General features: G+C 43.6%; 1 protein-coding gene and 1 pseudogene across 1 annotated transcript; both read right to left on the bottom strand.

Moving 5' to 3' along the window:
* Nucleotides 1-32,925: 32,925 nt before the first annotated feature.
* On the bottom strand, nt 32,926-62,538 carry LOC130293961 (potassium-transporting ATPase alpha chain 2-like). The gene is made up of 24 exons (XM_056543291.1): nt 62,468-62,538; nt 55,014-55,524; nt 54,110-54,244; nt 52,943-53,002; nt 51,740-51,943; nt 51,538-51,651; nt 51,327-51,461; nt 51,094-51,211; nt 45,079-45,347; nt 44,784-44,982; nt 44,565-44,674; nt 44,067-44,201; nt 43,766-43,958; nt 41,530-41,705; nt 41,292-41,428; nt 40,422-40,572; nt 40,158-40,326; nt 39,682-39,836; nt 39,381-39,504; nt 39,120-39,265; nt 35,651-35,784; nt 35,085-35,186; nt 34,100-34,191; nt 32,926-32,954 (listed from the first exon to the last, which is right to left on the bottom strand). The coding sequence occupies exons 2-24, from the start codon at nt 55,023-55,025 to the stop codon at nt 32,926-32,928; spliced, it is 3,099 nt and encodes a 1,032-aa protein (XP_056399266.1). The 5' UTR covers nt 55,026-55,524; nt 62,468-62,538.
* Nucleotides 62,539-70,319: 7,781 nt separating this feature from the next.
* On the bottom strand, nt 70,320-70,429 carry LOC130294773 (U2 spliceosomal RNA; annotated as a pseudogene).
* Nucleotides 70,430-72,089: the final 1,660 nt, after the last annotated feature.

The following is a 72,089-nucleotide window of genomic DNA, read 5'->3' as shown; positions in this document are numbered from 1 at the left end:
GGATACGAACTGGTTGCTACCGCCGCTGCAAGACCATCCCGCTTTGCGGCGGGCTCTGGTGAATACCAGTAGCAACTTAGAACTGGTCCACCGACATGGTCCACGCTAATCCCTCTCTGGCACAGAGGATCCACCTCCAGCTAGCCGAATCGTGACAACACCTTCTTCATCAGATCTGATGAAGAGGGTGTTTCCCTCGAAACGCGTAATCTGTACCTCGCTATTTTATTATTTTTTTCTAATAAAGTGGTCCCTGCTGAGGGATCTATGTTTGCATACTGCTGTCTCCATTGAATTCTTGGGACAAGCATCCGCAACGCCAGGACGATAGGTCTTTTTCCTCCTGTTCTCCTTGAAACTTCTCCAGGATTGGATCTCTCTGGCTTCCTGTAGCCTCCGAGCTTCAGCAGGGGATCTCCTCTTATGGTACCCTACATTATAGGGTAACAGGGGCATTTATTCATCTTTTGAGGTGAGCGGCCATCTACTAGAGGCGTCGGCAGCCCCTATATCTAGTTTTTTCATTCTCTTGCTGTGGGTAATACACGAGGCACCATCTGTGCCATCTCTCTTTTTTCTTCACTCCATTACTGTGTACGCAAGCAAGGGGGACTGTGGGAAAGGTAGTTTTTCTCTGTAGGTAGGACCCTCCTGAAGGCAGCTTACCCCCCCCCCCCACTATAGGTAGTTTGCCTCCTGTAGGTTGGATCCCCTGAAGGTTGTTTGCCCCTCTAGGTAGGACTCTGCTAAATGGGGTTGTCCAACTTCAGCTCTTCTGGGTTTTCCGGCCAGCTCCTGCCTGTTTGCAGCAGACAGATATGGCCAGATGAAGCCCGTATAGTGGGTGAAACAGAGTCTGTCGCCGTAGGTTTTTACCCCTCCTGCACCTCACCCCTCTCCCCTATTGTCGAAGTTCTATGTGAGTATTTTGCATTAAAGAAATCATTTTTGGAGAAGACCGGTGAGTGCCGATTGCGTTTCTCTACCTCTACATCATTAGATTTGTAAATTACTTCTATTAAAAAAATCTTTACCCTTCCAGTACTTTTTAGCAGCTGTATGCTAGAGGATATTCTTTTCTTTTTGAATTTCTTTTTTTGTCTTGTCCACCGTGCTCTCTGCTGACACCTGATGCCCGTATCAGGAACTGTCCAGAGCAGGAGAAAATCCCCATAGCAAACTTATGCTGCTCTGGACAGTTCCTGACACGGACAGAGGTGTGAGCAGAGAGCACTGTAGACAAGACAAAAAAGAAATTCAAAAAGAAAAGAATTTCCTCTGTAGCATACAGCTGCTAAAAAGTACGTGGGCTATGTATGTCTGGTTATGCAGCTGAGCTCTAGTCACCTAAATAAGGACAAGATGCAATACTAGTCACAGCCACTGAACAAGAGTGGTGCTGTTCCCCCCCCCCCCCACCCCTCATTATCATAGATGACAGGAAATATTCCTAAATTATATAGCAGATTTATTTTTACACCAATCCCTTGAAAATGATCCATGACTTCATACTTTTATTATCCATGACTGCTGCATCCAAGGCTGGAGTCTATGGCAGATAGCTGTGTAATGGGTTGGTGCCACGGTAAATGGCCAGAAGGACGACCAGTGACAAGGAAGGTCGAATACGCAGTGTACAGGTAGGGATGCCACCTGGCCGGTATTTTACCGGCACAGCCAGTATTTTGGCCACCCTGACGGTATTTTTATATTAAAATTACTGGCAATGCAATGGCCGGCATTTATCCAACCAATCCTCCAACTCATGGAATGTTGCACTATAACCTTTACCTGTGTTTACCAACCAGAGCTCCTCCAGCTGTTGCAAAACTACAACTCCCAGCATGCCCGGACAGCCGTTGGCTGTCCGGGCATGCTGGGAGTTGTAGTTTAGCAACAGCTGGAGGCACCCCTGGTTGGGAAACACTGACCTATTCTATAGTCCAACATGCTGGGAGTTGTAGTTTTTGTTTGGGGCATCTGCTGAGTCAAAGGCTGTATCAGGGCATGCTGGGAGTTGTAGTTAGTTACTAACTGCAACTCTTAAATTTAACCCCAAAAAAAGCAATCAAAAAGTCACATCGAAAAAAAAAATGGTAATGATAAAAACTATAGATCGGGGTGCAAAAAAATTAGCCCTCATACAGACCCTTATAAGGAGGAATAAAAAAGTTATAGGGGTCAAAATAGGACAAAATTTCCCCCGCATATGTGTATCCTGTGATGTCACGAATATATAATTAATTATGCAAATGAGCATGCCCAGTATTTTTTGGGAATGTTGCACTATAACCTTTACCTGTGTTTACCAACCAGAGCTCCTCCAGCTGTTGCAAAACTACAACTCCCAGCATGCCCGGACAGCCGTTGGCTGTCCGGGCATGCTGGGAGTTGTAGTTTTGCAACAGCTGGAGGCACCCCTGGTTGGGAAAAACTGACTATAATTAATTATGCAAATGAGCATGCCCAGTATTTTTTTTTTATTTTGCAAGAAAGGGGGCAACTAGAGATGAGCAAACTTACAGTAAATTCGATTCGTCACAAACTTCTCGGCTCGGCAGTTGATGACTTTTCCTGCATAAATTAGTTCAGCTTTCAGGTGCCCCGATGGGCTGGAAAAGGTGGATACAGTCCTAGGAGACTCTTTCCTAGGACTGTATCCACCTTTTCCAGCCCACCGGAGCACCCGAAGGCTGAACTAATTTATGCAGGAAAAGTCATCAACTGCCGAGCCGAGAAGTTTGTGACGAATCGAATTTACTGTAAGTTCGCTCATCTCTAGTGTCAACCCTATGTACAGGAGACATCTGCCTGTATACAGAATTGAAGCACTTGGCATCCGCCTTGTCTCTGCAGCATCATCACAATACGTCTTTGTACTTCTTCACCATAAGAGAATGACAGAAAATGGGTCACAGTACACAGTCCTCTTTAATGATTAAATATGGATGCCGGCAGAATTCAGCCCTTTAAGGTCTCCCCTTATGTTGCTTCTGGCTCCTAAATATTCAATGCGGATATTTAGACTCGGCTTTTACTTCCACCACAATGTAATTTCATGTCACAGCATGGATATCCTGGGGAAATGTTCATACGTGAGGAGGGGCTGCGTGCGGGCAGCGTGAGACAACATATAAGATCCTTCTGTGTCATTAGACTTTGTTATGGGATCAATGATGGAATATCATCTCCACACTGAACGTAAATATAAAGCCTTCCACTGGGATTTTACTTTTTTTTTTTTTTTTTTATACAGTGCAGTATAGGCTATTATTAGTGAATAATGTAGATGTTATTGTGTATGCCTTGTGCTTACCTGTTTTGGTTCATGTGGCAGGCATGGGATTGGTTCTATGCTGGTTTGTAATTCCACATTGAAATGTTTTTTTTTCTTAATGCTGACTGCATTTCTCATGAATCCTCTGGCTTTGCAGAGAAAGAAAGAGAGTGAGAGAAAGAGAGAGAGCGAGAAAGAGAGAGAGAAAGAGAGAGATAAAGAGAGAGAAATAGAAAGATAGAGTGAAAGAGAGAGAGAAATATAGAGAGAAATATAGATAGAAAGAACGAGAGAGAGAGAGAAAGAGAGAGAGAACGAGAGAGAGAAAGAGAGAGAGAAAGAGAGAGAGAACGAGAGAGAGAACGAGAGAGAGAGAAATATAGAGAGAAATATAGAGAGAAAGAACGAGAGAGAGAAAGAGAGAGAAAGAGAGAGAGAGAACGAGAGAGAGAGAGAAAGAGAGAGAGAGAACGAGAGAGAGAGAGAGAGAGAGAGAGAACGAGAGAGAGAGAGAGAGAGAAAGAGAGAGAAAGAAAGAGAGAAATAGAAAGATAGAGTGAAAGAGAGAGAGAGAAATATAGAGAGAAAGAACGAGAGAGAGAGAAAGAGAGAGCGAAAAAGAGAGAGAGAGAAAGATAGAGAAAGAGAGAGAGAGAGAGAGAGAGAGAGAGAGAGAGAGAAAGAGAGTGAGAGGGGTGAGAGAGAGAAAGAGGGAGAGAGAAAGAGCAAAGAGAGAGAGAGAGAGAGAGAGAGAGAGAGAGGGAGAGGGAAGAGAGAAAGAGGGAGAGGGAGAGAGTAGTGTTTGACCACTAAACCTGGTCATCTAATCAGACTGCTGGTGCTGCAGTTTACCCAAGTAAACCCATTAAACTAATAAGTGAGTTGAGGTCAGTTCGCATAATGTGCAGTTTTGATTTGTTTTCTTATTCAAAGATACGTTATTTAGGTAAATATTACCATCAGGCAAAAGTGATTTGACCTACAATGACAATTTAGGTGTTTTATAAAGATGTAAAGAGGACCTGTCACCAAACTAAACTTTTAATATAGTGTTCCTTATGTAATTATAAGACACTTTGCTATTTACTTGCTCTTAAATTTCTCAACCTTTATTTTTTTTTTTATGTGATAAAAAAACGGCCACTAGGTGGCTCTGTTCTGTTTCCTGACGCAAGTCAAACAGTTAATTTGGTCTCCTCCCGGCCTGGCAGGAGACCAAACTCAGGAAATGTGTGTGGGGCATGGTGAGGCACAGCTCTCACAGGCTTCAGTGACGTGGCACCTGCTGGGGAACGCCCATTTTCTCCTGCCTGGAGCTCACACAATGTGGGAAAGGTGAAAGGTAAGATACACAGCTTTTTAAAGCTCAGAAAAGTGTTTTAAGGCAGGAAGGGTGTTAGGAGTATTTAGGGAATATAATCTGAGTTAGTTTAGAAAATATGGTTTGATGACAGGTACTCTTCAAAATGTTTTTAGGCTGTGTTCACAAGTTGAATCCCTATTGGATATTTCACAAGTTTTTTTTTTTTTTACTGCATTTTGGCAGTTTTTGCTGCAGTTTTCCAAAATCGGTGTAAAAATGACAAGTAAAAATCCTTTTTACCATGATTTGCACAGGTGCGGTAAAATAGCAAATTTTTGCCAAGATTGTGGGAAAATCACAGTAAAAAAAAAGAAAAAAAGTACCACAAAAAACGCACTTTGTGAACATTTGTGTATATCTATACTAATATATATATATATATATATATATATATATATATATATATATATTATACTATAAATAATGATCCAACTGAGTATACAGCAGCAGTATACAGATGGAGCTGGAGGGGAAGGGGTTTGGGAGCTGCTAGGATAGATCTATTGGGTGTTGAGATAAAGCGGTAGTTCATATGAAGTCAGCTGACACAGGACTGACTTCTTCCAACACATTAAAGGGGTACCCTGCTGCTCAGCATTTGGAACAAACTGTTCTGAATGCTGAAGTCGGCAGCTTGTGACGTCAGAGCCCGCCCCCTCATGATGTCACGCTCTGCCCCCTCAATGCAAGTCTATGGGAGGGGGCGTGACGGCTGTCACGCCCCCTCCCATAGACTTGCATTGAGGGGGTGGGACATTACGTCATGAGGGGGCGGGGCTATGACATCATCACAAGCTCCCGGTACCGGCTCCAGTGTTCGGAATAGTTTGCTCCAAACGCTGAGCAGCGGAGTACCCCTTTAAGCCATGTGATTTTTTGTGTTTTGTTTTTTTTTGACCATTTCATGCACACTCACTAGTCATACGGTGATATTTGTTTAATTCCAGCACAGCTGCATCTATGCATTTTATTACTCTAACTCGATCATGGGATCACCTTTCTGACCCATAGAAAGTTACATGCTTTATAGTGTCAGAGGATGTCGTACTCCGGTGGAAAACTTTTTTTTTTTTTGTAAATCAACTGATGCCAGAAAGTTAAAGGGGTAGTCCAGTGGTGAAAAACGTATCCCCTATCCTAAGGATAGGGGATAAGTTTGAGATCGCGGGGGGTCCGACCGCTGGGGCCCCCTGCGATCTCTCTGTACGGGGCCCCGGCTCTCCGCCGAGATAGCGGGTGTCGACCCCCGCACGAGGCGGCGGCCGACACGCCCCCTCAATACATCTCTATGGCAGAGCCGGAGATTGCCGAAGGCAGCGCTTCGGCTCTGCCATAGAGTTGTATTGAGGGGGCGTGTCGGCCGCCGCCTCGTGCGGAGGTCGACACGCCCCCTTCCCGCGGGCTGTCGGGGCTCCGTACAGGAGATCGCAGGGGGCCCCAGCGGTCGGACCCCCCGCGATCTGCAACTTATCCCCTATCCTTAGGATAGGGGATAAGTTGCTCACCACTGAATCACCACTGGACTACTCCTTTAAACAGATTTGTAAGTTACTTTTATTAAAAAAAAATCTTAATCCTTCCAGTACTTATTAGCTGCTGAATACTACAGAGGAAATTATTTTCTTTTTGGAACACAGAGCTCTCTGCTGACATCACGAGCACAGAGCTCTCTGCTGACATCTCTGTCCATTTTAAGAACTGTCCAGAGTAGGAGAAAATCCCCCTAGCAAACATATGCTGCTCTGGACAGTTCCTAAAATGGACAGAGATGTCAGCAGAGAGCACTGTAGTCGTGATGTCAGCAGAGAGCTCTGTGTTCCAAAAATAAAATTTCCTCTGTAGTATTCAGCAGCTAATAAGTACTGGAAGGATTAAGATTTTTTATTAGGAGTAATTTACAAATCTGTTTAACTTTCTGGCACCAGATAATAAAAATAATAAAAGATAAAAAACTGTTTTCCACCGGAGTACCCCTTTAAAGGGGTATTCCGGGTAAAATAGGAGATAAGTGTCTGATCATTGGGGGGGATTGCTGTAATCACCAAAACGCGGCCCAGCTATTCACCATTCCTCGAAGCAGAGACAGGGATCCCATTGCAGCCGATGATTGGCTGAGTGGGCCGTTAGTCTATTTCCGAGTGTAGGGGGTGCTGTGCTGTAAGGATGGGTGAGTAGTGGGCCTCAGCGGTCGGACCCCCCTTACCCCCTCTATCCCCATATAGGGGATAAGTTTTATTTACCCCAGATACCTCTTTCAAAATAACCATTGCATGCCCTAATGGAGGCTGCCATCCAGCTTTCCTAGACTCCTGAGTGACCTTGTCATGTTATTCCATAATTATGCAGCCTTGCCGTCCAGCAGCTTGATAACAATCACTGTAAGTGGTGCGATGGCAGTCAACTAGCTCCCCTAGACAGAGGTATAACTCAAAGTGACAGAGGAGAGAGATTTATTTTCACTGGTGGATTTTAGATTTTCTAAGAATAAGCACTATATTCGCTTGAAGAATATTTTACCCCTGAACATATGAAAGTACAAGTCTATGTGAAAAATCAGTGCACCCAGGAAGAGATTTTATGGCGGGTTTGGGTACTTGCCAAAAGTGAATTATCTGCGGAGGAAAAAAAATCTGATCATTAGGGTTGCGAGATGTAAAAAATGGCTACGGCATACAAAAGGCTGCGGTCGTTAGGCAGTGTCTCCCTAAAGACCAGTCTGTCAGATGTGTCCCTGTTCTGATAACCAAGGAGGAGATAATTGTCAGCCATTTCTCATCTTAACCTGCTTTATTAATTAAAGGGGTACTCCGGTGAAAACCTTTTTTCTTTTAATTCAACTGGTGCCAGAAAGTTAAACATATTTGTAAATTACTTCTATTAAAAAATCTTAATCCTTCCAGTACTTATTAGCTGCTGAATGCTACAAAGGAAATTCCTTTCTTTTTGGAATACTGATGACATCACGAGCACAGTGCTCTCTGCTGACATCTCTGTCCATTTTAGCAACCGTGCATAGCAGATGTATGCTAAGGGCAGCATGGTGGCTCAGGGGTTAGCACTGCTGCCTTGCAGTGCTGGGGCCTTGGGTTCAAATCCCACTAAGGATAACAATAAATAAAGAGTTATTATTATAATGACGTCAGCAAAGAGCACCCTGCTCGTGATGTCATCAGAGAGAATTCCAAAAAGAAAATAATTTCCTCTGTAGTATTCAGCAGCTAATATGTACAGGAAGGATTAAGATTTTTTTTAATAGAAGTAATTTACAAATCTGTTTGACTTTCTGGCACCAGTTGATTTAAAAGAAAAAAGGTTTTCACCAGAGTACCCCTTTAATAAGATTTTTCTCATTTACTTTGTCTATAGAATTCTTTAAAGGGGTACTTCGTATTTTTTTTTTTTTTTTTTTTATCAACTGGTGCCAGAAAGTTAAACAGATTTGTAAATGACTTTTGTTTAAAAATCTTAATCCAATCAGTACTCATCAGCTGCTGTATGCTCCAGAGGAAGTTGTGTAGTAAATGTCTTGTGCAGGAAATGTCCAGAGCAGGGTAGGTTTGCTATGGGGATTTGCTCCTTCTCTGGACAGTTCCTGACATGGACAGAGGTGTCAGCAGAGAGCACTGTGATCAGACAGAAAAGAAATTCAAAAAGAAAAGAACTTCCTGTGGAGCATACAGCAGCTGATAAGTACTGGAAGTAATTTACAAATCTGTTTTAAATTCTGGCACCAGTTGATTAAAAATTAAATAAAAAAAGTTTTCCACTGGAGTACCCCTTTAAAACCCCTCACAAGGCTTGTGTGTTGAGACAGAAAAGAGGACTTGTTCTCTAGTAATGATTGGGCAGAGGTAGGTAATATGAGTGGTAGGCAGAGTTGTCAGTTGCCTAAAGTGCCATTGAGGTTGGTGGGCACAGAACACCTAGAGACATAAATTTAAGCCTCTGGGCCCATTGTATAATCTACATAAGTACATCTACAGTATCACATTTCTAATACTGGCAGGGGCGTAGCTATAGAGGTAGCAGAGGTAGCAGTCGCATTGGGGCCCTGGTACCTAAGAGGGCCCCAAAGCACATCTGCCCTATAAGAGACCAATATTATAATTGGCATATGGTGCCCTGTTTTAGAGTTTGCATCATGGCCCAGAAGCTACAAGCTACGCCTCTGAATACCGGTGTTTTCTTATGTGACAAATAAGCCTCCCGCACCTCGCTCCCCCACCTCACTCAGGCACTGGAGCCAAGGTGCAACAGCTACGTCTGCACCCACTATAGCTATGTGCATGAGTATATGTTTAAAGAGCATGCCTAATCTATTGCAGCCTTTTGAAGTCACACCTACTATTATAGATCCATAATCATGTGTCACTTGTTATATTTCCACACACTTATTTTACCTTTGAAGGTGGTGTCTATTCCATAAAAGAGTTGTCTTGTGATTAATATTGCGTTTCTCCGTTAGATCATGCAAGAAATTGCAGTAGAAGCAGCGGAGAAAGTGTAGGTGGAACAAATGAGAGGTGAATCAGCGAGAATAATGAGAGTTGTAGTCTCCCGTTTATGGATCACAGGGGTCACAGTGGCTAGGGGCTACCATAGGAAAACCAAACTCCTTCTTTACTCTAGTCCTTGTCCCTAGTCCTGTTTGCTTTCTTTCTGAGGCAGGTTGTAACCTGCTTGCCTCACAATTTTTAGTGGCTTCCTAATCACAGTGGAGCTCAGATGCGTGAAAACACATGTGACTGTCTCACCTGTTCTGCAGTTCCCAAAAGCGGGATGCAGTTCTGTAGATTAATAACCTAGAAGCCATAGGTAGGTCTGAAGTTCCCCTCTTTCCTGAATTTCCCCTCTTTCCTCTTCTCCTGCACTAAGATTAGAACTGGGCTTGGATTATCTCCTGGACTGACTTCTTAACAGGAGCTATCTTGCCTCAGGCTGTCCTGGATTACTCTTTTCTAAATTTTCTAACATGAAAAGGCTGACTTGCAATCCTCTCAGCAGAGAGGCTGCCTAAACATCCAACCCTCACGTCTTCTTCTTCACTTCTCAATAGAGAGCCTGGGCCAGATCCTACTCCTCCTTTTCTTCTGACAAACTCCTAGCTGTATGAGTTTGTAAAGGTTAAATGGGCACTGTCATTAAAACAAATTTTTGCTATTGCACTCCTTATGGAAAAAATTAAAAATCTTGCTAATGTACTTTGTTTAAAAATAAAAATGAAGTTTTCTATGTTTTATTTGTGTTTAAACAAGCTGCCACTAGGTGTCTCCCTACTTGTCCAGAGCGCATTTCCCACCATCTCTTGCACAGACTTTGGACTCCTGCTGGCCCTGGCAGAAGTCCAAAATCAGGAAATGTAGTCTGAAGTGCTAAGGGGTGTGTGTGCAGCCTTTGTCAATCATTAATCATCTCACACTGAACTGCTCTGGGCTGTGTGTAGCAGAGTGAGGGAGGAAGTTCCCCCCTGTATGGCTTCAGATGATGTCACGCCTGCTGAGGAACGCCCCTTCCCTGTCTGTGGAGCGGACTGAGACTGAACAGAAAATACAGAGCAAAATCAAGGTAGAAAACAAAAATAAAAATAAAGGCAGGGGGTGGTTTATCATGATGGGGGCAGTGAACTGGGAGGAATATAACATTTAACGAGATCATGGCAGGTACTCTTTAACACTTGCACAGCTCTCGGCTTTGCCTGGTCCATTAAATGACATCTGTAGGTACATAAAACATTATAAAACAGGGCATATTTAAAAAGGCACATAGGATCCATGGCATAAAACTGCTGACACCCAACCCCCAACCCCAGAGGGGTCATCCCGGTGGGACACTGCAACATAATTTTTCAATTGAAATAATTTAATAATCCTGTAAATTGTTGTTGCTATTACATATCAGCATGTCCACCTCATGTGTCCAGTGCCGGTGGTCACTCATGCTCAGTAGCTCTTTTCCATCTACCTTGAACATGGGCAGCTGAGTCGTTCCTGTTATTGTAGAACAGGCCGCCATTGGTATTCATTACACTAGAAGTCACTTCCAGTGCACTAGATGTATTAGATGGTCATTCTGAAATCAAAAGAACACACGAGGCATCGTAACAACTATGAAAGAGCAATATCAAACCACAAGAAAAAAAATTTTGTATATGATTTTTATTGAAAAATCATTATGTTTTTTGTCATATAACAAAGAAATTTTAAATGTAATCATTGGGCAGCAGAAGAAACAAAAACGGAACTTATTCCAAGCGCCAGATCCCTTGAGGTAGTCAGTCTTACTTTGGTCACATGTCTCCTCCAGCTCAGCCCCGGCGGGGCTGAGCTGGAGGAGACATGTGACCAAAGTAAGACTGACTACCTCAAGGGATCTGGCGCTTGGAATAAGTTCCGTTTTTGTTTCTTCTTCTGCATATACCATTACCGGACCAGACGCTGCCTGGTATCGGGGGAATCAAGCTGCAGGATCCCATTCTATGATATATGCTACGATCAGATGTTGTGCACTGAGCGCAACACCACAGGGTGAGTGTTATTACCAGCATCTCCCTACCTGTGCCTAACGTACTTCACCAGGGGCGCTATTGTGTTCCTTTTTTTTTTTCTCTTTTAAATTTAATCATTGGGAAGCCCCTTTAAGCGAATACTGTGTATAGAGACAGATGGGCCGCGTTCCTGCAACTATAACAAGAAAAAACATCATCATCCGGTATCCCTGCTGCGCTATGAGGTCGTATAATATAATCTGAGCAATTATTTGTTCCATGCACATCAGAAAATGACTTTACCTCATTACACAGCCAGGATGTCTTAATAAAGTGTAAGCGCGTATAGCTTTGCAGATACGACATCCTATTCGGGCACCTAATAAATATTCATTACATGTAAATAACCTCAAAGAAAGAAGAAAAACATAAAAAAAAAAACAAGCATGTAACCCCCATGCAGCAAGTGGGAATTTACAGTCAAAACGTACAAAAAATATATTTTTAACATCAAAGCTCTGGTAATGACTGTGCTCCCATAATCTGTCTGCTTTTAATTTCAGATTACTAATGCCCTTTAATATGATCTTCCAAGAGCCCAGAAGATGATAGTTGGAAATTAGATGCTGACTTTGTACTAGACGAGTCCTTCATCTGCACAAGTATTACGTTGCTATAGGAGCAGACATGGTGCCGGTTGCCTAGTGACGAGTAACCCCCCCCCCCCCCCCCCCCATATATGAGTTAAAAATGACAATTGGGCACTTGAGATCTGGATGAAGTAAAGTCCCACTGTGTAGAGTGTCATTGACACATAGGGAGTAGGGCAGGAAAAGTCATTATCGTGGAGCTTTAGCTTTAGAGATACTTTGGCTAAATTACTAGGAAATTGCTCAAAGAGAATGTGTTAGGGCAGAAGAACCTCGACAAGGGAAGGTAAAATCAATCCATGGGTTCCAGATCTTTCTAGATGGAGCTAGAGAAATGATGGAGAAGGGATTTGCTCTTCTCTAACTTCTACATAGAGAAGTTACCTGTCCCTTATTCGCAAGCCATAGCTATGATCTGATAGGTTGACTAAGATCTGAAGAAGAAGCAGATGTCCTACCGCCATCAGTAGCTGACAATAAACATAAGATGGCTGTTGGCCAAACACTTGCTGAACCGAGTTATCTTTCCTGATCCCCCCCTTTATACATGCATACTCAGCTCTGACAAGCAAGTGTGTGTTCTGACTGTGGAAAGGGTAGCGATTCACTGCCAGACACCTCTGATCTTTGAATCTCCTATAGGGTTTGAGATTCCCTTGGCTGAGAGTGAAGTCTGGTGGGTTCAGATCTCTTGTGGTGGTTGAGACTCATCCGGCTGAGAGTGAAGTCTGGTGGGTTCAGATCTTCTGTAGTGGTTGAGACTCATCCGGCTGAGAGTGAGGTCTGGTGGGTTCAGATCTCCTGTGGTGGTTGAGACTCATCCGGCTGAGAGTGAAGTCTGGTGGGTTCAGATCTTCTGTAGTGGTTGAGACTCATCCGGCTGAGAGTGAGGTCTGGTGGGTTCAGATCTCCTGTGGTGGTTGAGACTCATCAGGCTGAGAGTGAAGTATGGTGGGTTCAGATCTGTGGTGGTTGAGACTCATCCGGCTGAGAGTGAGGTCTGGTGGGTTCAGATCTCCTGTAGTGGTTGAGATTCCATCGGCTGAGAGTGAGGTCTGGTGGGTTCAGATCTCCTGTAGTGGTTGAGATTCCATCGGCTGAGAGTGAGGTCTGGTGGGTTCAGATCTCCTGTGGTGGTTGAGACTCATCCGGCTGAGAGTGAAGTCTGGTGGGTTCAGATCTGTGGTGGTTGAGACTCCTCCGGCTGAGAGTGAGGTCTGGTGGGTTCAGATCTCCTGTAGTGGTTGAGATTCCATCGGCTGAGAGTGAGGTCTGGTGGGTTCAGATCTCCTGTGGTGGTTGAGACTCATCCGGCTGAGAGTGAAGTCTGGTGGGTTCAGATCTGTGGTGGTTGAGACTCATCCGGCTGAGAGTGAGGTCTGGTGGGTTCAGATCTCCTGTAGTGGTTGAGATTCCATCCGCTGAGTGTGAGGTCTGGTGGATACAGATCTCCTGATAACCAACCATTTAAATAAAGTAAGTAAAAGTTTAGGTATTGTGTCCTGCATGTGTCATGGTCTACACCAGGGGTACTCAACTGGCGGACCATGGTCCAGATCCGGACCGCAGTCGCCAGTAATCCGGACCTCCGACCGGATCTCTCCTCATTCATTTGTATAGCTGTCTTTAAGACACAGATACAAATGAATAGCCGCGGCCCAGAGTGAGGGCGCACTGTGTTTCCTGATCGTCGCTTCTCCAATGATGCAGGCAGCACGATTAGCACTGCCTGCATCATCTGCTCTGGCCAGGCCTGACTAGAAGAGGCCAGAGCAGCGGAACAGAGCTCTCAGGTACAAATTTGTGTTCCCCCACAGCGGGATCATTAATTCTGGGGGCACAGTAGCATCATTCATTTTGGGGGCACAGCGGGATCATTAATACTGGGGGCACAGTAGCATCATTCATTTTGGGGGCACAGCAGGATCATTAATTCTGGGGGCACAGTAGCATCATTAATTCTGGGGGCACAGTGGCATCATTCATTTGGGGGGCATAGCGGCATAATTAATTCTGGGGGCACATTGGCATCATTTATTTTGGGGGCACAGCGGGATCATTAATTCTGGGGGCACAGTAGCATAATTAATTCTGGGGGCACAGTGGCATCATTAATTTTGGGGGCATAGCGGCATCATTAATTCTGGGGGCAAAGTGGCATCATTAATTCTGAAGGCACAGTGGCATCAATAATGCTGGGGCACAGTGGCATAATTAATTCTGGGGGCACAGTGGCATAAATAACTCTGGGGCACAGTGGCATAATTAATTCTGGGGGCACAGTGGCATAAATAACTCTAGGGCACAGTGGCATCATTAATTCTGGAGGCACAGTGGCATCAGTTATTTGGGGCACAGAGGTACAATTAGTCGGTACAGGGCACGGTGTTTGTCGTGTTTGTATTTGGGGGCATATCGTGTGGCAGTAATATTGCCGGAGAATAGCATATGGCAGTAATATTGCAGGGGAATAGTGTGTGGCAGTAATATACCAGGGGCCCAGTGTGTGACAGTATTATATTCAGGGGGTACAGTCTGTGGCAGAATAATTTTCAGTGGTACAATGTGTGGCAGTAATATACCAGGGGTTCAGTGTGTGGCAGAATAATTTTCAGTGTGGCAGTAATATACCAGGGGTTCAGTGTGTGGCAGTTTTATATTCAGGGGTACAGTGTGTGGCAGTAATATACCAGGGGCCCAGTGTGTGACAGTATTATTTTCAGGGGGGACAGGGTGTGGCAGAATAATTTTCAGTGGGGCAGTAATATACCAGGGGTTCAGTGTGTGGCAGTAATATACCAGGGGTACAGTGTGCGGCAGTATTATATTCAGGGGTACGGTATGCGGCAGTATTATTTTCAGGGGTACAGTGTGTGGCAGAATTATTTTCAGTGTGGCAGTAATATACCAGGGGTACAGTGTGTGGCAGTATTATATTCAGGGGTACGGTATGCGGCAGTATTATTTTCAGGAGTACAGTGTGTGGCAGTATTATTTTCAGGGGTACAGTGTGTGGCAGAATTATTTTCAGTGTGGCAGTAATATACCAGGGGTACAGTGTGCGGCAGTATTATATTCAGGGGCACAGTGTGCGGCAGTATTATTTTCAGGAGTACAGTGTGTGGCAGTATTCAGGTCATACATCCTCCACAGTTGCTCGTTTGCTCTTTCCTTCATGGCACTGAGGCCGCTATTTGTGAACCAGGCCTTAGTATTCAGCTCGGACCTGGTCTACACATTCCAATCACAGTGAGTGCTGACATTTTGCCAGCCTCACTAGGTGGTGGAACTGACTCTGTATGTGCTTTGTTTACTTTGTCCCCCCAAAAAATCTACAGAGTGAAAATTTTATGGAAAAAAGGGTTTAGGAAAATCTATACCCTATCGACAGAATAGGAGATAAGTGTTTGATCGTGGGGGGTCCAATCGCTGGGACCACCTCCTCTACAACACACCTGCTTTCCTCATGCATGGAGCAAGGGTCAACACGCCCCTTCCATGCATCTCTATGGGAGAGCCAGGGATACACAGAGATTACGGGGGTTGCAATGGTTGGACACCTTGCGATCAAACACTTATCTATTATCATGTCGATAGGGGAAAGATTTTTCTAAACCGGAGCACACCTTTAAGCCATAAACTAATAACACAGACAGATTGAGAACCGATTTTTTATTCATTTGCTCATATGTACGCTTTACCCTTCCATGGATGCCGCCACCTCAACCACCACAATGTGGTAAATCTGTCCTTCTACTGATTCTCTAACTACAACTGCAAGTTTAACAGCTCCCCCCCCCCCCCTACACTACATAAATTCCAATGTTTGGAGGCTCAAATTGGGGGTCAGGGTCACCTGGTCACACTGAAGCATTCCCTTAAAGGAGTACTCCGCTGCTCAGCATTTGGAATAAACTGTTGCAAAAGCTGGAGCCGACATCGGGAGCCCCTGACCTCATAGCCCCGCCCCCTCATGATATCACGCCCCACCCCCTCAATGCAAGTTTATGGGAGGGGGAGGGGACGTGACAGATGCATTGAGGGGGCGGGAAGTGACGTCATGAGGGGCGGGGCTATGACATAACGAGCTCCCGACACCGGCTCCAGCGTTCGGAACAGTTTGTTCCAAACGCTGAGCAGCGGAGTACCCCTTTAAGGGTACAGTACATGATTTAACACAACTTAACACAGGAATACAACTCAATATATTAAATTACACTGTTGAGCAGTGGGCCCAACATAGAGACAGCAGGGATGCCCGAGGCAATCTTTAGCCCACCCGACAGCATTTGATGCTGGGACACCACAGTAGTAGCTATGCATACAGTACATTGGGTAAGGGGCAAGTGTATTTATTTATGTGCAATCTGGAATTATTTAGTAGAGTTATCTATTAGCATCCATTATCTTTTGCATCAAGAAAGTAAGTTGTTACTTGTAGTGGGTTGCAGTGGACTTGCCCGTGTCGTGCACACCCATTGCCAGCAGTGTGCTTGTGTGACGTGCCTGTGCGCAGATCTAGGGTGTTGTTCTAAGTCTCTATTTTTGAACTTTTGAAGTACGGCTGCCAGATAATTTGGGTGGTGTCTCTGTTGTGAATAACTACTGTATGTTTATAATACCTAACATGAATGTCGCTCAATATGAATACATCGGCACGGGAAAATGTAAAGGGGACATCTCTAAACAAAACTATGTTCTAAAAAGATATTCTGGTTTTCTATTAATTCCCCAAATCCCACACTTTTGCCAATTTCCATAATCCATTAATCTACAACCTGGACATTGAAAATAAATTACATCTGGAAAGTTGTTGTCACATCTCTTAATTGCTGCTGTGGTAACCACCGGTGTATGGTGGGATCAGATGTTATTAACCACGGGGGTCGGATAGTATTAATCCCTATGTGTTCGTGACGCCAGTGTGGTTTTCGGGTTCCGGAACACCACACGCCCGGATTCTCTGCTATCCCACCGGCTAGTAGTGAATAAAGAGTCCACAAGTTATGGGTCAACGGAGGCTTTACTGAGTATAAGACAAATGGAATTATCTTCACAGCTAAGCCCAGAATCCCAGAGAGGTGACCAGGACCCAGAGGACCTCGCAGCTTGCTGGACCAATATACTTGTAAAAAACTTGTCTAAGACTTGTAATTAGACTGGACTTGACTATGTGCAGGACTTGACTAGATGTAGTGACATCAGACATAGACTTGTAGACTTACTGGAGAGTTGTAGCTTGGTGGTACTCCAGATGCTGAACACTTGTCTCTAAGGCCTCTGGTAGCCACTTCAGCAAAGACTTGTTCTCAGCAGCAGGTGGTAAAGCTAAGAGAGCTAATTAAAGATGGCCGCCCCTTTATATAGTGGGGGGCTGGACTAATGCCCATTGGTCAAGCTGTGGATCATAGGCTAAGCTGGTGCAACCTGGGAGTACATGTTTCCACAAATCATGTAACTGCATAACATGTGACAGGCTTACACACGGGTCCTTGAGACCTCCACAGGTCCTGTATACTATCTAGACATAGAGGAAGTGGAAGCACAGAAAATGTGGGGGTTCTGTCTCCCAAGCGCTACTGTGAAAATGAGTCAGGATGCCAATGGATACACAGGATTCTTTTATTTCATTCGTACATAAAAGGTACAACTGGACAACGTGTTTCGGCATGTTCTCACACCTTCCTCAGGTCCACAACAACAATTTTGAGGTGTCCTGTTCATGGGTTCCTGTGTATTGGCGGAGGCTTCCATTTCCTTTATTGTCTTTCTATGACCCCCTCCTTGGGGATAACGGCCAAGGGGGCACCAAGCAGCAAGCTGTAACAACCCACAACATACCGCGACAGAGTTGTGCCCTATCCATCGCACAACTCCTGGAGGTCAGTGCCACCGCACAGGTGTGGTGGTGGGAAATAGGGATCCTGTCTAAGCATTAAAGGAACATACCCACACCATATAAAACAACAGGGAGAAAACAAAGGGAGACCCTGCAGGGGAGACCCCAGGTCACCAAGGGACTCGACCTGACAGGGCCTACAGGTAATATAGGACCATGTACCTGTACTCGGACATTACACTGCCATTAATAGTTAGGATATGATATTAATTCACTGCTTTTACCGCTGCCTCCTGGCACTAGGCTGCCACTCAAAGTTCAATATGGCCAACACAATTAGGCCAATGGTTAGTTTGTGTTGTCCCAACTCCAGGTTGTACAGCACATCTGGATATTTATAACATGTTGTATATTAAATTTAACTTAGAATCCCTTTAAACATTTAACATTCAGAAATACAAAATAGGAAAAGCTCCCACCCTTCTTCTGTTACACAATATAAGATAGATAGATAGATAGATATGAGATAGAGAGATATGAAACAAGGAACCAGCAGCACACAAAAAAAGTTAGTGCAAAAAAAGTGGAGGTTTATTGCATTATCCCAGTGTACACAGGAAGCGACGTTTCAGCGACCTCTCGTCGCCATTCTCAAGCTCATGGCGACGAGAGGTCGCTGAAACGTCGCTTCCTTTGTACACTGGAATAATGCAATAAACCTCCACTTTTTTTGCACTAACTTTTTTTGTCTGCTGCTGGTTCCTTGTTTCATAATCATTAGGGAACCTCTCACCAAGGTCCACATCCAGCGTGCAACACCGTGCTTGGTTTTCTATTTAAAGTTGTGCTGCTCTTCTGGGATTTTTTTTTTATTTTTTGATAGAAAGATAGATAGATATGATATAGATAGATATGTGATAGATAGATATGAGATAGATAGATATGATATAGATAGATATGTGATAGATATGAGATAGATAGATAGATATGTTATAGATAGATATGATATAGATATGAGATAGATAGATAGATAGATAGATAGATATGAGATAGATAAATAGATATGATATAGATATGTGATAGATATGAAATAGATAGATAGATAATTATGAGATAGAGAGATAGATAGATATGAGATAGATAAATAGATATGATATAGATATGTGATAGATATGAAATAGATAGATAGATAATTATGAGATAGAGAGATAGATATATATGATATAGACAGATATGAAATGGATAGATAGATATGAGATAGATAGATAGATATGAGATAGATAGACAATTTTTTAGCATCAAAGTAACCACTAAGCATATGGGTCTCTTTTTAGAATCACAACCAGCAAGATGATTATACCACAGTACGTGGAACAGCTCTTTAAACTTGTTTATTTGGATTATTTTGTCTTCTTTTCAGGGGCGTACCTATAAAGGGGCAGAGGGAGGTCCCCTTGTGGCAGTGACCTGGGGGAATTATTGCTGTTGAAGAGGTATTCCCACAATTTACACAGTGCCGAATATTGGAACTTGGTATTGGAAAAATTGACCTAGCATCAGGCGCTCGGGGATCCAGAGAGATCTCACAACCAGGTCATGGAGGTGGATAGGAATTCAAGCTTAATTAGTATACAACAACGCGTTTCGGGGTTAGCATACCCCTTCTTCAGAATGACAAATCTGTCAATCTGAAGAAGGGGTATGCTAACCCCGAAACGCGTTGTTGTATACTAATAAAGCTTGAATTCCTATCCACCTCCATGACCTGGTTGTGAGATCTCTCTGGATCCCCGAGCGCCTGATGCTAGGTCAATTTTCCAATACCAAGTTCACCAACAGGATCTCCTTTTTGGATCCATCCTGAAGACCTGTAGGCTTGCACGGATTCCTTCATTACCTCAGATTGAGGTTATATGCGTATTATCATACGCTCCAGGTGAGCGGCCATTCATTAGACCCCTTACGTATCCCCACTTTACGTGGGTCTTTGTAATAATTTTTAGGGTAATGCCCTAGGCGCCTCCTTGGGCCTTCTCTTTTTTATTTGTTTACAGAATATTGGAACTGCCCAGGTACCATGGAGAGAGAAAGGGGAGGAGAAGAGGCCACGATGTGGGAGCTGGCTGGTGAGGTGGCAACTATTTACAATGCTGGTGGCAGCTACCTAAGGGGGGGGGGGGGGTTACAGTGCTATCTACAGGACTGCTACCTACCTGAGTCTAAAGTGAAAGTTAAAGGGGTGCTCTGGCCCTGAGACACCTCATCCCCTATCCAAAGAATAGGGGATAAGATGTCTCACCTTGGGGGTTCTGCCACTGGGGACCCCCGCAATCTTGTATTCGCCACCCACCTGTTTGAGCTGCACGCCGCACTGCCAGCTCACATACAGCCGGGTGGAGACCACGGGGCCGGAGTATCGTGACGTTACGACTCCGCCCGTGTGACATCACACGGGGGCGGAGTCATGACGTCACAATACTCCGGCCCCGTGGTCACCCCCTGGCTGTTTGTGAGCTGGCAGCGTGGCGTGCAGCTCAAACAGGTGGGTGGCGAATACAAGATTGCGGGGGTCGCCAGCGGCAGGACCCCCGCGGTCAGACACCCCTTTAAGGTGAAGCTAGCTCAGTGGGACTCGGGGTCCGATAAGCTAAAATGGCACCGAAGGGTCTCCTTAACTGCCTGAGGCCACTGGATCTACACTACTGTAATGGAAGAGCCAGTCTGTATCAGTGGAGCGCCAATCTCACCATTCAATGCTATACAATAGCAAAACATTGAACAGAAAATGCAGTCTCGTGATCGCATATCATAGCTCCCTGTAAGATGTAAAGTTAAAAATAAAATTTTAAAAAAGTTTCTAAAATTGTTTAACAACCCCTCCCCTAATTAAAAATAAAATCCCCCTTATTTTACCATTTTACAATAAATAAATAAAAATAATAAACATACTGTATTCGGTATCACCGTGAGTATAATTGTTTAAATTATTAAAATCTTATGTCGACGATCCCGCACGGTGTGTGTCGTAAGCATAAAAAAATACCAAACGCCAAAAATGCTGATCTTTGGTCACATTATATAATAAAAGGGATTAAAAAAATTATTATGAAGTGATCAAAACAAAGTTGTACCAATAAAAACTACAGATCACGGTGCATATAATGAGCCCTATATATGGAAAAGTAAAAGGGTCATAGGAGCAGAAGTTAACAATTTTAAGCGTGTTGACTTTGTTAAAAAAAAATATAAAAATTTAAATAGTAAAATAATAGGAAAACTATATAAATTGGGTATCATTTTAATCGCACTGACCCAAAGAATAAAGATTTGTCCTTTTTACCATGAACTGCACTGTGTAAAAAAATAAAATAAAATAAAACTTGCAAGATTAATGTTTTCTTTTCAATTTCCTCCCATAAATTATAATTTTTTTCTGTTTCGCTATATGTTGTATGGTAAAATAAAAAATGTCATTAAAAAGTACAGTGGTCCCTCAACATATGATGGTAATCCGTTCCAAACGGACCATCGTTTGTTGAAACCATCGTATGTTGAGGGATCCGTGCAATGTAAAGTATAGGTCAGTGTTCTACAACCTGCGGACCTCCAGATGTTGCAAAACTACAACACCCAGCATGCCCGGACAGCAAACGGCTGTCCGGGCATGCTGGGAGTTGTAGTTTTGCAACATCTGGAGGTCCGCTGGTTGAAGACCACTGGTATTGGAGGCTATACTCACCTGTCCCCGCCGCTCCGGACCGTCACCGCTGCCCTGGATGTCGCCGTCCATCACTGTCGCCGCGTCCCCGTGCTGTCCCCGACGCTCCGGCAAGGCCTCTGCTTCCCCGGCATCCTCGCTCTCCGTCGCTGCCATCACATCGTTACGCACGCCGCTCCTATTGGATGACGGGACGGCGTGAGCAGCGACGTGATGACGACGATGGAGAGAACCGACGATGCAGGGGATCCCGAAGAGGACGCGCCGGAGCCCTGAGGACAGGTAAGTGATCATCACCGGACCACACGGGGCACCGTAAACGGCTATCCGGTGGCAGCTGAAGCAGTCTGCGCTGCCGAATAGCCGTTTATGCGATGGCCCCGACATACAAAAGCATCGTATATTGATGCTGCCGTCAACATGCGATGGCCTCTGAGAGGCCATCGTATGTTGAAATGATCGTATGTCGGGGCCATCATAGGTCGAGGGGTCACTGTACTGTTGGTTATGTAAAATACAAGACTCATATGGGTCTGTAGATGAAAAAATAAAAGAGTTCTGGCTCTTAAAAGGCGAGGAGGAAAAAACTAAATAACAAAAATAAAAATAGGCTGTTCTGAAGGGGTTAAAATTGCACTATCCTTACCCCTTTAACTAATTATTTATTTATTTATTTTGAATTTTCCCCTATGGAGCTGTTATGGGGCTAATTTTTCTGCACCATGATCTGTAGTTTGTATTAGTACCATGTTGGTATTGATTGGACTTTTTGGTTGCTTTTTATTCTATTTTTGGGGGATGTGATACAACCAAACTGTCCGGACATGATGAGAGATGGAGTTTTGCAACAGCTGGAGGCGTTCTGGTTGGGAAACATTGGTTAAATCCTTTATATAGCAAGAAACCTCCAGAGCCACTTGATGCCTCTCACACATTTCATCTGTCCCAGGGGCGCAGAGATTGGCGCCACAGATTACCGATGAGAATCTCTCACTTTCTATAAGCCGCACAATTACCTTCTTCTAGTGTCCTCCATGAACTGCTACATCATGAGTTACCAGATTCCCATGTGGAATTCTAAAACTATGACTACAAAGCTGCTCTAAAGTGCCATCTACTGGCACTAAAAGGAGTTGCCCCGTTCCCTTCTCACACACAAAGTTTTGTACAGTAAGTGCCTGACAGAAGAACCAGGCTATGTATGCCATGATTTACTGGAGAAGAACCAGAAAACATATATTATTTTCCTAATTGTAGCCTATTTCATTTCCAATTCCTCACTATTTTCAAGATCTTTACTTGCTGCCAGTGAATTTGAGGAATCCTGTCGAGGAGGCCAACGTGAGAATTATTCAGCAATCGGGTGTTATTGTTGGGAGAAACCGCATCTAGACGTCTCCCATACAGAAAACTAAAGCCACTTTATTACGTACACTTGGTTGGACCCCCCTTTGCCTTCATTCTTCATGCCATACTTTCTACAAGGTGCTGGAAACACGGACATGATGACATCACACAGTTCCTCCATATGGACATGATGACATCACACAGTTCCTCTATATAGACATGATGACATCACACAGTTCCTCCATATGGACATGATGACATCACACAGTTCCTCCATATAGACATGATGACATCACACAGTTCCTCCATATAGACATGATGACATCACACAGTTCCTCCATATGGACATGATGACATCACACAGTTCCTCCATATGGACATGATGACATCACACAGTTCCTCCATATGGATATGATGACATCACACAGTTCCTCCATATGGATATGATGACATCACACAGTTCCTCTATATGCACATGATGACATCACACAGTTCCTCCATATGGATATGATGACATCACACAGTTCCTCCATATGGATATGATGACATCACACAGTTCCTCTATATGCACATGATGACATCACACAGTTCCTCCATATGGACATGATGACATCACACAGTTCCTCCATATAGACATGATGACATCACACAGTTCCTCCATATGGACATGATGACATCACACAGTTCCTCCATATGGATATGATGACATCACACAGTTCCTCCATATGGACATGGTGACATCACACAGTTCCTCCATATGGACATGATGACATCACACAGTTCCTCCATATAGACATGATGACATCACACAGTTCCTCCATATGGACATGATGACATCACACAGTTCCTCCATATGGACATGATGACATCACACAGTTCCTCCATATGGATATGATGACATCACACAGTTCCTCCATATGGATATGATGACATCACACAGTTCCTCTATATGCACATGATGACATCACACAGTTCCTCCATATGGATATGATGACATTACACATTAGCTGCAGATTTGTCGGATCCATGAGTAGAATCTCCTGTCCCTACACATCCCAGTGGTGATCTATTGGATGAGATCTGGTGACTGTGGAGGCCATTGGAGTCATGTGACCTCATTGTCCTATATGAGATGATGTCATGTGACATCACATGGGGCATTATCCCTCTGGAAGTATCATCAGAAGATGGGTCCACTGTGGTCATAAAGGGATGGACATGGTCATGAACAATAGTCGGGTCAGCTGTCATGTTTATACCATGTTCACCACCAACCTGAACCTGATACAAGGCCGGATAGATCCATGCTTCATTATGTTTACACCAAATTCTGACCCTGCCATCTGAATGTCACAGCAGATCTGAGACTCATCAGACCAGACAACGTTCTTCCAGTCTTATATTGTCCGATGTTGGTGCCTGGGTAATTTGTAGCCTCAGTTTCCTGTTCTTAGCTGACAGAAGTGGCACCCGGTGTGATCTTCTGCTGCTGTAGCCCATCTGCCTCAAGATTGGACATGTTGTACGTTCAGTGATGGTATTCTGAAGACCTTGGTTGTAACAAATGGTTATTTGCCATAACCATCAGTTACTGTTGCCTTTCTGTTATCTTTAACCTGCCCATTCTTATCTTACATCAATAAGACATTTTCATCCACACAACTGCTGCTCACTGGATAGCTTCTCCATTTCAGACAATTCTCTGTAAACCCTGAGATGGTTGCGCATGAAAATCCCAGAAGATCAACAGTTTCTGAAATACTCAGACCGGCCCGTCTGGCACCAACAACTATGCCTTGTTCAAAGTCACTTAAATCTTTCTTCCTCATTTTAAAGCCAGTTTTAAATTTCAGCAAGTTGTCTTGACCACGTCTACATGCCTAAATGAATTGAGTTGCAGCCATGTGATTGGTTGATTAGCTAGTTGTGTTAACAAGCAATTAAATAGCTGTACATAAGTGACCAGTGAATATATATTTGTTTAAATGAGCAACTGTGCATGGAATACATGAACAAACTGGCTTCACCAAGGCTAGAGCTGCCTCCTGTAAAAGCACTCCACTCTGAATTATATAGGGGGGAGTTAAAGGGGTACTCCACTACTAGACATGTTATCCTCTATTCAGAGAATATACTGACTGACTATAAAGTATAGTATGTGAGGCTGTCCTTTATGCCTTTAGCAGCTTTTGTTATATAAAATGATGTTTGCTATAAAAATGCATTGTACATGGACTGTTACATTGGAATTATAGTGTATAATTCCATGTTCATGTTACAACAGCGCCATCTAGTGGCCATTTGCATATGCTGTTGATTTGCACACTAGAAGTTTTCTAAGCCACTTTAGCTCTGGTAACTGTAACTTATGAACTCTGATGACATCATTAGCTCCTCCCATAGAATGTAATCTTTTACAGCTATTACTGTTGTTTTTTCACGTTTTCTGCTGTTATATCACAGTTTATAGTTACCAGCTAGGGGCCATGCTTGTTACACAGACATGATAGCATGTTATCTGTGCTCATGCCTGTCTGTATTATTATGGATGTTTAACATCATCTCATTTATCTGTGTTGAATGCAACAAATATGTTGTGCACATGTTTGTATTTGCATTGCCCAGTACAGTACTGTATACATTACAATATACATTGCCACACGTCACTCTGCAGTAGTAAGTGCATTATGTTTTTGTTACTCTGTTTCACCTCATACCCTTGCAGTAAGAGTTAAACTGGTACTCCACTGGAAAACCCTTTTTTTTTTATTAACTGGGGCCACAAAGTTAAATAGATTTGTAAATGACTTCTATTTAAAAATCTTCATCCTTCCAGTACTTATCAGCTGCTGTATGTTCCAAAGGAAGTTCTTTTCTTTTTGTATTTCTTTTCTGTCTGACCACAGTGCTCTCTGCTGACACCTCTGTCCATGTCAGGAACTGTCCAGAGCAGGAGAGGTTTGCTATGGGGATATGTTCCTGCTCTGGACAGTTCCTGATGTGGACAGAGGTGTCAGCAGAGAGCACTGTCAGATCCAAAAACTTTTTATATGTTGTGACTGATGAAAATGAAAGACCTTTTGTAATATGGTTGTTTAACAAATTGTAATGTTCAATAAAGACAGTTAGTGTGCCAGTAGGTATGGGGACCCCTAGTGGTAGGATTTTTAGGAGACATTTTCTTTATTGAACATTACAATTTGTTAAACAACCGTATTACAAAAGGTCTTTAATTTTCATCAGTCACAACATATAAAACGTTTTTTTGATCGGACAGGGCTAATTAAAACGCAAAAGCCTTGGTAATGACCATGTCCATCCCTTTATGACCACAGTGGACTCATCTTCTGATGATGCTTCAAGCAGTATAATGCCCCAAGTCACATGACATCATCTCATCCAGGACAATGAGATCACATGACATCATCTCATCCAGGACAATGAGATCACATGACATCATCTCATACAGGACAATGAGGTCACATGACATCATCTCATACAGGACAATGAGGTCACATGACATCATCTCATACAGAACAATGAGGTCACATGACATCATCTCATACAGGACAATGAGGTCACATGACATCATCTCATACAGGACAATGAGGTCATTGGACTCCAATGGCCTCCACAGTCACCAGATCTCATCCAATAGATCACTGCTGGGATGTGGAGGAACGGGAGATTGTCATCATGGATGTGCAGCCGACAAATTTGCAGCTAATGTCTAATGTCATTGTGGTAGCCCTTGGGGGGTGTATGGTAGTTGGGGTGTTGTTTCAGTAGATGAGGGGTTAAGGCTATAGTTTGTGAGGCCAGGCTGAGGGCTAGTATGCTGAGTTAATTCTCCATCCTATCGCCACCCTTCCCAGTAACGATAGGTGCATGCAAAAAATGACTGAAGGTCCACAAGGTACTTGAACTTGGATAAACTTTACTTAAACGCTTGCGGTACATCCAATGAACAGTAACAGTCTCAGGTAAACAGTCTCTATATAGTTCAGTGACTGACAGTTGTTGCGGACCTTGAATTGTATTATAAGTCTCTGAATTTAGGGTTAATTTTGAAGATCCGTCCGGATTTAGGGGATAGATAAGGTCCGGTGATCTTGCAGAGTGCTTAGGGATTGATACACTCACGGTTAAGAAGAAATCAGCTGCCGCCGCAAGGCTAAGGCCTAAATTCACTGATGACAGCAACGCAGATCCTTCCCTGTCAACAGCCCACGAGGAAAGAGAGAGAGTAATGGCCGCCGATCCCTTATATGGGCGGGGTTGTTCTGATTGGTCCGAATATCTGTCACTCACCGTCACAAAGAATGATGGGTGCAATACGTCACAGGGACCTCCAAAGGTCCTTAAGCAAAAAACCATAGAGTTTACCCGACCACGTGACCCGCAGGTCCTGCTACGCTCCATACAGGTAATTAACTAATTATATACATTAGTACTATTATATTTACATAAATCCTGAATAAACTTATTAGTTTAATGACTATCTAGATGAGAGGTGACAAGGGGCGGCCTAGACAAAAAAGACCCAGACGTCCTAGGGACTCTGGCTATGGGGACCTATACACATAGGTACCGGATAGGATGCGATACCGGGACACCACATCATCATGTCCATATAGAGGAACTGTGTGATGTCATCATGTCCATATGGAGGAACTGTGTGATGTCATCATGTCTATATGGAGGAACTGTGTGATGTCATCATGTCTATATAGAGGAACTGTGTGATGTCATCATGTCTATATGGAGGAACTGTGTGATGTAATCATGTCCATATGGAGGAACTGTGTGATGTCATCATGTCCATATGAAGGAACTGTGTGATGTCATCATGTCCATATGGAGGAACTGTGTGATGTCATCATGTCCATATGAAGGAACTGTGTGATGTCATCATGTCTATATAGAGGAACTGTGTGATGTCATCATGTCTATATGGAGGAACTGTGTGATGTCATCATGTCTATATGAAGGAACTGTGTGATGTCATCATGTCTATATGGAGGAACTGTGTGATGTCATCATATCTATATAGAGGAACTGTGTGATGTCATCATGTCTATATGGAGGAACTGTGTCATGTCATCATGTCCATATGGAGGAACTGTGTGATGTCATCATGTCCATATGGAGGAACTGTGTGATGTCATCATGTCTATATGGAGGAACTGTGTGATGTCATCATGTCTATATGGAGGAACTGTGTGATGTCATCATGTCTATATGGAGGGACTGTGTGATGTCATCATGTCTGTATAGAGGAACTGTGTGATGTCATCATGTCCATATGGAGGAACTGTGTGATGTCATCATGTCCATATGGAGGAACTGTGTGATGTCATCATGTCCATATGGGGGAACTGTGTGATGTCATCATGTCCATATGGAGGAACTGTGTGATGTCATCATGTCCATATGAAGCAAAATCTCTGAGGAAAGTTTCTTACCAAGTAGAAAGTATGGCATAAAGAACCTGGCGTACCAAATAAAGTGGCCAGTGAGTGTACATATCAAATTCATTAGAGCAGTCGTTCATAGTGTGAAGTACTACATGCTACCACAAGGTGGTGCTGCACTGCTGCAATTTAATTTCAGAAACCTTTTCAGCAGCTGTCGGGGACACTGGCCCATATTTATCATTGTAGGTGTAAGTGAAGCATTTTTTACACCCTTTTTTGTGTGCTGATAATGTGTAGGAGCACCAAATGTATTAAATGTTCACAGAGCATTTGATCAATTTTGTGCAGGTAAACAATTTCTGAAATTTCTCTCTTCACATACACAAAAAAGCTATGCCGGGTCTGGGCTGGTGTAGTTATAGACACTTTTCAGTGGCTTTGTGCCTTTTTTGTGGCTTTTTACAAAAAGGCGCAGTTCATAAATTTCAGTCCACGGCATACGCTGAATTGAAAAGCGTGTACTGCTACTCCAAAACATCTGGAATGACTAAAATATTCTACCACCAAAAGGCGCAAAATAACACACGCGCCAAAATAGCGCCTTTTTTTATGGAGAAAAAAAAAGGTGTAAACTCATTGATAAATGTCGGCCACTGAGTGACTTATTTATACCTAAATTGGAACTAATTTCAACAATTTTTATGTACAGTACAATTAATCACTTTGGGAGAGATTTATCAAAACCTGTGCAGAGGAAAACTTGCCCAGTTGCCCATAGCAACCAATCAGATCGCTTCTTTCATTTTCATGAAGGCCTGTGAAAAATGAAAGAAGCGACCTGATTGGTTGCTATGGGCAACTGGGCAAGTTTTCCTCTGCACAGGTTTTGATAAATCTCACCCTTTGTGATCACAAGAACCCTAAATTTACAAATCCCCCCCCCCCCCAAGATGTTTAACAACACACAATGGCTTTATCAAGGGCAATTGGGCATACTGCGGGACTATATACATCAGGTTCCCTGTGCTGTACCCACTGCCCTGGCAGCTATATTTATGCATAGAAACATATATATATATATATATATATATATATATATATATATATATATATATATATGATGTACCGTATTTTTCGTCCTATAGGACGCACCAGCGTATAAGACGCACCCAATTTTTAGGGACAAAATCTAAAAAAATAAAGATTTTTAACCCAATAGTGGTCTTCAACCTGCGGACCTCCAGATGTTGCAAAACTACAACTCCCAGCATGCCCGGACAGCCGTTGGCTGTCCGGGCATGCTGGGAGTTGTAGTTTTGCAACATCTGGAGGTCCGCAGATTGAAGACCACTGCAGGAGGAGATAATACTCACGTGTCCCCGCCGCTCCGGACCCGTCACCGCTGCCCTGGATGTCGCTCCATCGCTGTCGCCGTGTCCCCGTCGCTCCGGAACGTCTCTGCTGCCGGCCGGGTATCCTCGCTCTCCGTCGCCGCCATCACGTCGTTACACACGCCGACGCACGTACGCGACTACGTGATGACGAGGAAGGAGAGCGCCGGCCATACAGGGGATCCCTGAACGGAGAAGACACCGAGGAGGTAGGTAAGGTCCCCCCCGGTGTCCTGTAAGCACTAACCCGGCTATTCAGTCGGGCTGTTCGAGACCGCCGCGGTGAAATCGCGGCGGTCCCGAACAGCCCGACCAAACAGCCGGGTTAGTGTCACTTTCCCTTCAGACGCGGCGGTCAGCTTTGATCGCCGCGTCTGAAGGGTTAATACAGGGCATCACCGCGATCGGTGATGTCCTGTATTAGCCGCGGGTCCCGGCCGTTGATGGCTGCAGGGACCGCCGCGATAGGGGTGTATTCGCCGTATAAGACGCACCGACTTTTTCCCCCCAGTTTTGGGGAAGAAAAAGTGCGTCTTATACGGCGAAAAATACGGTATATGTTTCTATGCATAAATATAGCTGCCAGGGCAGTGGGTACAGCACAGGGAAGCTGATGTATATAGCCCAACAGTATTATGTCCCTATATACGAATGTCTGTGCTGTGTGTCTTCTGAACTGGCCCATACTATATATATTATACACGTAATATGGGCCAGGCAGGGCAGAGGACACAGCACAGACATTGGTATACAGTGACATACAGTGACAACACTGCGGGACTATATACATCAGCTGTGCTGTACCCACTGCCCTGGCTACTATATATATGTATATGTTTCTATGCATAAATATAGCTGTCAGGGCAGTGGGTACAGCACAGGGAAGCTGATGTATATAGTCCTGCAGTATTATGTCCCTATCTATAATGCTGTGCTGCGTGTCCTCTGAACTGGGTAACACATACTACATATACGTAATATGGGCCAGGCAGGGCAGAGAACACAAAAGTTTTTGCCTGGAATACCCCTTTAAAGACAGATTGACGTTTCTGTGGTTGCTCCCCCAACAAGGCTTTCTTATGAAAGTTGTCAACTTTGAGTGCTCCCCAACCTCTCCTGATGCAGTCTATTCTTCCTCTTCTTTAAAGGGGGTACTCCCGTTTTTTTTTTTTTTTTTAATCAACTAATGCTAGAAAGTTAAACAGATTTGTAAATCACTTCTTTAAAAAAAATCTTAATCCTTCCAATACTTTTTGGATTTCTCTTTAGTATACAGCCCCTAAAAAGTACTGGAAGGATTAAGATTTTTTTTAAAGAAGTGATTTACAAATCTGTTTAACTTTCTGGCACCAGTTGATTAAAAAAAAAAAAAAAAGTTTTCCACGGGAGTACCCCTTTAAAGAAGAGGAAGAATAGACTACATCAGGAGAGGATGGGGAGCTCTCAAGGTTGACCCCTTTAAAGGAGTACTCCGCTGCTCAGCATTTGGAACAAATAGTTCCGAACGCTGGAGCCGGCTCCGGGAGCTCTTGACGTCATAGCCCCACCCCCTCATGACGTCACACCCTGCCCCCTCAATGCAAGTCTATGGGAATTGCCATCACGCCCCCTTCCATTGACTTGGAACAAACTGTTCCGAATGCTGGAGCCGACGCCGGGAGCTCATGACGTCATAGCCACGCCCCCTCATGACGTCACGAGCTCCCGGCATCGGCTCCAGCATTCGGAACAGTTTGTTCCAAATGCTGAGCAGCGGAGTATCCCTTTAATGTAAATTATAGCTATCTTCCTTCATCTAATGGTAACCTTTTTTAAACCAGATGGTGACCATTGTACTTTCACTTCTTCTTAAAGAAGTAAACCTTTCTGGAAGACTTGGACTTGGAAAGTAACAAATACTTCAACAGCCCTGGGTAATAGATAACCAAGACTCCAACAATCATCCATTAAAGGGGTACTCCACTAGAAAACATTTTTTTATTTTTATTCAACTGGTGCCAGAAAGTTAAACAGATTTGTAAATTACTTCTATTAAAAAATATTAATCCTTCCAGTACTTATCAGCTGCTGTACGATCCACAGGAAGTTCTTTTCTTTTTGAATTTCCTTTCTGTCTGACCACAGTGCTCTCGGCTGACACCTCTGTCCATGTCAGGATCTGTCCAGAGCAGGATAGGTTTTATATGGTGATTTGCTCCTACTCTGGACAGTTCCTAAAATGGACAGAGGTGTCAGCAGAGAGCACTGTGGTCAGGCAGAAAGGAAATTCAAAAAGAAAAGAACTTCCTGTGGATCATACAGCAGCTGATAAGTACTGGAAGGATTAAGATTTTAAATAGAAGTAATTTACAAATCTGTTCAACTTTCTGGCACCAGATGATTTAAAAAAAATAATGTTTTCCAGTGGAGTACCAATTTAAGTTGTAGCAGTCAGTTGAAATGCATATCTGTCCATTCTTGCCTACTCCATGATTATGCCTTAGTTTTCCAGGTTTGTGCCCCATCGGGCTTCAGAAATATAATGCTCATACTTTTTCTGTATTATGTGCAAAGAATATGCTCAACAGCAACGACCCCAGGATGGGTTAGGGTAATAACAAAAATAACCTTTGACCCTGGGAAGCCCAGGGTCACTGATACCCTTATTAAAGTCCCACCCCTAAAACGTAACTTTTATTTGTATTGTAGTAAAAGTTATGATGAGTATATTTCACTTAAAATCACAGGCTTGTGTGTGCTTAACAATAATATATGTATTCCATCCAGTTGACCACTGTTATATAGATTCTGTCACAGGGGGACTGCAGTTCCACCATAATTAACATACACAAACTGCCGCTATTAAAACGCTGACAATGCCCCCTCTACATGTTTCGTTGCAACCGCAACTTCCTCAGGAGGGAAAATGGGCATCAACTCTTTTGTCAACCAGTTTGGTATTTATCCCTATTAGGACCTCCCATTTTTCTTTATTCCACCTATCGTGGCTTCCTGTGTACCTCTAATTTTAGCCAATCAGGTCCTATCCAGTAGCATTACCTGTACCGCTGTGCAGTCCCTCCAGCCTATCATCATTTACGAGTCGCCTCCTTGTCATCAGCTCAGACTCAGCGCTGGGTGATGATCTCGATATCACCTGATAGCTGGCAGACAGTCATGATCCCCTGGCATGCGTTCCAAGCGTCTGTTGTTTGCGCTCCATACCGACCTTCCACCTCACTGTGCATGTCAGGGGATCGCGCCTGCGCACCACAAGAATAAACTACCCTAATAGCGTAAAAATATTTCACACCATATAAGAACTCTTTTAAAATAAATTTTATTTATATTTACAACGAGTGACTATATACAATTATACATTATGTACAGAAAAGTATAGGGGAGGACATTAGAAAAGTGGTTCCAGTAAAGGCATCTTCATGGTAAACATGATGGATCTTTAGTAATTAAGCTCCTTATCCACCCAACCTGAAAATAAAGGCATTGAGAATAAATAAATGCATATTTAAGTTTATCTACAACATCTCAGATCAGACCTATTGTTCTTAGAATATTACTTTTATACAGTAAGACTTTTGCTGCTGAACTATCTGGCATTAGGAGGTCAACAATGTGTCAAGAAGTTGGATTTAAAATGTATCGTATTTTAGGGAATCTACATAATGCTGACTACGCAGTCTACATTTGTAGACTAGGCCATCAGTGATGTCTTGTTAGTGAGAAAGAGAAGTATCAACGATTACAACCTTGAACAACAATGGGTCAATGTTACATATAATGCACAAACCAGAGGGAACCCCTCAGGGATAACCCTAAACTAAAGATCCCCCCCCTCCTGTTTTTTAATTAAAAGCCCAAATTTATCCAACTCCATAGAGTATATCCTACTCAAATAAGAAAAGTTAAAATCACAGCGTCACTCTAATGTTGTGCTATCAGCACTACTAGACAGAATATAAAGGAGCCGATCTCATTTCCGCTAAGTGATATGTTCACTATGCAATTGCTATATATACATATATATATATAATTGATCGTGGGGGAGACTCTCTCACAAGTCACAGCTTACATAGCTGCTGATTAAAAAACGCACTATAGCCTCCCCGACGTTTCGCCGGCTTAGCCTCTGAGTCCTTGACAAAGCTGATTCATCAGCAAAACGTCGGGGTGGCTATTGTGTGTTTTTTTTTAAATCAGCAGCTCTGTACTCTAACACTGATAGCACAACATTAGAGTCAAGCTGTGATTTTAACTTTTCTTATTTGGGTAGGATATACTCTACGGAGTTAAATAAACTTTGGCTTTTAATTAAAAAAGAGGGGGGGGGGGGATCTTTAGTTTAGGGTTATCCCCAAGGGGTTCCCTCAGGTTTGTATATTATAGTTAGTACCCTGGGATCTTCTGGGAGATTGTTTTTTTATTGTCACAAATAAGAACAGATTGGAAGGTACTTGACCATCTGTACCTGTTGTTTATGACCTACAGGCTGTAATCGGGCCATTATGACCATTAGGTGGAGGCCTACAACCAATGTTCTCTGTATGTGTATGGGAGGCCCATGCATATCCAGTGGTTCATGATACTGCCCAAACTTTCACACTTTAGATACTTACTGCCTGGATATTTTCTTATGAGAAACTTTCGGATTTCATCATAAACTAGAATGAGAAACGCGTACTCAATTCCTACAAACCAGTATTGAATTCTGTGGAATATAATAAAACAGATATCAAATATTTAATTGAGATTATGTTAAAATGAACATAGCCAAATTTGTAATAATGGGGGTAGCATATCAATATACTATATACTATTATCGTCCGTGAGAAAAAAGAGAATATCGGCACTCACCAGTTCAGCTTGTAAGTCCTCTTTATTCAGACATACTCCAGCCGGACGAAGCATGCCAAGCGTGCGAAACAGGAGCTCGGTCGCCATCCAGTGTCCCCCCACTACCCGTCTCTTCTGTACCCCTGATGTGAGTATGTCTGAATAAAGAGGACTTACAAGCTGAACTGGTGAGTGCCGATATTCTCTTTTTTCTCACGGACGATATTTGAATACTGCTTATCATATCTGAGCAACACCTACGGCAATACAGCTACACTAGTATCCACCTGCCATCATAGATCCCAGGACACCAAATCTCTTTTGTGAATTGATACTATATACTATATAGAAGATGTCTGCTGTAACGTTACTATCACAGCCAAAAGTTGCTCCTCAGTCTAGCATTGCATCTCATGGTTGCACCAGTAGTTGATGCCTGGACTATAAACCCCCGTTTACATTATATAGCCACTGCCATGGTGACATAATTAACCGGTTGTACTACTAGTGCCCAGAGATGAATCTCAGGTCATTGTATGTGTATGGCCAGGTCTGACTGATAAACATACAACTTCCATATGGTTAAAGGGGTACTCCGCTGCTCTGTCATAGCCCTGCCCCTTTATGATGTCATGCCCCACCCCCTCAAGTCTATGGGAGGGGGCGTGGCAGCCCTTTAAAAGGAGCTGCTTACTGAAATAGGGTCTGGTTATTGTAGCTGCTAGTGTTATAGTATCAATCCCTTCTGTACATGCTGCTGATACTTACCGTAGAGGCATAAAGTGCAAGCCATCGTTCAAGCCAGGGACATAGCAGAGGATTACTCCAATGGCTATTTGGGAGAGTAAGCCCATGAATATGATTTTATTCCTAAGGAAATTAAAAAAAATGGCGTAACCCAATAGAAATATTGAAATATTAAATTGTTTTTGTCTTATTGTTGTACACCTACTTTTTTTGAGCAGCGAAACGTGTTGCATCTTAGTTATTAAAGTCCATTTGTATCCTCCCTACCGTGTCCTGGTCGGTCAGCGCCGTGTGAGCCGGATCCTTCTATTGAAGCCATTCCCTCTTATTGTACCATGGTAGAATGAGCTGTGTGGTGTGTCTTTCTTTGTATGAATGTGAAGCTCACAGACGGACGAAGGGCCTGATGGGGGTACACGGGGTATTACCCTAACACACACCAGCCCCAAAGGTCACCCCATTTTGATGTAGCTGTGTTGGCCCCTCCTCTGTGTACACCCCTCGCATAAATATATTTATACAAGACTGTAATTTAACCCCTTATCGATAGAAAGTCATGCATAATACACAGCCATAATCTCACTCACCTGAAGAAATATCTGGTGAATAAGGTGTTCCTTCTTTTTTTTCTGATAACTGTGTTCATCATCTGGCATACTACAATACTGACGAAGAAGGCTGCGTAGCAGTACCATTCCTGCTGGAGACGCTGGTAATAGGTCTGCAAAATAGAAACAATAGCATATAGGTTACGATTCCAAGTAGAAAAATCACATCTGCACTCACCTGTAAAAATAGTTCCTTAATTTCATCATCATAGGTAGACAAAAGCCGGCCTAGGTGGGTTTGGGAATGGAGTTCAACAGCCTAAGCTGTGCGTGTGGCGGCAAACAGATGGAAGCGTTTTTTGCCGCGAAACCAGCTGTTTGCCGCCATCCTGAAGGCCAGAGGAAGCGTTTTTTGCCTCGAAACCAGCTGTTTGCCGCCACCCTGAAGGCCAGGAGAAGCAGTTTTTGCTGCGAAACCAGCTGTTTGCCGCCAGCCTTCAGGCCAGAGGAAGCAGTTTTTGCCACAAAACCAGCTGTTTGCCGCCACTCTGAAGGCCAGAGGAAGCGTTTTTTGCCGCGAAACCAGCTGTTTGCCGCCACCCACACAGCTTAGGCTGTTGTGCTCCATTTCCGACCCCACCTAGGCCGGCTTTTTACGATTCCAAATAGAAAAATAACATCTGCACTCACCTGTAAAAATAGTTCCTTTATTTCATCATCATAGGCAGACATAAGCTGGCCTAGGTGGGGTTGGGAGTGGAGCGCAACAGCCTAAGCTGTGCTGGTGGTGGCAAACAGCTGGTTTCGCGGCAGAAACCGATTCCTCTGGCCTGAAGGCCAGAGGAAGCGGTTTTAGCCGCGAAACCAGCTGTTTGCCGCCACCCTGAAGGCCAGAGGAAGAGGTTTTTGCTGCGAAACCAGCTGTTTGCCGCCACCCTGAAGGCCAGAGGAAGCGTTTTTTGACAGGAAACCAGCTGTTTGCCGCCACCCTGAAGGCCAGAGGAAGTGGTTTTTGCCGGGAAACCAGCTGTTTGCCGCCACCCTGAAGGCCAGAGGAAGCGTTTTTTGCCGGGAAACCAGCTGTTTGCCGCCACCCTGAAGGCCAGAGGAAGTGGTTTTTGCCGGGAAACCAGCTGTTTGCCGCCACCCTGAAGGCCAGAGGAAGCGGTTTTTGCCGGGAAACCAGCTGTTTGCCGCCACCCTGAAGGCCAGAGGAAGCGTTTTTTGCCGCGAAACCAGCTGTTTGCCGCCACCCGCACAGATTAGGCTGTCACGCTCCATTCCCGACCCCCCCTAGGCCGGCTTTTGTCTGCCTATGATGATGAAATAAAGGAACTATTTTTACAGGTGAGTGCAGATGTGATTTCTCTACTTGTAATCTATACAGATGTCTGCTGTTCTTTAAACATCTCGCACCCCTGTTCACCGGAAATTACCTCTCCCTGCATGGGATACTCCCGACAATTTTTGCACATAAGAACTTACAGTAGTGCCGTCTTATTCTTTTTTCTACTATCTCAGTATTTTGAGCATATAGGTTACGTTGTTTTAAAGAATACAATACAGGAATATGGGTGCACTACTGTGGTAGATGTATACAATGACATTGGCTATCCCTCAACACTGATGTTAAAATTGAGACATTCGCCAGTGTATCCTTATATGAAGGACACACCAGAGCCCGCACACCAACGCCAAGGTTTCTCAAATGGCGCTGGACCTAACGCTAATCCTCCATACTGGCGAATGTCTCAATTTTAACATCAGTGTTGAGGGATAGCCAAAGTCATTGTATACATCTACCACAGTAGTGCACCCATATTCCTGTATTGTATTCTAATTGTTACACATCCACACCGTCTATCTGGTGTAGAATTCTATTGTGGCACTTGTAGTCCGCTGCAGGCATCCTCCATTGTATGCATTTTTATGCTGGGGATCGCCCCTAGCAACGGACTACAAGGGCAGGATCTGCTCCCCCAGTATAAATGCACAACCGCATTTGGGGTTGAGCACCTCCAGCCATTTGAGACCACATTTTTTGTTGTTTGTTTAAATTTTATACTTGGAGGTGTGTAAACTCCATATGTAATGTTTGTTGTTTGTTGTTTTAAAGAACCCAGATTTTCCTAAGTTGACACATATCAAGTAGACACCGTTGGCTGTGCTGGGTCTGGAGCAATGGTTTAGTGTCTTAAAAATGTCACCAAACTAGTGAGTCTAACATTATGTTACTGCAGGTCATCAAATGCAGAGACACTGAACAACTCAACGATGAAGAGGATGACAAAAAGAGAACGATAGTGTCTATTGCTCAAGGGGTCCAGGAAAAGAACAAATAATTACTTTGAGAGACCATCCTGGGAAATTATGCTGTAAAGCAGCAATCTAGCTTGGATAGCAAAAAAGAATATAGATAATGGAGCACTCACGCGGTGAATTCTGTTCAAGGCAGGAAGGTGAATCTCAATCCCGGTCTTCCATAGCGGGGAAGCGGAGGATGGTACGAGGGGAGCCTCGGATGCTGGCCACGGACTGTATGATGCCCTCTGGCGCTTTGTCAGGCCGTGTATGCGTGATATACATGGCCGGTCAGAGGGCGTCATTCGGTCCGTGGCCGGCGTCTGAGGCTCTCTTCATACCATCCTCCGCCTCCCTGCTATGGAAGACCGGGATTGAGATTCACCTTCCTGCCTTGAACAGAAGTCACCGCGTGAGTGCTCTGTTATCTATATTCTTTTTTGCTATACACATTTAACCACTGCTTGTAAAACGTGAGCACCTCAAGAGATTAGAGTTCCCTCCAATCCACCGTGAAGTTTATAGCCCTGAAGACATCACCTTTGGTTAATGGTAACTCCATGCTCACATTAGGCAATTGCCTCTGTACTAGTACTGTTTCCGAACTTTGTTTTTTCTTTGTTGCTGAACTGGCAACATAGCTTGGCTTTCCTTAATCTATGGCAAAGGTTTAGTTTACTGCCCAAATTAAGGAAAGAAAGTCTTCTCGAACATAGCACCCCCCCCCCCTACAGAACCCCCCCCCCCACAGTAAAACACATTTTTAAGGAATGTGAAGCTATAGTTCCACAGTAGTTGGAGGGCCACAGGTTGGAGACCACTGCTATTAATGTTAACCTGTTACTACAAAAAACATTTGACATGTCGTAGAGACATGTCAAAAGTTTTGATCGGTAAAGGTTTAGACCCCCACCAATCCCTAGAACAATGGGGGAGAATTGTGTGTCCAAGGGATGCTTCATTTTGCTCTGTGCGCACAACAGGAGATTGTCCCATAGACTTTGTATAGAAACATGTCTTAGTCACGCAGACATAGCTGTAAGAGTTAAGGGTTAAGACCCCAACTTATCAAAAGTCTCTATGATATGTCAAAAGCTTTTTAAAGTAACAGTGTCTGTTTAACCAGTTCCTCAATTACAGTTGTTTATAAATATGAAAGTCTAACCCCAAAAGGCCCTTTCCATATCCACTTGTTCCACATGCTTACCCATTCCTGCCCATAACTGTCCTCCAGCTCATTTATGGTCTTGTCCTCCCAGTTGACTCGGAGTCCAAGTGTTCTATCTGGAAGGAATCCTTGTTCAGCCAAGACAGTAAAATAGTTTACAAACCCAGAAAAGGATTCCATTGCAGCTGTGGAGCATATAACACATGTATACATTAGTTTCTTGGTAGATATTTTTTAGCTTTTTAATCATTCGACTTGACAATAAAAAGTTTTGTCTTACAATGGGAGAAAAATTCTTACCTATGTGAAAGTAGGAGTATGACAGCAGCTGCATGTTCACCAGACGGTCTTTGTATGGGTTACGTGGCTTTCTGGTCATTATATCATTTTCTGCTTTCTCATACGCTAAAGCAATGGAAGGAATCTGAGGAAAGTAGAGAAAAGTGATATGACGTCAGGAAGTTTTCCAGTCTTAGAATGCATTATACATTTTTAGGTGTAGAAGATTATATTATGTCATGTTATTTACAGAGTTAAATATCCTCAACCAAGACTACATCACAGTAACAGATACACTTGTATATTGTAAATGTTAACTTACAATGTCAGTTCCCAGCTCTATGAAGAGGATGGTGATAGTTCCTATAGGCAAAGGGCAGCTGATGATCACATAGACCATGAAAGGAATCATCTCTGGAATGTTCTTGGTCACTGTGTATGAAATGGACTTCTTCAAGTTGTCAAATATCAAGCGTCCTAAAAGAAAATGACAAGAATGAGCAATTGGGTGAAAAGTTTTAAAATTAGCAGAAGCGGGAGAAGCATTAAAATAATGTTTCCAAATCTGTTCCAGAAGATCAGCCATTTCCCCCTCCTCCTTCTCCTCTTACAGCCAATACAAATATATATATTTCTGTAAGGCAATTGGCCACAACAGGAGCCCTTCCCCTTCTCTGTAGTAGAAATCTGTATATGCTAAGCACCACCCCTTACCTAAGCCACACCCTTTAGCAATGGACATGGGGTTCCCTAGTTTAAAATCTATATCACAGATTTTTTTGTTCTCCCAAATCTTACCTTCTTCGACACCGGTCACAATAGAAGCAAAGTTATCATCTAGAAGAATCATATCAGCAGCATGTTTGGCAGCATCAGAGCCGGCAATGCCCATCGCAATACCAATATCGGCTTTTTTCAGCGCAGGCGAGTCATTCACACCATCTCCAGTCACGGCCACAATGGCACCCTAAAAGTTGTAGACATAATGTTTCCTTAGTGCGTCCAGTAGAGTCAACATTGGGTTGCATTTTTTCTATCCTTTAAGGCTATGATGTCACTTACCAGTCTCTGACAACCTTCAACAATGAGAAGTTTTTGTTGGGGTGAGGTCCGGGCAAACACAATTTCTGTGTGATGGCTTAAGATATCCTCCAGTTCATCAGAGCTCATGTCAACGATTTCTCCTCCATTCACTACAATGGCGCAGGCATCTCTGTAATGGAAATGAACTGTTAAAATAAGCAGTCCAGGAATTTTTTTCTCTATATATACTAAGAAAACGTTAACAGTAGCTTAAAGGAGAAGTATTGCGCAGAAAAACATATTCCCTATCCAATGGATAGGGGATACGTTTAAGATTGCAGGGGTCCCAGTGGTACATTGCATGGGACCAGGGGCATAGCTATAGAGGTAGCAGTCGCAACAGGGCCCTGGTACCTAACGGGGCCCCAAAACTAATCTCTCCCATAGGAGACCAGTATTATAATTGGTATATGGGGCCCTGTTTCAGATTTTGTCTCTGGGCGCAGAAGCTACAAGCTACGTCTCTGCACGGGACTCTGGCTCTCCCCAGAAATGGAGCGGGTCACCCCCGCACAAAGCTGCGGATGACACGCCCCTTCCTTGCCCCATTCCTGGGGAGAGCCAGGGTCCCTTGCAGGATAAGGGGATACGTTTTTCTGAACAATATATCTCCTTTAAACGATTTGTACAAAATCAGAAAAATGTGACTACTTTTTCCCAGAAATCCCCACACTTGTGTCAAGTATTGCAACTAATTTTTATTGAACAAAATGGGGCTGACCTGCAATAGTATACTCAACCTGTGTGGTGTTATTTTGAAAGAAAAGTCATAAGAAAGAAACCATATTTTTTCTGATCTTGAGCAGCCACTTTAAAATAGGAAGCGGTAAATAAATATAATGTACTGACCTGGGATTAACTCTTTCAACAGGGATTCCTAGTCTCCTGGCAATATCTTCTACTGTCTCACTAGCACTTGAGATAATGCCGACACTTCTTGCAATGGCTTTGGCTGTGATTGGATGGTCCCCAGTGACCATAATAACCTGCCATAAGAAATACAGATAATAAGATATTTTCTACTGAATTGAAATTCTTAAACTAAATTTTTCAGCTATGTCCCTAAAGAATGGTTATAGATATGAACCTTAATGCCTGAACTACGACACTTCATGACTGCATCAGGAACACTGGAACGTGGAGGGTCAATCATGGAGATGAGGCCAACAAAGCATAATTTATCTAGTGGGAAATTTCCTTTTTCTGCATCAAAAGGGTAACTGGGTCCATATGTAGAAGAAGGAAGCAGCTGTTGACAGAATCCTGAAGAAGGAAGAGAACATTATACTAGCTTTTACCCTGAAGACACTGACGATATAGGATTAGAGATGAGTGATTCTCCTGAGATTAGTTTAGGTTCAATTCAGTGAATTTATTGAATTCATTTTGAATTTATTTCCTGACTGGGATTGAAAAGTGTCCAGATTGTTGTTACGCCGAGCGCTCCGGGTCCCTGCTCCTCCCCGGAGCGCTCGCGGCGTTCCCCTCTCTGCAGCGCCCCGGTCAGACCCGCTGACCGGGAGCGCTGCACTGACACTGCCGGCCGGGATGTGATTCGCATAGCGGGACACGCCCGCTCGCGAATCGCATCCCAAGCTACTCACCTGTCCCGGTCCCCGGCTGTCACGTCCTGGCGCGAGCGGCTCCGCACCTTAGGGCGCGCGCGCGCCAGCTCTCTAAGATTTAAAGGGCCAGTGCACCAATGATTAGTGCCTGGCCCAATCAGTCTAATTAGCTTCCACATGCTCCACGTCCATATCACCTCACTTCCCCTTCCCTGCTTTGCCGGATCTTGTTGCCCTTGTGCCTAGAGAAAGCGTTTACTGTGTTTGCCATACCAGTGTTCCAGACCTCTTGCTATCACCATTGACTACGAACCTTGCCACCTGCCCTGACCTTCTGCTACGTCTGACCTCGCCTCTGTCTAGTCCTTCTGTCCCACGCCTTCTCAGCAGTCAGCGAGGTTGAGCCATTGCCGGTGGATACGACCTGGTTGCTACCACAGCAGCAAGACCATCCCGCTTTGCTGCGGGCTCTGGTGAATACCAGTAGCAACCTGGAACCGGTCCACCAGTACGGTCCACGCCAATCCCTCGCTGACACAGAGGATCCACATCCAGCCTGCCGAATCGTAACAATTGTCCACCCAAAGTATTTACATGAGCAGGGACACCTTTCAAAGGTAAGAGTCCATGCCCCTGTACATACACAGCGCAGCACTCTGCACCAAGCCCAGTGAATGCAGTGAAAAGACAAAGCCAAGCATATAGCATCACCACTTACTTTCACGCTGGTTAGTATACAGGAGCAGCAAAACAAAATATGAAATGAATCTGAAATAAATCCCAAAACTAATATTCCTGCTCTTTTCCTTCCATTGTTGACAGCTCATTGTCTTGATTACTGACCACCTCTTCACTTAAGAAGCGGTGGTCAGGCTGATAAAGATATTTCAGCCTCATCTCTTCTACAATGAAAATGTGGGCAGTAACCTAGACAATGAGCTGTCAACAAGGGCAGGAAAGAAGCAGGAATATTAGTAAAAGTTTGATAAATAAATGTATATGGAAAGAGATATAACTTGATGTGCCCTATAAGTTTAACTACATGAGTTGAATTGGAAATACCTCCTTAAATGGGCAATGTCATTCACAAAAACGTATAATATAATGTAGATATAATGTGGGTGGGATAAGCTGGGCTCTGTGAATGCTCCTGGCTTGTCAATCAGCTTGCTTTGTGAGCCTGGGCTGTGTGTCACAGAACCTCAGTGCACAGAGCAGCCAGTTGTAAGCTCTGAGGAATGAGGGAGGAAGTTCCCACATGTGATGTGCGGGCAAGAATAATCTCATGTGGGAATCCACCGTCTTTCTTAGTAAACTGTATGTAGTGTGAGAAACATAAACAAGGGAATAAGGAGCAATTAAATGAGGACAAAGAGAATTTAAGCACATGAACTGTCTGAAGCATTATTTTTCATTTCCTGTTAGGTATTCTTTAAAGGGGTACTCCAATGGCCAGCGGGGAACTAAATGTTCCGAATGCTGTTTTCACGCTGCGGGAGTCGACCATGCCCCCCTCATTACGTCACAACCACGCCCCCTGAATGCAAGTCTATGGGAGGGGGCGTGACGGCTGTCACGCCCCCTCCCATAGACTTGCATTCAGGGGGCGTGGTCATGACGTCACAAAGGGGGCATGGCCAACCCTCACAGCGTGAAAACAGCATTCGGAACATTTAGTTCCACGCTGGCCAGTGGAGTACCCCTTTAAGTGTAGGGTATGTATTTCCAAAATGTCAACAGCACATTGCATTTACTCACCGAGAACTCTCTCTCCCATACTTCCCAGAGACATGTAAGCTTTTTGGAAGTTCTCTTTCATTTCTTCATCCAGTGGCAATTCCTGTCCCCCTATCATGATGGTACTACATCTATCCAAGATGCGTTCCGGGGCCCCTTTCATTACCAGCAAATAACCTTTCTCAGTTGGATCCTCTGGAATATGAATGGAGACCTAAGAAGGAAGGAAAAGATGTCAATTCAGAAAAATCTGAACATTCCAAATAAACAATAATGTAATAAAAAGCTTGACCACTGAACTAAAACCTGATCCGTCAATTACCTGATACTTGTTGCTGGAATTAAAGGGGATTTCCAATACTTTTTCATTCCTTTTTCTAATTTCCATGACTTTTCCTAAAACATTCTCTGTAAATTTCAATAAAGCTGCTTCGGAGGCATCTCCGTTGATTGTTCTCTGCGTAAAAAAAAGTGGACACAAATAAGAAACCATTTCTTATTGGGATTTAAATCAAAATAAGACAAGTTGACCCTAAATATGTTGTCTCATGAAGACCACCACACTGGAAATTAAACCCAACATGGTAATTGGATGATCCTACTAAATTTTACTTCTGTAACTCCTAGAAAACATGTAACATTTCCAGGGGGAGGCATATAAGGCATGAATAAGTCGGGCCCGCCAGAACATAGACGCTATAGGAGGGGATCCTTTGTAGGGGACCCCTTTTATGACCTTCTTTTGGGCAGGAGTTGTCTTCTTGAGACAACACCTCTCATCCATTACATATAGGTGTCATGTAGCTAAACAAATATTTACCTTACTGATCGGCACGTCTTCTTGATCACCACAGAATTCTGCCCGGTTACATAGAGTGGCAATTCTACCTAGTGCCTGCCAGGTCAGGGAACTCTGGTCAAACATTTCACCTAATGCAAAAAATAATTTTCAATAGTTTTCTATGACTTGTAATTATCAGGACAAGCCTAGTGTGCAAGGTGAATTTATTGTAAAGATGGGAAAGTCGAGGGTTCTTACCCGTCTGATCTTCGCTGGTATCTGTATTATGGATGACATTATCAAACCACATATGAGCCACAGTCATACGGTTCTGGGTCAGAGTTCCAGTCTTGTCGGAGCAGATGACTGAGGTGGACCCAAGAGTCTCAACAGCTTCCAAATTCTTCACCAGGCAATTCTTCTTTGCCATACGCTTTGCAGTAAGAGAGAGACAAACCTAAAGGGTACACATGGGATTAGGAAGGCCAAACAGAAAAAGGTTGTTGACAATATTAAAAATATACTGATGGGCTGATATGTATGTATTGCTCACCGTTACTGTTGCCAGTAGTCCCTCAGGCACATAGGCTACAATGATGCCAATGCAAAATATTACAGCATTGAGAGGACTATATCCCATAGAGACGGAGATAATAAAGAAAATTATGCCAACGCCCACTGCAAGCCCACTGATGATGTGCACAAAGTGCTCGATTTCCAAGGCAATTGGGGTTTTCTGGTTTCCGACTTGTGAGGCCAGTGATGCAATACGACCAATGACTGTACGGTCACCTGTGTTAATAACTATACCACATGCTGCCCCTGTAGAGTAAATGTAAAGTATTAGACCAGACTTGATTACTTTTCAACAAATACATGCCATCTCTGTTGATGCTATGAGGTACTTAGTGTTGATATTGATTTATGTTACGCCGAGCGCTCCGGGTCCCCGCTCCTCCCCGGAGCGCTCGCTACACCTCCCTCACTGCAGCGCCCCGGTCGGTTCCACGGACCCGGGGCGCTGCGTTACCACCTCCGGCCGGGATGCGATTCGCGATGCGGGTAGCGCCCGCTCGCGATGCGCACCCCGGCTCCCGTACCTGACTCGCTCCCCGTCAGTTCTGTCCCGGCGCGCGCGGCCCCGCTCCCTAGGGCGCGCGCGCGCCGGGTCTTTGCGATTTAAAGGGCCACTGCACCGCTGATTGGTGCAGTGGTTCCAATTAGTGTTTACACCTGTGCACTTCCCTATATCACCTCACTTCCCCTTCACTCCCTCGCCGGATCTTGTTGCCCTAGTGCCAGTGAAAGCGTTCCTTGTGTGTTCCTTGCCTGTGATTCCAGACCTTCTGCCGTTGCCCCTGACTACGATCCTTGCTGCCTGCCCCGACCTTCTGCTACGTCCGACCTTGCTTCTGTCTACTCCCTTGTACCGCGCCTTTCTTCAGCAGCCAGAGAGGTTGAGCCGTTGCTAGGGGATACGACCTGGTCACTACCGCCGCAGCAAGACCATCCCGCTTTGCGGCGGGCTCTGGTGAAAACCAGTAGTGACTTAGAACCGATCCTCTAGCACGGTCCACGCCAATCCCTCTCTGGCACAGAGGATCCACCACCTGCCAGCCGGCATCGTGACAGTAGATCCGGCCATGGATCCCGCTGAAGTTCCTCTGCCAGTTGTCGCTGACCTCACCACGGTGGTCGCCCAGCAGTCACAACAGATTGCGCAACAAGGCCAACAGCTGTCTCAACTGACTGTTATGCTACAACAGTTACTACCACAGCTCCAGCAATCATCTCCTCCGCCAGCTCCTGTACCTCCTCCGCAGCGAGTGGCCGCTTCTGGAATACGACTATCCTTGCCGGATAAATTTGATGGGGACTCTAAGTTTTGCCGTGGCTTTCTTTCCCAATGTTCATTACACTTGGAGATGATGTCGGACCAGTTCCCCACCGAAAGGTCTAAAGTGGCTTTCGTAGTCAGCCTGCTGTCTGGAAAAGCCCTGGCTTGGGCCACACCGCTCTGGGACCGCAATGACCCCGTCACTGCCTCTGTACACTCCTTCTTCTCGGAAATTCGAAGTGTTTTTGAGGAACCTGCCCGAGCCTCTTCTGCTGAGACTGCCCTGTTGAACCTGGTCCAGGGTAATTCTTCCGTTGGCGAGTATGCCGTACAGTTCCGTACCCTTGCTTCAGAATTATCCTGGAATAATGAGGCACTCTGCGCGACCTTTAAAAAAGGCCTATCCAGCAACATTAAAGATGTTCTGGCCGCACGAGAAATCCCTGCTAACCTACATGAACTCATCCATCTTGCCACTCGCATTGACATGCGTTTTTCCGAACGGCGTCAGGAGCTCCGCCAGGATATGGACTCTGTTCGCACGAGGCGTTTCTTCTCCCCGGCTCCTCTCTCCTCTGGTCCCCTGCAACCTGTTCCTGTGCCTCCCGCCGTGGAGGCTATGCAGGTCGACCGGTCTCGCCTGACACCCCAAGAGAGGACACGACGCCGCATGGAGAATCTCTGCCTGTACTGTGCTAGTACCGAACACTTCCTGAGGGATTGTCCTATCCGTCCTCCCCGCCTGGAAAGACGTCCGCTGACTCCGCACAAAGGTGAGACAGTCCTTGATGTCTACTCTGCTTCTCCACGTCTTACTGTGCCTGTGCGGATGTCTGCCTCTGCCTTCTCCTTCTCTGCTGTGGCCTTCTTGGACTCTGGATCTGCAGGAAATTTTATCTTGGCCTCTCTCGTCAACAGGTTCAACATCCCGGTGACCAGTCTCGCCAGACCCCTCTACATCAATTGTGTAAACAATGAAAGATTGGACTGTACTATACGTTTCCGCACGGAGCCCCTTCTAATGTGCATCGGATCTCATCATGAGAGGATTGAACTGTTGGTCCTCCCCAATTGCACTTCTGAAATCCTTCTTGGACTTCCCTGGCTTCAACTCCATTCCCCAATCCTGGATTGGTCCACTGGGGAGATCAAGAGTTGGGGGCCCTCTTGTTCCAAGGACTGCTTAAAACCGGTTCCCAGTAAACCTTGCCGTGTCCCTGTGCTTCCTCATGTAACCGGTCTCCCTAAGGCCTATATGGACTTTGCGGACGTTTTTTGCAAAAAACAAGCTGAGACTCTACCTCCTCACAGGCCTTATGATTGTCCCATTGACCTCCTCCCGGGCACTACTCCACCCCGGGGCAGAATCTATCCTCTGTCCGTCCCAGAGACTCTTGCCATGTCTGAATACGTCCAAGAAAATTTAAAAAAGGGCTTTATCCGTAAATCCTCCTCTCCTGCCGGAGCCGGATTTTTCTTTGTGTCCAAAAAAGATGGCTCTCTACGTCCTTGCATTGACTACCGCGGTCTCAATAAAATCACGGTTAAGAACCGCTACCCCCTACCCCTCATCTCTGAACTCTTTGATCGTCTCCAAGGTGCCCATATTTTTACCAAACTGGACTTAAGAGGTGCTTATAATCTCATCCGCATCAGAGAGGGGGATGAATGGAAAACGGCATTTAACACCAGAGATGGACACTTTGAGTATCTGGTCATGCCCTTTGGTCTATGCAACGCCCCTGCCGTCTTCCAAGACTTTGTTAATGAAATTTTTCGTGATCTCCTATACTCCTGTGTTGTTGTATATCTGGACGATATCCTGATTTTTTCTGCCAATCTTGAAGAACACCGCCAGCATGTCCGTATGGTTCTTCAGAGACTTCGTGATAATCAACTCTATGCCAAAATAGAGAAATGTCTGTTTGAATGCCAATCTCTTCCTTTTCTAGGATACTTGGTCTCTGGCCAGGGACTACAAATGGACCCAGATAAACTCTCTGCCGTCTTAGATTGGCCACGCCCCTCCGGACTCCGTGCCATCCAACGTTTTTTGGGGTTCGCCAATTATTACAGGCAATTTATTCCACATTTTTCTACCATTGTGGCTCCTATTGTGGCTTTAACAAAAAAAAATGCCGATCCCAAGTCTTGGCCTCCTCAAGCGGAAGACGCCTTTAAACGACTCAAGTCTGCCTTTTCTTCGGCTCCCGTGCTCTCCAGACCTGACCCATCTAAACCCTTCCTATTGGAGGTTGATGCCTCCTCAGTGGGAGCTGGAGCTGTCCTTCTACAAAAAACTCTTCCGGGCATGCTGTTACTTGTGGTTTTTTTTCCAGGACCTTCTCTCCGGCGGAGAGGAACTACTCCATCGGGGATCGAGAGCTTCTAGCCATTAAATTAGCACTTGAGGAATGGAGGCATCTGCTGGAGGGATCAAGATTTCCAGTTATTATTTACACCGATCACAAGAACCTCTCCTACCTCCAGTCTGCCCAACGGCTGAATCCTCGTCAGGCCAGGTGGTCTCTGTTCTTTGCCCGATTTAATTTTGAAATTCACTTTCGGCCTGCTGATAAGAACATTAGGGCCGATGCTCTCTCTCGTTCCTCAGATGCCTCTGAAATTGAACTCTCTCCTCAACACATCATTCCTCCTGACTGCCTGATTTCCACTTCTCCAGCCTCCATCAGGCAAACTCCTCCAGGAAAGACCTTTGTTTCTCCACGCCAACGCCTTGGGATCCTCAAATGGGGTCACTCCTCCCATCTCGCAGGTCATGCGGGCATTAAGAAATCTGTGCAACTCATCTCTCGCTTCTATTGGTGGCCGACTCTAGAGACTGATGTGGTGGACTTTGTGCGAGCCTGCACTATCTGTGCCCGGGATAAGACTCCTCGCCAGAAGCCCGCTGGTTTTCTTCATCCTCTACCTGTCCCCGAACAACCTTGGTCTCTGATTGGTATGGATTTTATTACTGACTTACCCCCATCCCATGGCAACACTGTTATTTGGGTGGTCGTTGATCGATTCTCCAAAATGGCACATTTCATCCCTCTTCCTGGTCTTCCTTCAGCGCCTCAGTTGGCTAAACAATTTTTTGTACACATTTTTCGTCTTCACGGGTTGCCTACACAGATCGTCTCGGATAGAGGCGTCCAATTTGTGTCTAAATTCTGGAGGGCTCTCTGTAAACAACTCAAGATTAAATTAAATTTTTCTTCTGCATACCATCCTCAATCCAATGGACAAGTAGAGAGAATTAACCAGATCTTGGGTGACTATTTACGACATTTTGTTTCCTCCCGCCAGGATGACTGGGCAGATCTTCTACCTTGGGCCGAATTCTCGTATAATTTCAGAATCTCTGAATCTTCCTCCAAATCTCCGTTTTTCGTGGTGTACGGCCGTCACCCTCTTCCCCCCCTCCCTACCCCCTTGCCCTCTGGTCTGCCCGCTGTGGATGAAATTTCTCGTGATCTTTCCACCATATGGAAAGAGACCCAAAATTCTCTCTTACAGGCTTCTTCTCGCATGAAAAGATTCGCAGATAAGAAAAGAAGAGCTCCTCCCATTTTTTCCCCTGGAGACAAGGTATGGCTCTCCGCTAAATATGTCCGTTTCCGTGTCCCGAGCTATAAGTTGGGACCACGCTATCTTGGTCCTTTTAAAGTTTTGTGTCAAATTAATCCTGTCTCTTACAAACTTCTTCTTCCTCCTTCTCTTCGTATCCCTAATGCCTTTCACGTCTCTCTTCTTAAACCTCTCATCCTCAACCGTTTTTCTCCTAAATCTGTTCCTCCCACTCCTGTTTCCGGCTCCTCGGACATCTTCTCTGTCAAAGAGATCTTAGCCTCAAAAAAGGTCAGAGGAAAAACTTTTTTTTTAGTGGATTGGGAGGGTTGTGGTCCAGAAGAGAGGTCCTGGGAACCTGAGGACAATATCCTGGACAAAAGTCTGATCCTCAGGTTCTCAGGCCCCAAGAAGAGGGGGAGACCCAAGGGGGGGGGTACTGTTACGCCGAGCGCTCCGGGTCCCCGCTCCTCCCCGGAGCGCTCGCTACACCTCCCTCACTGCAGCGCCCCGGTCGGTTCCACGGACCCGGGGCGCTGCGTTACCACCTCCGGCCGGGATGCGATTCGCGATGCGGGTAGCGCCCGCTCGCGATGCGCACCCCGGCTCCCGTACCTGACTCGCTCCCCGTCAGTTCTGTCCCGGCGCGCGCGGCCCCGCTCCCTAGGGCGCGCGCGCGCCGGGTCTTTGCGATTTAAAGGGCCACTGCACCGCTGATTGGTGCAGTGGTTCCAATTAGTGTTTACACCTGTGCACTTCCCTATATCACCTCACTTCCCCTTCACTCCCTCGCCGGATCTTGTTGCCCTAGTGCCAGTGAAAGCGTTCCTTGTGTGTTCCTTGCCTGTGATTCCAGACCTTCTGCCGTTGCCCCTGACTACGATCCTTGCTGCCTGCCCCGACCTTCTGCTACGTCCGACCTTGCTTCTGTCTACTCCCTTGTACCGCGCCTTTCTTCAGCAGCCAGAGAGGTTGAGCCGTTGCTAGGGGATACGACCTGGTCACTACCGCCGCAGCAAGACCATCCCGCTTTGCGGCGGGCTCTGGTGAAAACCAGTAGTGACTTAGAACCGATCCTCTAGCACGGTCCACGCCAATCCCTCTCTGGCACAGAGGATCCACCACCTGCCAGCCGGCATCGTGACAATTTATAGCTACCTTCCAAACAGGTTGTAGAGAAGAAGGCCAAGTTCTTGGTCTCCAAAGGGTTATCATCAGTGAAATCCACACCACGAGGTTGTGCCTCTGATTCCCCAGTGAGGGATGAATTGTCAACCTACACATCAAAAGTTACAGGTCAACCTCACGACATGACATCTTCCAAGATTGTCTTTGAACTATGACCCATGTTACTGTTGTTATTAAATGTAAAATTTCTTAATTTTTCTCACCTTGCAACCATGGCTCTCAAGGAGACGTAAATCAGCTGGGATTTTATCACCTCCTTTAATAAAGACAATGTCCCCTAGGACAAGATTCTCTGCTATCATCTCAAGACGTTTCCCATCACGAAGAACCACAGCTTGCTAAATTGGCAAAGAAACATATTAGAGACAAATCCCGTCAAGTGTCATTTCAGGCTGTTGCAGTAACGCTTCTTACCTGGGGCACCATGTTCTTGAAGCCAGCCATAATGTTGGTACTTTTAGCTTCTTGGTAATATGCAAAGATAGCCGTCATGACCACCACTGCGATAAGGATGATGGCCAACCAGAGCTAAAGACAAAGAGGAATTAGAAGTGAATCAAACATACGAGATGAAAGAAACATTATTCAGCATGTCTTAGTCCATTGGTTTTCTTACATTGTCTTTAGAGACAGTAGGGTCCTGTGCAACTTGAAGGCCGTATGCAAGAAAGCACAATGCTGATGCAATCCAGAACACAATGGAGAATCCTCCAGCCATGAGCATCAAAAACTTGACAATTTCAGGAGTTCCTTTTGGAGGACTAAGCTTGTTGGGACCATCACGGGTGAGAAGTTCCTGGGCAGTTGCAACGCTCAATCCCTAGATTAAAAAATATAGTGCAACACATGAGACCATAAAATATGTTCTCATCATAATGTTAAAGGGGTTGTCCATTTTAACCAAAATCTTTTTGCTAGATGGGTTCCTTGGACTCCAAACAAGAATCTGTGTCCTCATTGCATAACAACTACTGGGTTCAATGGTCTTCCTCTATGATACATGGACATACTGGGTCCTCTAGAATGACATATGCTCTATGGAGTTGCTCGATTGTCCCACCACAGTCCTGCACCATGGAACTCTCTATACTAAGCTCTAAAACACACAACTTCCTTTAAGACTGCAAATACAAATTTCCTAAAATACATAAGGAATACCCGTAATCTGCTATGATATCATGTGCAAACAACAGCTCCGATGCTACAATCATGTTACATTATTCTAATGTGCTCAGTGCTGGGTAAACATAATAATAGGCAACACTCATGGCCCCCAATATAGTCACACAAGTATCTTATGCACAATAATTGCGAATAGTATCTGCTGCTCTATATACTGTGTGCAATGATTGTCTCGCAGATACACGCTCCTTCACCCCTCTGCGTACATTACGATACTTCTTTCCCAAGAGGATCTCATCTTGAGAGAGAAGTATCGTAACGTATGTAGGAGTGAAGGGCACAAAGCACATAGAGCAGCAGCACCGGATGCTATTTGCAATTATTGTGCATAAGATACTTGTGTGACTATATTGGGGGCCATGAGTGTTGCCGATCATTATGGTTACCCAGCACTGGAGCACTTCAGAATGATGTCACATAATTGTAGCATCGGAGCTGTTGTTTGCACATGATATCACAGCCGATCACGGTTACTCCTTATGTATTTGCCTTCGTGTTGAATGTAATCACAGCGTCTAATATAAGTTTAACAAATATTTTTATGAATCTGTACAATAAACTATACATTTTTATATTGTGAAAAAAGGTGTTGTTTTGAACTCATTATTAATATGTGTAAAATGCCTTTATGACTTACCTGTTTGATATCTACTGAATATTTATTTTCCAGTTCATCGATAGTCAACTTGTGGTCGGTCTAGAAGAAAACAATTGTTGTCATTACTATATCACACCATATCACATATCACACCATATCACATATCACACCATATCACATATCACATATCACATATCACACCATATCACATATCACACCATATCACATATCACATATCACACCATATCACATATCACACCATATCACATATCACACCATATCACATATCACACCATATCACATATCACACTACATCACACCATATCACATATCACACCATATCACATATCACACCATATCACATATCACACCATATCACACCATATCACATATCACACCATATCACATATCACATATCACACCATATCACATATCACACCATATCACATATCACACCATATCACATATCACACCATATCACATATCACACCATATCACATATCACACTACATCACACCATATCACATATCACACCATATCACATATCACACCATATCACATATCACACTACATCACACCATATCACATATCACACTACATCACACCATATCACATATCACACCATATCACATATCACACCATATCACATATCACATATCACACCATATTACATATCACATATCACACCATATCACATATCACACTACATCACACCATATAACATATCACACCATATCACATATCACACCATATCACATATCACACCATATCACATATCACACTACATCACACCATATCACATATCACACCATATCACATATCACACCATATCACATATCACATATCACACCATATTACATATCACATATCACACCATATCACATATCACACTACATCACACCATATAACATATCACACCATATCACATATCACACCATATCACATATCACACCATATCACATATCACACTACATCACACCATATCACATATCACACCATATCACATATCACACCATATCACATATCACACCATATCACATATCACACTACATCACACCATATCACATATCACACCATATCACATATCACATATCACACCATATCACATATAACATATCACACTATATCACACCATATCACACCATATCACATATCACACTATATCTATGATTTACTTCATGTCATTTTTAGCTTTTCACCACTTACAATCTCCAGCTCCTTTTTCAGGTTTTCTACTTTCTTCTCGCCCTTCTTTCCTTTAATACTAGTCAATATTTTATCCTTGGTTTTTTGTTTTTCAGGTTTTTCACTCATCGGGATGGTATATACATCAGGTGGTTCCTGTAGAAAAGAAGGGGAAACACTATGGGAACAGCCTGAATATTACACTTAGAATAAGCAGTTTATTGTGTGAACCTATTACTTGGTGCCATGCAATGTTTTGGATCAAAGTCAATCTATCTATCTATCTATCTATCTAATATCTATCTATCTCATATCTATCTATCTATCTCATATCTATCTATATATCTCATATCTATCTATCTATCTCATATCTATCTATCTATCTATCTATCTCATATCTATCTCATATCTATCTATCTATCTATCTCATATCTATCTCATATCTATCTATCTATCTATCTATCTATCTCATATCTATCTATCTATCTATCTCATATCTATCTCATATCTATCTATCTATCTATCTATCTCATATCTATCTATCTATCTATCTATCTCATATCTATCTATCTATCTATCTATCTATATCATATCTATCTATCTACAACTATCTATCTTATATCTATCTATCACCTCAAGTTATTTTTATGTAAAACATACATCTTCTCATAATTTCTTATAATAAATCTTACTTTAAATTACAAGCAATGCCTCCTGTTACTACAGACATAGTACTAGATATCTAAATATTTGGATACACTTAGACCTTTATATGCATCAGCAGTTTTGGGTATTACAAATACATGACAATATTACTTATTTCCAATAAGACTGCACGGTAAATGAGTCAATTCTCTACCGATTATAAATTAGATTTTTGATGACATCAATTAAAAATGAAGTAAGAAAACTTCAGTGCACTTACCTGGGAAGACATGGTTGCAGGTTGGGAAGGGCTGGATGTCCTGTACAAGTCTATATGGAGGACTCCTTGGCTGGTCCTCGGTTGGCCAGAAGATGATCTTCTATTGCCTAATCCTAGCACTCAGGTCATGTAGGATGCCATTGACTATGAAGGATCCAACCCTTGGCTTATATAGAGTTGCCCCTCACATTATCACCGCCTCTCAGTAACACGCTGAATACATTTTAGATCTAGATACACCAGGTTTTCTCCAGATAAACCAGTTTGTCTTTTTTCTTTACATGAACTTATGCAGATACTGACCACTAGGATTAACCCGGGGCCAATGAGAGGAATGGAGCTGTGTCACACTGTAGGCCAAAGAGGTGCATCCCCATCCTTGTATTGGTTGGGTGGTATGTTTTAGCTGAAATACTGATGCTGAAAGGGTCACATTTTTGTATGAATATAGACATAGCTCGGTAGGGGGCATTACAATGTGCAGGTTTTAACTTGAGAGCTGTAAATACATCTAGATGCAAGTGAAACTCGAAAAATTAGAATATTGTGCAAAAGTCTATTGTATTTCATTAATGCAACATAAAGGGGTACTCCATCCCTAGACATCTTATCCCCTATCCAAAGGGTAGGGGATAAGATGTCTGATCGCGGGGGTCCCGCCGCTGGGGATCTTTCATGCAGCACCCCGTTACCATAAGCCCCTGGAGCGTGTTCGTTCCGGGTCTGATGACTGCCGATCACAGGGCCAGAGTATTATGATGTCATGGCTCCGCCCCGTGTAATGTCATCCTCCGCCCCCTCAATGCAAGCCTATGGGAGGGGGCTTGACAGCCACCACGCCCCCTCCCATAGGCTTGCATTGAGGGGGCGGAGCATGACGTCACACTGGGCTGTCACACCCCCTCCTATAGGCTTGCATTGAGGGGGCGGAGCGTGATGTCACACTGGGCTGTCACGCCCCCTCCCATAGGCTTGCATTGAGGGGGCAGAGTGTGATGTCACACGGGGCGGAGCCGTTACATCACCATACTCCGGCCCCGTGATCGGCAGTCATCAGACCCGGAGCGAACATGCTCCGGGGGCTGAAGGTAACAGGGTGCTGCATGAAAGATCACGGGGGGTCCCCAGCGGCGGGACCCCCACGACCAGGCATCTTATCATTTGGATAGGAGATAAGATGTCTTAGCGCCGGAGTACCCCTTTAATGCCCAGATCACTGTCAGTCCTTATATATACAGTATATATTATCATATCATATAAGGTTATGACTTTTCCTAACTGAGATATTAGCACCAAGGTTCATAGGGTTCACCTCCAGACTCTTAGCATTGTACATAGACTTCTTAATAAGTTCTCTGAATCTGAGGATAGGTCCCGATCATGTACATGGCAGGAGGTCATAGTGTTATATAAATAGCTTGAACATTGGGTGTTTTATAGCCGAGAACCTTATACTCATCATTAGCTGAATCGGCCCTAGAGGTAGGACACAGGTAAAGAGACAGGTTGTACTGGAGAGCACAAGTGTGGAATCTAAAGCTGGAGACGGCCGCTTCTAATATCAGTGAAGTGAAGCAGGTTAGGATGACGGGAGAGAAGCATTTCTGTATATAGGAGATATGAGTGAAGAGGTGACCTAACCAGATGTGGGGAGGATAGTGGTCCAGAATGGGCAATGTACGTGGGAATAGGAGGAAAGGAAAGATGTCTAGTTTGAGAATGACAATCAATGAAACAAAGGAATGAGAAAGAGGAAGGAATCACTTATTTATATGCAGGTTAGGTCTGGGAAAAATCTTGTCCCTTGGAAGGGGCAATGTAAACATTATGTAATGATGGTAACAAACATTGAATTCTTGGAAGAAAGACGAGACAGAAGGGATATGATAGAAACTATAAAGGGAATCAACACAGTAAAGGAGGAGAAGAGATTTAATAGAAGAAAAACTACCACAAGAGACATAGTTTTATATTAGGGGCAAAGGTTTAAAAGTGATATCAGGAAGTATTACTTTACTGAGAGAGTAGTGGATGCATGGAATAGCCTTCCTGCAGAAGTGGTCGCTGCAAATACAGTGAAGGAGTTTAAAGGGGTACTCCGGCGCTAAGACATCTTATCCCCTATCCAAAGGATAGGGGATAAGATGCCTGATCGTGGGGTCCCGCCGGTGGGGACCCCTGCGATCTTGCACACAGCACCCCGTTATAATCAGTCCCCGGAGCATGTTCACTCCGGGTCGGATTACTGGCAATCACGGGGCCGGAGCATTGTGATGTCAGGGCTCCACCCCCAGTGTGACGTCACGCTCCACCCACTCAATGCAAGCCTATGGGAGGGGGCGAGTACCCCTTTAAGCATGTGTCGGATAAGCATAAGGCTATCCTTCATATAAGATATAGATAGGTATAAGGCTATCCTTCATATAAGATATAGATAGGTATAAGGCTATCCTTCATATAAGATATAGATAGGTATAAGGCTATCCTTCATATAAGATAGAGATAGGTATAAGGCTATCCTTCATATAAGATAGAGATATGTATAAGGCTATCCTTCATGTAAGATAGGGATAGGTATAAGGCTATCCTTCATATAAGATAAAGATAGGTATAAGGCTATCCTTCATATAAGATAGGGATAGGCATAAGGCTATCCTTCATATATGATAGAGATAGGTATAAGACTATCCTTCATATAAGATAGGGATAGGCATAAGGCTATCATTCATATAAGATAGGGATAGGTATAAGGCTATCCTTTATATAAGATAGGGATAGGTATAAGACTATCCTTCATATAAGATAGAGATAGGTATAAGGCTATCTTCATATAAGATAGGGATAGGCATAAGGCTATCCTTCATATAAGATAGGGATAGGTATAAGGCTATCCTTTATATAAGATATAGATAGGTATAAGGCTATCCTTTATATAAGATAGAGATAGGTATAAGGCTATCCTTCATATAAGATAGGGATAGGTATAAGGATATCCTTCATATAAGTTAGAGATAGGTATAAGGCTATCTTCATATAAGATAGAGATAGGTATATGGCTATCCTTCATATAAGATAGGGATAGGCATAAGGCTATCCTTCATATAACATAGGTATAGGCATAAGGCTATCCTTCATATAAGATAGGGATAAGTATAAGGCTATCCTTTATATAAGATAGGGATAGGTATAAGACTATCCTTCATATAAGATAGAGATAGGTATAAGGCTATCTTCATATAAGATAGGGATAGGCATAAGGCTATCCTGTATATAAGATATAGATAGGTATAAGGCTATCCTTTATATAAGATAGAGATAGGTATAAGGCTATCCTTCATATAAGATAGGGATAGGTAGAAGGATATCCTTCATATAAGTTAGAGATAGGTATAAGGCTATCTTCATATAAGATAGAGATAGGTATAAGGCTATCCTTCATATAAGATAGGGATAGGCATAAGGCTATCCTTAATATAAGATAGGGATAGGTATAAGACTATCCTTCATATAAGATAGAGATAGGTATAAGGCTATCTTCATATAAGATAGGGATAGGCATAAGGCTATCCTTCATATAAGATAGAGATAGGTATAAGGCTATCCTTTATATAAGATAGAGATAGGTTTAAGGCTATCCTTCATATAAGATAGAGATAGGCATAAGACTATCGTTCATATAAGATAGAGATAGGTATAAGGCTATCCTTTATATAAGATAGGGATAGGCATAAGACTATCCTTCATATAAGATAGAGATAGGTATAAGGCTATCCTTTATATAAGATAGAGATAGGTATAAGGCTATCCTTCATATAAGATAGAGATGGGTATAAGGCTATCCTTCATATAAGATAGGGATAGGTATAAGGCTATCCTTCATATAAGATAGGGATAGGTAGAAGGCTATCCTTCATATAAGATAGAGATAGGCATAAGGCTATCCTTCATATAAGATAGGGATAGGTAGAAGGCTATCCTTCATATAAGATAAAGATAGGCATAAGGCTATCCTTCCTCACGCCTCCTGCAAGGGAGAGCCGCGGTCCTGGACAGGAGATTGAGGGGGGTCTCAGCGTTTAGACCCCAAGCGATCAGACACTTATTAGTGTTATACACTGCAAATCTCCTTTAAGGGATAGACCATCAATATTCTGATGAGTGGGGTGCCTATTATTAGGATAGCTCCTCAATCAGTTTTGGCAATAAAATAATTTTAAGCCATTCTTTACCATGATGATTAAGTGTGATAACATGGACCCTCAGCAGATAGGGCCCCACTGTACACCCGTCTGCTCATAAGGAGCCCCATGGTTCTATGGACAATTTGTATCATCCCATAGACTATATTACCCACAAAAAGTTAGTATCTGATAAATATTCACAAAGTATCTAAATCTGGTGTAATATTCCATATATTACCTGGCACCATGGCCATCTCTTATCATGGGTACACCGCAAGGGTTTTGGGAAGGTGGGGCATCCCTTTGATTTAGCCAACACAACCTAAGCCAATACGTTCCAAGGTTACATATAAAACGACACTATTCCGTAGTTTCTCAATATATTGTAGATTTTTAACTGGTCAAATACTGTTAATAAGGGAGTTTACTTTTGCCCCTGTTACTTATCAAAATTGTAGAGGGAAATGTATAATTTCTGAACAGAACTGGAAAGAATTACTGAGAGGCTTCCCAGCGATGATAACGATAGGTGTTGTGTGGGGAAGAGCTGGAAATTCTGGATTGTCCCCCTCCCTTTGTTGCTTTGTCATTCTAAATATTCACTGACTGTACCTGGAAATGTCTATAGGATGTTCAATATGTATTAGATCCAGGGTACACTGGATCTATCTGCCTCTGTAATTGTATAGCTTACCTTTTTCTGTCTGCTCCTGGCAGAGTCATATTTTTTGCATGAACCTGGTGACATATCATATATTAAAGGGGCACTCCGGTGGAAAACATTTTTTTTTTTTATCAACTGGTGCCAGAAAGTTAACCCCTTAAAGGGGTACTGCACTCCTAGACATCTTATCCCCTATCCAAACGATAGGGGACATGATGTCAGATCGCCGCGGTCCCGCTGCTGGGGAGCCCTGGGATCCCCGCTGCGGCACTGCGCTATCATTACAGCACAAAGCGAGTTCGCTCTGTGTGTGATGATGGGCAATACAGGGGCCGGAGCATTGTTACGTCACAGCTCCGCCCCTCGTGACGTCACGGCTCGCCCCTTTCAATACAAATCTATGGGAGGGGGCGTGACGGTCGTCACGCCCCCTGCCATAGACTTGCATTAAGGGGACAGGCCGTGATGTCACGAGGGGCGGAGCCATGACGTCACGCTGCTCCGTCCCCTGTATCGCCCGTCATTACGCACAGAGCGAACTCGCTCTGTGTTGTAATGATAGCGCAGTGCCGCAGCGGGGATCCCGGGGATCCCCAGCAGCGGGACCGCGGCGATCTGACATCTTATCCCCTATCCTTTGGATAGGGGATAAGATGTCTAGGGGCGAAGTACCCCTTTAAGGATGCAGGGTTTTTCCATTTAAATTTTTTTCTCATCACCTTCTAAAAATCAGAACGCTTTCAATTTTGCATATAAAATTCCATATTATGGCTTATTTTTTGCGCCACCAATTCTACTTTGCAGTGACATCAGTCATTTTACCAAAAAATCCACGGTGAAACGTAAAAAAAATTAATTGTGCGACAAAATTGAAGAAAAAATGCCATTTTGTAACTTTTGGGGGCTTCCGTTTCTACGCAGTACATTTTTTGGTAACAATGACACCTTATCTTTATTTTGTAGGTCCATACAATTAAAATGATCCCCTACCTATATAGGTTGGATTTTGTCGTACTTCTGAAAAAAATCATAACTACATGCAGGAAAATTTATACGTTAAAAATTCTCATTTTCTGACCCCTATAACTTTTTTATTTTTCCGCGAATGGGGCGGTATGATGGCTAATTTTTTGCGCCGTGTCCTGAAGTTTTTATCGGTACCATTTTTGTATTGATAGGTCTTATTGATCATTTTTTCATGATATAAAAATTGACCAAAAATACGCTATTTCGAACTTTGGAATTTTTTTGCGCGTACGCCATTGACCATGCGGTTTAATTAACGATATATTTTTATAATTTGGACATTTCCATATGCGGTGATACCACATATGTTTATTTTTATTTACACTGTTTTTTTTATGGGAAAAGGGGGGTGATTCAAACTTCTATTAGGGAAGGGGTTAAATGACCTTTCTTAACTTTTTTTTTCACAGTTTTTTTTGCAGTGTTATAGCTCCCATAGGGGGGCTATAACACTGCACATACTGATCTTTTACACTGATCCCTGCAAAGCCATAGCGTTGCATGGATCAGTGTTATAGGCGGTCGATTGCTCAAGCCTGTATCTCAGGCTTGGAGCAATCACACGCCGATCGGACGCGACAGAGCAAGGTAAGGAGACCTCTGCCTGCATCCCAGCTGATCGGGACATCACGATTTTATCACGATAGTCCCGATCAGCCCGACTGAGCTGCCAGGAAGTTTTCACTTTGCGGTGCCGCACGCTATTAGCCCAAGGTCCCTGCTATCATTAGCCACCATGACCAAACAGGTATGATGCAAGGTCAGGGCGTGACCCCGTTTTAAATACCAGGACCGGGCGTTGGGCGTACAGGTACGCCCTACGTCTTTTAAGGAGTATTCCAAAGGATAGGGAATAAGTTATAGATTGCGGGGGGTCCAAGCGCTGGGGCCCCCAGGATCTCCTAAACGGGGCTGCGGCAGTCTGCAGAAAGGGAAGTTTCGTCCCCAGCAGAAATCTGCGGCAGACACGCCCCCTCCATGTATATCTTTGGGGTGCATGGAGGGGGCGTGTCGGCCGCCGCATCATGTGGGGACAGAACAGCCCCTTTCCAGCACACTGCTGTGGCCCCGTCCAGGAGATCCCCGGGGGCCCCAGCGCTCGGACCCCCCTGTATTTGTAGGTGAAACCAACAAATACAATGGGGGAGATTTATCAAAGGATTTAGACTGGTTTTTCCCATCTAAATTTGTCGCACAGAAAGTCGCAGTCTAAATATGTGCGACTTTTGTGCATCTTTTGCTTTAGAGGATTTTTAGAACATGGTCCATTCTGGGATATTTTAGACAGAAAAATGCCTTGGTGCTGAATTCATGAAAAGCGACTTTTCAGCGACAAGTCGCATCGGCTGAAAGTACGCCAAAATGTCAGACCACGCTGGAGCAGGTTTAAATATAGTCTAAACCATAGATCACTAAGTCGTGCACAGAATTTATCAAGAGCCGTGCGACATTTGATAAATTAGGCGCACAATAGACCGACCTAACACTCTGCACTTTGGTCTATATTGATGCGGGACATAGACAACTTTGATAAATCTCCTCCAATGATGGTAACTGTGGAGCATTCAGATGAAAGGACCTACCTGCAGCAGGACAAACTGGTCTTCACAAATTCTCAAATATTTTTCCTAAAGAATTCCATTGAGCCCCAAGGCATATCGAGTCATTGGCAAGAAGAGATGCCGTGTTACCTCAGAGATGGCCAAAACCTGATAACTTCCCAAATGTGGTCTACTTGTCACTAAGGTCCCATAGCTGAAGAAAAGAACATAAGTTATCCTGACAACAGGTGTGTGCCATGTAGCATGAGAAGGTGGGGGATTTTTTCTGAAGTCCCATGCAAGTCTATGGGGATTCCATTATATTTCTAGGTTGTATTACTCTCCAGCTGCGGAGATTGTCCAGGACTTTGAAATATTCTGCAGACTGTCCAGCAGGCAGGTGCAGAAAATAGTTAACATGGGGGACGGGATATAAGGACAAGATATGAGGATTGGATATGGCGACAGGATATGACGATGAGATATGAGGATGGGATATGGCGACAGGAGGATGGGATGGATGGGATAAGAGGTTAAGCTATGAGGATGATTGTTATTTTGTTTGGTAGCAACATTTCAATCCCCTCTCAAGATTCTTATCTAACCCAAGAGGAGCTATGTTCCTTATGTGTGACATATGATATAAAAACCACTGTCTGTATATCAGTTTATACATCCATCCTGTATATTATAGTTACAGTCTTCAAACTTTCATATTTTTTTCCTTCTCTAATATATTTACAGTAAAACTGGCCAAACCTACAATTCAGAGGAGTTTGGGTGGGTAAGAAACCTACCTGCTGCAGAATGAACCGGTCTCGATGACAACCTCCTCATTTTGCCCCAAGGAGTTTATCAGTCTCAAGTTTTCATCTTGCCCTTTGGCTATCTGTAGAGATTCTATTCAGTATTGTACGTATCTGGGATTGTACTGTACAATCACTAACCACAAGTATACAATGTATTTGTTAAAAGCTATATATATAGTTGTCTTGGTTAGGTCAGTGGACACGTACATAGTGTATAAACAGAGCTGACACCGGAGCTTATATTTATTAATAAATGTCCAGCATCTATTCTCTATTAAACACTAGACATGATAATATTCATAGATTATCATCTAGGACACAACATTGTATTGTACTCAAAAGGAACAAAGAAGAATCTAAGGATTATATAGGAGGCAGAATATTCCATGGGGAAGAGATTATTTGGAAATTAATCCAATAGAGTGAATATAAGGTAAGACTGTCATTTATTTATTTACTTATTTATTTATTTATTAATTCATTCATTCATGTATTTATTTATTCATTCATTATGATGAAATAACATTTGGTACTATTTAAAATATGTAGGAAACCATTATGATTTGGACCAAAAATAAACATTCTGAAATGTTACTGTATTTATCCTCTTGAGGACACAACCCATTTTCATTTTTGCATTTTTTTCCTCCTGTCTTTTAATAGACCCATATTTCTATTCACAGAAAACAATATAAAAAAAATGCAATTTTGCAAATTTTGGGGGTTTCTATTTTACACAGTGCACTTTACGGTAAAACTAACATGTTTTCTTTATTCTCTGGGTCAATACGATTCCAATATTACCCATAGTTACATAACTGTTTATACTTGAACTTAAAAACTCAAGTCAAACAAATTTTAGACTTTTTTTTTTTTTTTTTTACATTTATGCCATTTACCATACAGAATCATTTACATAATATTTTCATAGTACGGACAATTCTGTGCGCAGCGATACCAAACTTTTTTTCCAACATATTTTTACACTTTATAAGTCCCCGAAGGGGACTGTTATAGGCAATTATTAGACTGCTATGACTGTTTAGTGCCATGCTATTGCTAATATAGTGCTCTGCTAATGCTGTCTGCCTGACTTAAAGGGGTATTCCAGGCAAAAACTTTTTTTTATATATCAACTGGCTCCGGAAAGTTAAACAGATTTGTAAATTACTTCTATTAAAAAATCTCAGTCCTTCCAATAGTTATTAGCTTCTGAAGTTTTCTGTCTAACTGCTCAATGATGATGTCACGTCCCGGGAACTCTGCATGATGGGAAAATATCCCCATAGGAACTGCACAGCTCCCGGGACGTGAGTCATCAGAGAGCAGTTAGACAGAAAACAACAACTCAACTTCAGAAGCTAATAACTATTGCAAGGATTAAGATTTTTTAATATACGTAACTTACAAATCTGTTTAACTTTCCGGAGCCAGTTGATATATAAAAAAAAGTTTTGGCCTGGAAAACCCCTTTAACAGAGAGGACGATAATGGCATGGAGGTACAGGAAGGAACTTCGGCAATCATTTGAACTCATCCACCTCCCCCTTCCCCTTGCATGTGTGATCGCGCTGCTTTGGGATGAAGAGTCCACTGAGCAAACGGCAACTGTCATTTTATGCTTTCATGCCATCTAAAGAGTTAATGGCGGACATCAAGGTAATAGCTGATGCCCTCCATTAGCGGTGAGTACTTGGCTACTAATAGCAGCCTGTAGATCTTTTATTTAAAAACATAACAATAACACAAACAACATATACCTGCACAATGTATACAAAAATGAATCCATGTTAGTCCAACAATGTCCATCAAAGTATTTTCTGGTCCAGCCTCATTCTTACCAAACACACCATTGTAATAACAACCCCACACGTATAAACTACATACTACTTTATCATAATAAAATAATAATAAAATAATAATAACCCTACTCATAATAATAATAAAAATAATAATAACAATATTCATAATAATGATAGCCTTAAAACTAATAACTAAACTAAAACTGGTCCGGTTGCATTTCTTCAATCCCACAGAACCTCTCCCCCCTTTTAACCCACCACCCAACCTAACAGTTAACCCTAACCACACAAACAAAAAGTTCAAGTTCAGCACCTGCAAGCCCTATATGGCATGCGGGGGTGCAATGTATGTGTGATGTTGTAACCCTGGGGCAGATGTTTTTAACCCATTCTTGTCATGACGCCACGGCGTGGTTCAGCCTCAACCACCCGAAGCTAATACCGCTGGTCCTGGGCTAGGCACGGGGGCAATGAAAACAACAATGCCGAGTTTTGGACAATGGTAGCTTTACTGAGGGTAGACTTGACTGACTTGGCAATTGACATGAAGATGACTTTAGCTGCAGACTTTAGACTTGAGGCCTCCAATGATCTGGACACAGACACTGAGACGACTGCACTGGACCTCAGCAGGAGCAAGAATGCTGGAAGAGAGAGATTGTAGCTCCACCCCAGTTTTATAGGGGTGTCTAGCAACGAGCCCATAGGTCACCTGGTCATTAATGCCTCCTAAGTAACAAGCACATGGTCACAGTAATTAAAGAAACATTATACTTTTAACATACAACATATGTACATAGGGGATAACACTGCAGGGGGCCCTGGGGACATAAAGAGACTCAGCCTGGCAGGGCAGGAGAAGGGTACAGGGAAACACCATCCCATCCTCAGTGTACAGAGCCCTGCTTGTACTCAGTGTACAGAGCCCTGCTTGTCCTCAGTGTACAGAGCCCTGCTTGTCCTCAGTGTACAGAGCCCTGCATGTCCTCGGTGTACAGAGCCCTGCATGTCCTCGGTGTACAGAGCCCTGCATGTCCTCGGTGTACAGAGCCCTGCATGTCCTCGGTATACAGAGCCCTGCTTGTCCTCGGTGTACAGAGCCCTGCTTGTCCTCAGTGAAAAGAGCCCTGCTTGTCCTCAGTGCACAGAGCCCTGCTTGTCCTCAGTGTACAGAGCCCTGCTTGTCCTCAGTGTACAGAGCCCTGCTTGTCCTCAGTGCACAGAGCCCCGCTTGTCCTCAGTGTACAGAGCCCTGCTTGTCCTCAGTGTACAAAGCCCTGCTTGTCCTCAGTGCACAGAGCCCTGCTTGTCCTCAGTGCACAGAGCCCTGCTTGTCCTCAGTCTACAAAGCCCTGCTTGTCCTCAGTGTACAGAGCCCTGCTTGTCCTCAGTCTACAAAGCCCTGCTTGTCCTCAGTCTACAAAGCCCTGCTTGTCCTCAGTGTACAGAGCCCTGCTTGTCCTCAGTCTACAAAGCCCTGCTTGTCCTCAGTCTACAAAGACCTGCTTGTCCTCAGTGTACAGAGCCCTACTTGTCCTCAGTGTACAGAGCCCTACTTGTCCTCAGTGTACAGGGCCCCGCTTGTTCTCAGTACATAGGCAATAGCCGTAGAGACAAAAATATACACATTTTTCAACCAATGTATATTACAAATATAATGTTATTTTCTACATTATATAAAACGTTTTTGTTAATGACAGGTACACTTTAATATATGGCTTTAGAAAATAATTACTATAATGATTTGAAGTAGTTATAGTTAAATCAGTAAGAATAAAATATATAAAAGTGAAATGATAAAATTACACATTCTATCAAGTCAAAAATAAGTGTTACATTTTTGTGAAAGAGAAAGATCATCCAGCACAACTTTTGGTTAGAAAAGCTTCATCATTACATCAGTGCGGAACAAATGGAAATACTGATGCATTGGTGTACTATTATCGTGAGACGTATTATAATTATTTATTTATTCATTTTATTTTTTTATTGGAGTTCAATTTCAAGACAAGATAAAACAATAACTTTTTGGTCATTATGTGTTTTTTGTTTGAAATCACTGTATGCGGTTTATTTAAAAAAAACAAAAAATAATAATTTATTAAATGCAGATAATAATATTATTACTAACACTTGATATGATATATGACATCAATTCTAATACTGTATAGTCATTGCTGTAAATAATTATATATATATATATATATATATATATATATATATATATATACTCACATTTACTTTTACATTGGATCCTGGTTTTCACTTTATATATAATTTAATAGTATGTGACTCTGCACTAAAACATTGATAATGGTTATGATTATATATATGTATATATATATATATATATATATATATATATATATATATATATATATGATTGTGTCAGTAGAAGAAATTGTAAGGGCCTTCTTTCACACTTCCTTGTATTGGATCCATTTTGATGTTCCAATTAAGCTGTATTGGTAGTATTTTTAGTCCATAAAAGTCATAGGGGAGAATTTATCAAGGTATTTATACAGTTTTTTGTGTAAATTTGTCGCAAAAATGTTGCATGTGCGACTTTTTGTGGTACGCCGACCTGCATGATTTCTCACTGAACAGATGTTTTACACGGGATCTGCTTTTTGGTCAGTGGTCAGTGATTTACGACATGCAAAATTTCTAAAATGAAGTTGCAGATTTGTCGCACAGCCTTCAATTTTACACAAAATACCTACACCAGAACAGACCTGGCTTACAGAACTGGCTTTCAAAAAGTCGTATAAAAGTGGCAGCGAAGGGGGCATACAAAGTAGTGTTCTGGAGTGAAATTTCACAAAAATGTGTACTAGCCCCATATTTATCACAGGCCCTGCAATTTAATACATTTGGTGCATGTACACTCAAACTACCATATTTTTCGCCCTATAGGACGCATCGGTGTATAAGACGCACCCTATTTTTAGGTGCAAAATCGAAAAAATTAAAGATTTTGAACCCAATAGTGGTCTTCAACCTGCGGACCTCCAGATGTTGCAAAACTATAACTCCCAGCATGCCCGGACAGCCGTTGGCTGTCCGGGCATGCTGGAAGTTGTAGTTTTGCAACATCTGGAGGTCCGCAGATTGAAGACCACTGCATAGGAGGTAATACTCACGTGTCCCCGCCGCTCCGGACCCGTCACCGCTGCCCTGGATGTCGCTCCATCGCTGTCGCCGTGTCCCCGTCGCTCCGGAACGTCTCTGCTGCCGGCCGGGTATCCTCGCTCTCCGTCGCCGCCATCACGTCGTTACGCACACCGACGCACGTACGCGACGACGTGATGACGAGGAAGGAAAGCGCCGGCCATACAGGGGATCCCTGAACGGAGAAGACACCGAGGAGGCAGGTAAGGTCCCTCCCGGTGTCCTGTAAGCACTAACCCGGCTATTCAGTCGGGCTGTTCGGGACCGCGGCGGTGAAATCGCGGCAGTCCCGAACAGCCGACTGAACAGCCGGGTTAGTGTCACTTTCCCTTCAGACGTGGAGGTCGGCTTTGATCGCCGCGTCTGAAGGGTTAATACAGGACATCACCGCGATCGGTGATGTCCTGTATTAGCCGCGGGTCCCGGCCGTTGATGGCCGCAGGGACCGCCGCGATAGGGGTGTATTCGCCGTATAAGACGCACCGACTTTTTCCCCCCAATTTTTGGGAAGAAAAAGTACGTCTTATACAGCGAAAAATACGGGGGTACACCATCAAAACCTGTGTATAACATCAGTTCACCTACACTGACTCTTTAATTCTATTTATCTGTATGTAGACTTCACTGTGTATACTTTAATAGTCAATGTTACCTGGCCCGAGGCTAGGATAGATGGAGTGAACATTCTATGTGAGAGGGTAGGTAGCTGCAGAGATGTTTGCTCAGACTGCGTTGTACCGGATAGTATTGGATACAACTTAGTGAATTATTGCTGTTTGTTACACAATCTTCCCCACATATGTTTCCATTCTCTTTTTTGTTTTGTTGTTTTAGACAGTTGCATTGTCTTTGTGTAAAATGTTAGTTTTGACAGCAAGGAAACTGATGCCGAACAAGAAACCGACCTGTAAGCAGAATAAGGCAGTTCTCCTGCCGATAAAAGCATCAATGGCAAATGCGTTCACACAGGATGAGCCCGGGAAGACCCTAATCACCTCGAGCGCAACACCGAAAGAGCTCCCCCCCCCCGGACGTACTGTATTAAGCTATAAGCGTGTCCATATGGCGCACTTATAGTTAAATACAGCAGCGCTCCAAAAAGTAAGTGGACAACACTCAACAAAATTCAGCCTTTTATTTAATTTATTCATCAGTATAGAAAATAGCTACATAAATACGCAGCAAAATATGCAGCAAAAATACGGCACTTATGACCCAACCCCATATAGTGTTGCTCGCGAATATTCGCAATACGCATTTTATTCGCCAATTTCGCACATTCGCGAATTCGCAAATATTCGCGAATATTTTTTTTTATTTTTTTTTAATCTAAAGCCGAGTAACGTGCTCTTGATTCACCCAAAGTGCAAGAAAAAGTGCAAACGTGTTACACTAAAAAAAACGTGCACAAAGGATGCGGTCTATCGCAAGCCCTTCTCCGATAGGAGAGAGGCCCCCCAACAAACCTTACCCTTCGCCTCCGGACCAAAAGGTACCTGCGAGGTTCCAGGTTCGATGTCCCTTTTCGCCGAAGCTACTAGGGGACCACAAATGCTCCCGGCATCCCCCTTGGCGTTAGCCAAGGTATCTGCCCGCAGAGTCGATAACGGTAGGTACCCTGCCAAAGCAGGAGTACCCGGGTTGTTTGCAGGGAGGTGCGGAACCTAATGGCCACACACACCTCCCCTAGACCACTAGGAGGGACACCCAGAAGGGCTACCGCATCCTGACAAATCCTGTGAACACACAACACGCAAAAAGTGACACAGTGAGACAAAAAATAAATAAATAAGTGAATGTGTGCAGATATACTGCCCGGACATCCGGCCGGATCTATAAAAATTTCTCTGATCCTAGCCAGAAGGCCGGGAATCAAGAGGTGAGTGCCACAAGGTGAAGAGATTATGGTGCCCATGCTTCAACTCAGTGAGCCAATACTCCCAGTGAGTTTCGGCACCTCGGGGTCACCACTCCCCGAGGCACAAAAGTACCTCGGCTCTAGACCCTCTCAGCCTCATGGCGAGACCCGGAGGGAACAGATCACATCGGGGCAGCCGTCGAGCTGATTCCTCAGAACCAGCCCCGGAAAGCCCTGGTACACCTGCATCCTCCATGCAGCACCCATCCCCACCAGCCCCATACCGGCGTCACCGTACACCGGCATGAAAAACTGATAAGAACAGATACTACACTTGATCTTAGCCAAAAGGCCGAGAAGCGAATATTCGCGAATATAACACTATATATTCGTAATTACGAATATTCATTTTTTTTTTTTCACAGTACACATCACAGTGATCATCCCTCTCTGCTTCCAGCTTGTGTGGTGTAAAGAAGGCTCTAATACTACTGTGTGAGACTGGTGTGCAAATTTTTGCACATGCGAACATTTGCATATGCTAATTTTCGCATATGCAATTTTTTTATTATGTTAATTTTTGTATATGGTAATTTTCGCGTACGGTAATTTTCGCATGTACGAAATTTTTCGCATATGCGAAAATAAAATGAGAATATTATGAATATGCGAATATTCGCGAATATATGACGAATATTCGTCCATATATTCGCGAATATTCGCAAATTCGAATATGGCCTATGCCGCTCAACACTAACCCCATAGTCTCACCATAAGTCTTTCTCAAGTGGCCCATGCTTTAGAAGAAAACCAAATGTGTGTGTGTGTATATATATATATATATATATATATATATATATATATATATATACTAGCTGAGTACCCGGCATTGCCTGGTTTTTCCTACAATTGTTGTAGGGGAGGAAAAGCAATAGAGGAAGAAGTACTTGCCCTCATATCCCATCCTCATTGTGACGGTCGGAGATTGTTCAGCGGCTAACAAGCATGGGGTGTTTTGTGCTGGTATTTTCATTTGGGCTGTATTGGGCTTGTATTGTTTTTGTGGTAGCTAGATATATAAAAAGTGTTCAGGCAGGGGTATGTATAGTTAAGCATGTGTGTATGTGTATGCAATGCAATACAGTTTCTTGTCACCGTCTTATGGCTCTGCACACATTCATTACACAAATGATCACAGATGCTTTCAGATTGCTACCGGTTCTTCCTGAGCTATAGAAATGGTAGAGGGTGAGATGGCAAGACCTATACTATTTCACGAACAAGTTGACGTTTGGGTCTAAGAGCAGTCCGTGGCTCTTTGGCTTTGCACTGGATCTTATGTCATCCATTATCTGGACGATTTCTTTCTTATTGAACCTCTTGTTATTGAGCCTTGGGGTTTGTCTGCCTCAAGAGAATTGTTTGGGATTCTGTGGGTTCCAGTATCAGAGAAGAAGGTTGCGGGGCCAACTAGGACAATCACGTTCCTAGCTTTCATCTTGGACTCCGTTGTTATGGAAGCTAGGATACCAATTGAAAAATTGTCACTCACCAGATAGGTTATCAATAAGTTTTCCACTACAAGCTTGAATTTCAAAGATTGTTAGGTATGCTCAATTTCGCTACCCGCATCATTCCCCAAGGTAGGACATTCGTGCCCTGACTGCTAGCTTTGCTTCTCTCGGCCCCAGAACAGCACAGTATGGTTCGATTAGACAGTGAGGCTTTAGCTGACTTAATGATGTGGAACAGGTTCTTACAATCTTGGAATGTTTTTTTTTTTTCATTCCTGTGGCATATAGCTCCTCTCCGGGGGTATTCACTGACGCCTCACCGTCAGCTTTCGCAGCTATTTTGGATACCCACTGGTTGGCCACTGGAGGTTCTGGGTTTCAAAGCTGTCAACACTATATTGGCCCTGGTCATGTCCCAGAGCATATTATTAAGAGGTTGGGTAAGTGGAGGTCAACGTGTTTTGCTACTTAAGTTCATAATCCACACAATGAGATGTTGCCAGCTGTAAA

Source organism: Hyla sarda, chromosome 10 (genome assembly GCF_029499605.1).
Source record: "Hyla sarda isolate aHylSar1 chromosome 10, aHylSar1.hap1, whole genome shotgun sequence".
Taxonomy (NCBI): Eukaryota; Metazoa; Chordata; class Amphibia; order Anura; family Hylidae; genus Hyla; species Hyla sarda.
Note: the sequence above shows the minus strand (reverse complement) of the source record. Positions and strands in the feature narration are given on the sequence as shown.

Excerpts from the sequence above, each read along its gene's own strand:
- LOC130293961 (XM_056543291.1), bottom strand. Across the intron at positions 44,202-44,564 it reads AAGACGTGCCGATCAGTAAG|AGAACAATCAACGGAGATGC; the intron begins GTAAATATTTGT and ends TTTTTTACGCAG. Across the intron at positions 40,573-41,291 it reads GTTGAAAGAGTTAATCCCAG|AGATGCCTGCGCCATTGTAG; the intron begins GTCAGTACATTA and ends TTTCCATTACAG.